Below are 72,089 nucleotides of genomic sequence, written 5' to 3' on the forward strand. Positions count from 1 at the left end.
CAGAATATAAGAGGCATCTTCTGAACCACTGAATCCCAGTACTCATGATGTGTTCTTATTATCTGTTCCTCCATCACCTGTGAATAAACTTAACAATCAAATTGCTTTATTAAATCTCTTTTGCTTCATATGTTTTGTATGGTATAATTCCTTGAATTCAGCTGTGAAAGATACAAAGACTATATCAAATGTCTTGGTACATTCTTCTCTGAATGACCCAGAAATGTTCCAGAAAATAGCAAACAAGATGTAAAAAAGCAAAGAAATCCAATCCACTCAACATTAATTTTACAGGGTTTGAAGAGGCATGAAAAAACATGCACTTAAATAGACCCCAGGTATCAAAATTTGTTGCTCCATTATAGCTAGTACCATCTTACGCACAATGGATTTTCACTACATATATGTAAATGGAGCTATCATGTGGACAGGGTCAATATTTCCCTAACATCAAACTGTACAGGCAGCATCAATATCACCTAGGGACTTTTTAGAAGGACAGCTCTGATAGCAGTTCATAGGCACTTGGATTCATTACATCTAAAGTGGAGAAATTTAAAAGCTACACAAGAGGTTCTGATACTACAAGACTTGTGAAGCCACTGGCACTACCATATCAAACATGAAACTACTAAAAGATAAACTCTCTAAGGATCATTTGAATATTAGGTATTAGATGACTAATTAAATATGAGCATTTATGATTCCTACAATGAAGACAGAGGCACAATCTTGGTGACCCTCTTTGGGCTTTAGAAGCAGCAGATACTACATTTTAGAATGCTGATCCATCCCCTTTATTGAATGAGTTGAAAGGTGGAGAATCCAAAACTAAAGAGAGCTCTGAAGAATTTCCAAGCTTTAGTATGAGAGCAGCTCCCACCTTGGGATAAACGTTTTACAGATCCCATCATATGAGAGGTATCTGTGATAGAAATTCTCAAATTTGAGTATTTGCCAAGCCCAAAAAGCAGAATTTTCCTGCAGATCTCTAGAGTTCTAGGACAGGAGTGGGAAAACCTTTTTTAAAAAGAGCCAAATAGATTATAAATCGGGATCTTTGAAATGAATTTGTAACTGTGCATTCACACACCCAAGTAAGGAAGTTTGAATCTAAGAAAAAAAAGAATAAGCTCAAGCAAGTGATATCAAGAATTTCTATTTATTAAAATATACCTGCAATACATAACTAATATAGGATTTGTATCCACATTATATCAAAAACACACATAATTGACAAAATAAAGAGAAACAAACTAGATATTCCAAGGATGGGTAAATTATATGGATAAAATATTTGAAGGGTGATCAACACTACTGCCATCAGGGAGAGTAACTAAAATGTTAGTAAGATTCTAATTCATAACTTTTGATTAACAAAATGTAAGAATTCTGACAGTAAAAAAAGGTTTTGTATTAATGAGACTTATTGTACATTGCCATTCTAAGTTTATACCCATACAACCATGTTAGCAAATAAACTGCATTATCACGTTTTTAGGATTATTTTCATTCAGTCCATTTCCACTGCATTCCTGGGTGTATAACAGTATTAAGTAAAATAATATCCACTCCTTGTTCCTTGATCCAGGACAATTTCACGGACATGTAAAGAGTAACTTTGTAGGTGTGATAAAATTTTAAAAAGTCCTTGAGGTGGGTAGATCATCTTGGATTTCCATGTAGGTCCTGCCTAAATCAGAGCATTTCTTAAAAGAATTTTTCTCTTGTGAGATCAGAGTTCAAGAGCAAAATAATTACTGAAGAATGGTCAGAAGAGTACAGCATTGCTGACTTGAAGGAGGTGGAAAGGGGCCACGAGCCAAGGAAGGTGGGCTGCCTATAGGCTCTGTAAAAGGCAAAGAAGCAAATCTCATTGTCTCAAAGCTATTGGTGATTAGAAACTGGGAGACATGACCACCATGAAAATTGCATTACTATTTATCTCACCTTTTCTTGCTCATGCAATTACTTAAACATTCCTGGAAATACTATTTGCTTAAAAATGCCCCCTGAAAAACGTACTGTAGGAATTAAGTCTAAAGTACAGTATTGGCTGACACAAAAAGGGTGATTAAAATGATTTGGAGTCAAGTTTACAGGTAAGACTCACATTCTTGTGACATAGAAATGGTCATGAACAAGTAGATACTTCAGGTGAAAAAGTACAGTGTTAGGTGGCTTCAACAACAGACTGTCAGAAAGGAAGTGCTTGAGAATAGATTTACCTGCTCCCTCAGAGTTGCAGGACTGGATATGGGGCATGTGTTAACATCTTCAAGAGGCTTACTTTATTCAGCCAACATCATCATCCATTCAGGTACAACATCAAAAGTACCAGCTTCTCTTCCACCCAATTCCATTGGTTGTTGAAGCAGCTGAGAGGCCAACTGGAGAGGGAACTTTCACTGTTTGTCTTTTCAGCAGGTTTCTTGGGTAAGCACGTGTCCCATGCTGCTGAGGGGTATTCCACAGATCCACTTATGACACAGCCACTAAGAGAAATTGTTTTAAAAATTAAAGTCTGTTTGGGACTCTATGGAACACTACTTTCAGCTTTATTACATCCTACCTCTTTTTCATCCATCAGAGTTAAATGGCACCATCATTCATACAACAAGTTGGAACATGAATCAAGAAGTCAGACTTTCCTTCTTTCATATCTCAAATTCAAAAGTGAAGTAATTGCTGTAAAGTCTACCTTCTCAAAATTGTACAATTTTCCCTTTTCCTTAAGCTGAGGATTCTTTGTGGCACAAGGAATGGTAATGAACAAATAGGTACTTCAGGTGCAAAAGGAAAAATGTAGAGTCATGGAGCTACAACAAAACAGTATAGGCTAGTACTTCCAAGATGTCGGCCATAAAGTGTAGGTTGAAATTAGCCCAGTTCAATGGAAAAGTTAGAGAAGGGACAGTAGGGTGCTGGTACCCCACCAACACTCACTGCAGGTACCTGCCCCTCACCCCTACCCCAAGTGCAGCCCAACCTATCTCCCAAGCATTAACCCCCCCACTACCTGTTAAATGTAGGCTGTTGTCAGTGCATAAAAGCAGCAGGTACCAGCTATCATATCTAGGTTACCCCTGCCTCCTGCCCATAGTGTTGCACAGCTTCACTCCAAGAACTCCTGAGTTCAACACATCAGTTTAAAGCACTCCTAGGTCCATGCATGCACAGAGGCCCTCAATCATGCTATTCAGTTCTGGGAACTTCACTGTGCAGCAGTCCTAGAACTGTGTACGTGCATGTGCATGGCCCACACTCCCAATACCCAGTTCTGAGAAAGTGCTGACATGCACACCCAGATCACATCTGCCCTAGTCCATGAAGGCATACTGCCAACCTGCTGTCACAACTCTATGCATGTGTACAAAGGGCACCAACCTGCACTTATACCTGTCCTGAAACAAATCACCACACTGAGTGCCCCACCTTGTATCCTGCTCCCTGCTGTACAAGCACCCACAAACACAAGGCCTTAGACTACTGAAAGAAATTGACTCCCAAAGTAAAGCAATCAAGATATTTACATGCAATGAAGACAGCAGAAGACCACTAAGCATATCACAAAGAAGACAAAATAGCCCTTTCTAATGACCAAATTAAACTCCTAGAGAAAACTAGATGTTGGAACAAGTAATCAAAGATGTTCATAAAACTGTACTCAATATAATATGGGTGATAGAAAATGACATAAAGGGGATCAAGAAGACAATAGAAGAGCACAAAGACAAATATGGAAGGATAAATACATAAAGCAGATATCACAAAAATTAAAGACCCTGTTCACTAAATAAAATGCATGATAGGGGTACAACACCAAATTTGAAGAGGTAGAAAAAAGTATACGTGATATAAAGGGCAGAAAACAGATTTCAAAGCATCAAAACAGCAAATGAGAAAAAGATGGAAAAAATTGAATTGGATCTCAGGGAAATGATACAAAAGGGGATTTATAAATATAAGAATCTCAGAAGGAGAAGAGAGGAGGAAAGGGCTAGGAAGAGTAGTTGAGGATATAATGGGGAAAAACTTCCCAACCCTCATAAAGGACATAAATATGCAAATCAAAGAAGCCCAATGATCTCCAAACAGAATAAATCAAGTAGACCTTCTCCAAGGTAGTATTGATTGATATTAATCAATCTGTCAAATGTTGAAGACAAGCATAAAATCTTGGGTAGAGAATTGAAGAGTACCACTAAGGATAATTTAAAGAAAAGCAAAGGAGGGAAAAGGATATATGCATCAGACAAATAAAATAAAAGTGATAAGATGGGGGAATCAGAAAACACATTTTCAGTAATAAATTTGAATGTTAATAGACTGAACATACCAATTAAAAGATACACATTGGTAGAATAGATTAAAAACCCAATCCAAGAACAGTCTCTTCAATAAATGGTGCCTAGAGAACTGGATATCCATATGCAAAGAAAGAAAGATGACCCGTATCTCACACCCTATACAAAAGTTAACTCAAAATGGGTCAAAAATCTAAACATTAGGTCTAAGACCATAAAACACTTGGAGGAAAATGTAGGGCGATATCTTATAATCTTACAATTGGAGGTGGTTTTATGGACCTTAAACCTAAAGCAAGAGTACTGAAAAAAGAAATAAATAAATGGGAGCTCCTCAAACTTAAACACTTTTGTGCATCAAAGAACTTCATCAAGAAAGTAGAAAGACAGCCTACAAAATGGGAGACAATATTTGGAAATGACAAATCAGATAAAGGTCTAGTATCCAGAATTTATAAAGAGATTGTTCAACTCAACAACAAAAAGACAGCCAACCCAATTACAAAATGGAAAAAAGACTTGAACAGACACCTATCAGAAGAGGAAATACAAATGGCCAAAAGGCACATGAAGAGATGCTCAATGTCCCTGGCCATTAGAGAAATGCAAATCAAAACCACAATGAGATATCATCTCACACCCACCAGAATGGCCATTATCAACAAAACAAAAACTGACAAGTGCTGGAGAAGATGCGGAGAAAGAGGCACACTTACCCACTGTTGGTGGGAATGTCAAATGGTGCAACCACTGTGGAAGGCAGTTTGCCGGTTCCTCAAAAAGCTGAATATAGAATTGCCATATGACCCAGCAATACCATTGCTAGGTATCTACTCAGAGGACTTAAGGGCAAAGACACAAATGGACATTTGCATACCAATGTTTATAGCAGCATTATTTACAATTGCAAAGAGATGGAAACAGCCAAAATGTCCATCAACAGAGGAGTGGCTAAACAAACTGTGGTATATACATACAATGGAATATTATGCAGCTTTAAGACAGAATAAACTTATGAAGCATGTAATAACATGGACGGACCTAGCAAACATTATGCTGAGTGAGACTAGCCATAAACTAAAGGGCAAATACTGTATGGTCACACTGATGTGAACCGACATTAGAGAATAAACTTGGAATATGCCATTGGTAACAGAGACCATCAGGAGTTAGAAATAGGGTAAGATATTGGGTAATTGGAACTGAAGGGATACAGACTGTGCAACAGGACTAGATACAAAAACTCAGAAATGGACAGCACAATACTACCGAATTGCAATGTAATTATGTTAAAACACTGAATGAAGCTGCATCTGAGCTATAGTTTTTTTTTCTCTTGTTTGTTTGTTCTGTTTTTTTACAAATATTTTTGTATTTTTTATTTTTATTTTTCTCTATATTATCATTTTATATCTTTTTCTGTTGTCTTGCTATTTCTTTTTCTAAATCAATGCAAATGTACTAAGAAATGATGATCATACATCTATGTGATGATATTGAGAATTACTGATTGCATATGTAGAATGGAATGATTTCTAAATGTTGTTAGTTAATTTTTTTTAATTAATAATAAAAAAAAACAACCAGAATACTAGTCCAAAGAGAGTTGTAGAGGGAGAAACTCATATAACTGCAAGGGTCCCTCCAAGTATTGATCAAAAGATCAGCCTTCATGCTCCGCCGACCCACCACGCAGCACCCACACCCCAGAGCAGCCGACCCGCCCGCCCTCCTTCTCCCCTCTCTTTCTCCACCAGCCCGTCACACGGCACCCACACCCTGCAGCAGCCGACTCACCTGCCCTCCTTCTCCCCTCTCTTTCTCCACCGGCCCGCTGCCTGGTGCCCACGCCCCACAGTAGCCAAACCGCCTGCCCACCTTATCCCCTCTCTTTCTCCGCCAGCCCGACGCACAGTGCCCACGCCCCACAGCAGCCAACCGGCCCGCCCTCCTTCTCCCCTCTCTTTCTCCACCGGCACCTCACGCGGCGCCCATGCCCCGCAGCAGCCAACCCACCCGCCCTTCTTCTCCCTTCTCTTTCTCTGCCAGCCTGCCATGTGGCGCCCATGCCCCACAGCAGCTGACCCGCCCACCCTCCTTCTCCCCTCTCTTTCTCCACCGGCCCGTCTCCCCTCTTCCCCCTCCTACTCCAGTGGCTCTCCAACCACCACAGTGCCCTCTTCCACCTTCACCAGCTCCTCTGCTACCAGCCTCGACAGCCTTGTCATCCTCATCTTTCCTCCTCCAGAACAGCTACTGGGGGAGTGGAGACAATACAGAGCAGCTCCCGGAGCCACAACAGAGATCAAAGGGACAGCGTAACCCATCCTGGAATGGCTGACTGTCTGGGAGTACCAGCTCTGGTGAGAACACCGAGGGACGTGGGCTTTCCTGGGCGGGACGGCAAGTGGCCAGAGTCCCTCCCTTCCTCCTTCCCAGGCCAGCTGGTAGAATTGGGCAGGTGGTCCCCTAAGGCCGCAGTGGCTGGCATCCCCACCATGCGAGGTCCCCCTGGACCAACTGAAATAGTTGGGTCAGAAATCCCCAGATTGCGGAGAACGGTGACCAGGGGGTCCCTTCCAAACACGTGATTCCCCGGTCCGCCTGGGAACAGTGCACTCTCCCAGGCTGCGACTGCTGGTGCCTTTCCGCCACGCTTGGCACCCCGGGCCGACTAGGAAATTTGGTCGGGAGCTCTCACGTGTTGCGGCGGCCAGCGACCCTCCCCGCGTTCGGACCCCCGGGCTGGTTGGCACTCTTCCAAGATGCTTCGGCTGCCAAACCTCCCCTACAATGAGAGTTTTCCAGAGTTAAAGGACCCACAGCAACTTTTACTGGTGGATCCCGTAGACAAACGTGTGCCACGAGCGCCACCTACTGGGCAGGATAAGAAAAACAGAACCCAGAGATTTCACAGAAAAATCTTTCAACCTGCTGGTTCCAACACCCAGGGAAATCTGACTAAATGCCCAGACGCCAGCAGCAGAAGATAACGGTCCATGCTCAGAAGATTGAGAATATGGCCCAGTCAAAGGAACAAACCAATAGTTCAAATGAGATACAAGAGCTAAGACAACTAATGCTGAATATACAAACAGAAATGGAAAACCTCTTCAAAAATGAAATCGATAAATTGAGGGAGGAAATGAAGAGCACATGGGCTGAACATAAAGAAGAAATAGAAAAACTGAAAAAACACATCACAGAACTTATGGAAATGAAGGATAAAGTAGAAAAGATGGAAAAAACAAGGGATACCTACAATGATAGATTTAAAGAGAAGATAGAATTAGTGATTTGGAGGATGGAACATCAGAATTCCATACAGAAACAGAAACTATTGGGAAAAGAATGGAAAAATTTGAACAGGGTATCAGGGAACTCAAGGACAATATGAACTGCACAATTATATGTGTTGTGGGTGTCCCAGAAGGAGAAGAGAAGGGAAAAGGAGGAGAAAAACTAATGGAAGAAATTATCACTGAAAATTTCCCAACTCTTATGAAAGACCTAAAATTACAGATCCAAGAAGTGCAGTGCACCCCAAAGAGATTAAACCCAAATAGGCATTCTCCAAGACACTTACTAGTTAGAATGTCAGACGTCAAAGAGAAAGCAAGGATCTTGAAAGTAGCGAGAGAAAAAAATTCATTACATACAAGGGAAACCCAATAAGACTATGTGCAGATTTCTCAGTAGAAAACGTGGAAACTAGAACACAGTGGGATGATATATTTAAATTAATAAAAGAGAAAAACTGCCAACCAAGACTCCTGTATCCAGCAAAATTATCCTTCAAAAATGAGGGAGAAATTAAAACATTCTCAGACAAAAAGTCACTGAGAGAATTTGTGACCAAGAGACCAGCTCTGCAAGAAATACTAAAGGGAGCACTAGAGTCAGATACAAAAAGACAGAAGAGAGAGGTATGGAGAAGAGTGTAGAAAGAAGGAAAGTCAGATATGATATATATAATACAAAAGGCAAAATGGTAGAGGAAAATATTATCCAAACAGTAATAACACTAATTGTTAGTGGACTGAATTCCCCAATCAAAAGACATAGATTGGCAGAATGGATTAAAATACAGGAACCTTCTAGATGCTGTCTACAGGAAACACATTTTAGACCCAAAGATAAACATAGGTTGAAAGTGAAAGGTTGGGAAAAGATATTTCATGCAAATAACAACCAGGCAAAAGCAGGACCAGCTATACTAATATCCAACAAATTAGACTTCAAATGTAAAACACTTAAAAGAGACAAAGAAGGGTACTATCTACTAATAAAAGGAACAATTAAACAAGAAGACATAACAATCATAGATATTTATGTACTGAACCAGAATACCCCAAAATATGTGAGGAATACACTGCAAACACTGAAAAGGGAAATAGGCTGATATACCATAATAGTTGGAGTCTTCAATTCACCACTCTCATCAATGGACAGAGCTTCTAGACAGAGGGTAAATAAAGAAATAGAGAATCTGAATATTAGTATAAATGAGCTAAACTTAACAGACATTTATAGGACATTACATCCCACAACATCAGGATACACCTTTTTCTCAAGTGCTCATGGATCATTCTCAAAGATAGACCATATGCTGGGTCACAAAGCATGTCTTAACAAATTTAAAAAGATTTAAATCATACACAACACTTTCTCAGATCATAAAGGAATGAAGTTTGAAATCAATAATAGGCAGAGTGCCATAAAATTCACAAAAACGTGGAGGCTCAATAACACACTCCTAAACAACGAGTGGGTCAAAGACGAAATTGCTAGAGAAATTAGCAAATACCTGGAGGCGAATGAAAATGAAAGCACAACATATCAAAACTTATGGGACGCAGCAAAGGCAGTGATAAGAGGGAAATTTATTGCCTTAAATGCCTATATCAGAAAAGAAGAAAAGGCAAGAATGCAGGAATTAACTGTACACTTGGAAGAACTGGAGAAAGAACAGCAAACTAATCCCAAAGCAAGCAAAGCAAAAGAAATAACAAAGATTAGAGCAGAAATAAATGAAATTGAAAACATGAAAACAATAGAGAAAATCAATAAGGCCAGAAGTTGGTTCTATGAGAAAATCAATAGGATTGAAGGGCCCTTAGCAAGAATGACAAAAAGAAGAAGAGAGAGGATGCAAATAAATAAGATCAGAAATGGAAGAGGAGACCTACCTACTGACTTCACAGAAATAAAGGAGGTAATAACAAGATACTATGAACAACTTTACGCTAATAAATACAACAATTTAGATGAAATGGACGGGTTCCTGGAAAGACATGAACAACCAACTTTGACTCAAGATGACATAGATGACTTCAACAAACATATCACAAGTAAAGAAATTGAATTAGTCATTCAAAAGCTTCCTAAAAAGAAAAGTCCAGAACCAGATGGCTTCACATCTGAATTCTATCAAATATTCCAGAAAGAATTAGTACCAACTCTCCTCAAACTCTTCCAAAAAATTGAAGCAGAACGAAAACTACCTATTTCATTCTATGAAGCCAACATCACCCTCATACCAAAACCAGGCAAAGATATTACAAAAAGAGAAAACTACAGGCCAATCTCTCTAATAAATATAGATGCAAAAATCCTCAATAAAATTCTAGCAAATCATATCCAACAACACATTAAAAGAATTATATATCATGACCAAGTAGGATTAATTCCAGGTATGCAAGGATGGTTCAACATAAGACAATCAATTAATGTAATACACCATATCAACAAATCAAAGCAGAAAAATCACATGATCATCTCAATTGATGCAGAGAAGGCATTTGACAAGATTCAACATCCTTTCCTGTTGAAAACACTTCAAAGGATAGGAATACAAGGGAACCTCCTTAAAATGATAGAGGGAATATATGAAAAACCCACAGGTAATATCATCCTCAATGGGGAAAAATTGAAAACTTTCCCCCTAAGATCAGGAACAAGACAAGGATGTCCACTATCACCACTATTATTCAACATTGTGTTGGAGGTTCTAGCCAGAGCAATTAGACAAGAAAAAGAAGTACAAGACATCAAAATAGGAAAGGAAGAAGTAAAACTATCACTGTTTGCAGATGATAAGATACTATACGTCGAAAACCCAGAAAAATCCACAACAAAACTACTAGAGCTAATAAATGAGTACAGCAAAGTAGCAGGTTACAAGATCAACATTCAAAAATTTGTAGCATTTCTATACACTAGCAATGAATAAGCGGAGGGGGAAATCAAGAAACGAATTCCATTTACAATTACAACTAAAAGAATAAAATACCTAGGAATAAATTTAACTAAAGAGACAAAAACCTATATAAAGAAAACTAAAAAAAAAATTGCCAAAAGAAATCACAGAAGACCTTAATAGATGGAAGGGCATACCATGTTCATGGATTGGATGACTAAATATAGTTAAAATGTCAATCCTACCTAAATTGATTTACATATTCAATGCAATACCAATCAAAATCCCAACAACTTATTTTTCATAAATAGAAAAACCAATAAGCAAATTTATCTGGAAGGGCAGGGTGCCCCGAATTGCTAAAAACATCTTGAGGAAAAAAAACGAAGCTGGATGTCTTGCACTGCTTGACTTTAAGGCATATTATGAAGCCACAGTGGTCAAAACAGCTTGGTATTGGCATAAAGATAGATATATCGACCAATGGAATCGAATAGAGTGCTCAGATATAGACCCTCTCATCTATGGACATTTGATCTTTGATAAGGCAGTCAAGCCAACTCACCTGGGACAGAACAGTCTCTTCAACAAATGGTGCCTATAGAATCGGATATCCATATGCAAAAGAATGAAAGAAGACCCATATCTCACACCCTACACAAAAGTTAACTCAAAATGGATCAAAGATCTAAACATTAGGTCTAAGACCATAAAACAGTTAGAGGAAAATATAGGGCGATATCTTATGAAACTTACAATTGGAGGCAGTTTTATGAACCTTAAACCTAAAACTAGAGCACGAAGAAGGAAATAAATAAATGGGAACTCCTCAAAATTAAACACTTTTGTGCATCAAAGAATTTCATCAAGAAAGTAGAAAGACAGCCTACACAATGGGAGATAATATTTGAAAATGACATATCAGATAAAGGTCTAGTATCCAGAATTTATAATGAGATTGTTCAACTCAACAACAAAAAGACAGCCAACCCAATTGCAAAATGGGAAAAAGACTTGAATAGACACCTCTCAGAAGAGGAAATACAAATGGCCAAAAGGCACATGAAGAGATGCTCAATGTCCCTGGCCATTAGAGAAATGCAAATCAAAACCACAATGAGATATCATCTCACACCCACCAGAATGGCCATTATCAACAAAACAGAAAATGACAAAACAGAAAATGACATTTGCACACCAATGTTTATAGCAGTGTTATTTCCAATTGCAAAGAGATGGAAACATCCAAAATGACCATCAACAGATGAGTGGCTAAACAAACTGTGGTATATACATACGATGGAATATTATGCAGCTTTAAGACAGGATAAAATTATGAAGCATGTAATAACATGGATGGACCTAGAGAACTTTATGCTGAGTGAGTCTAGCCAAAAACTAAAAGACAAATATTGTATAGTCCCAATGATGTGAACCGACATTCGAGAATAAACTTGGAATATGTCATTGGTAACAGAGTTCAGCAGGAGTTAGAAACAAGGTAAGATAATGGGTAATTGGAGCTGATGGGATGCAGACTGTGCAACAGGACTAGATACAAAAACTCAAAAATGGACAGCACAATAATACCTAATTGTAAAGTAATCATGTTAAAACACTGAATGAAGCTGCATCCGAGCTATAGGTTTTTGTTTTGTTTTGTTTTGTTTTGTTCTTACTATTATTACTTTTATTTTTTTTCTCTATATTAACATTCTATATCTTTTTTGGTTGTGTTGTTAGTTCTTCTAAACCGATGCAAATGTACTAATAAACAATGATTATGCATCTATATGATGATGTTAAGAATTACTCATTGCATATGTAGAATGGTATGATTTTAAATGTTGGGTTAATTTCTTTTTTCTGTTAATTAATAAAAAAATTTCCTATTGGGCAAGGTATGTCTATTGGTTTTCTTTCTCTTGGGAACAATGAAATTATCTAAAATTGAGAATGTGGATGGACTGTGGACTTTTGCCTCTACATGATGTCCAGTAAAGGTAGGTGGCTGATGGTGCACTGATGCAGCTGGATCTGGAACTGAAATTTTCTGCAGCACATAATCTAATTCACCCTGTCTGTATAGCTCATTTGAACAACTGAAACACAGGGAGCACAGAATAAGAAAGAGGTCCTTTAATCCCGTGTAAATTATTGTAATGCCTGGATATATACTAGAGTTTATTAAGCAGATAATCAAAAAGTACTGGCAAAGTCCCCTGAGGGATGGCAGAAAAAAAATGGAACTATTAAAACTTACCATCAGGGAATCCCCTGATGCTGTGAAAAACTTTTATACAATTATGGTGGTAATGTTCTCTTTAGCAGTAGTTTCTACATTAAACCACAGACAACTTTTTCTGTACCCCCTTGTACAGAAAATCAGTAGGCCATGCCCTTGTTCAGGAGGCTTACTCTTGTGAAGCTTATGTAGGTAGCAGAGAAGCTTAGACTATCTATGCCTAAGAGTTACTTCTGGAACACCTCTTTGTTGCTCAGATGAGGCCTCAGTCTTTCTAAGCACAACTCTGGAACTGAAATCATTGCCCATTCCCTACGTTGGACATGACATTCAGGGATGAAAGTCTCCCTGGTGATGTGTGGGGGCTCTCCCAGGGATGAATCCAGACCTGGCACTGTGGAAGGAGCAATTTCACCGTGAACAAAAGGCGCAAGAGAAGTGTAATTAATAAAGTATCCATGGGCAGAGAGAGTTCAAACAGAGTCAAGATGCTATTCTGGAGGTTGCTCTTATACAAGCTTCAGTTAGACCTTGTTACCTATCATATCCAGCCAACCCCTAGCCAGGACAATTTTATCCACCCCTAAAGAACACCTAGGGCAAATTACAAAAACACTTAGTGCCTGCAGTTGTTCCAGGCACTAGAGTAGCTTTCCAGAAACCTACAACCTCCAGATTGATCCCTGGTCCAGATAAGTCCTAACACTAAGCCCAGCCTGTCAAGACCATCAGATAATTCCATCTCCCTGACCCATAATACTGATAGACTCTTCTAATATGAAAAATTTAGAACTGCCATGGCTCAAATACCCCTAAATAGAGGAATATAAAGATCAAAAGTGATGGTGGAGTTACACAGAGGCAGCCCTGTCTAGTGGCTTCAGTTAACAGATGAGGAAACAAGTTTAGAGGAAGCAAAAGATCCACGAATCCAAGCCATAACTTCAGAATCCACAACCAGAGATGGTCACTAAGCTCACAGATGCAAACAAGGCAAAATCCCAATGGGGATAAACTTGAAATAAAAAAAAAAAGTCTCAGCTGGAAATCTCAACTCAGCACACAATTCAGCCCCAATTGACAGAAAATCTCTTGTGAATAAATCCGAATATCATAATACTCAAAATAAACTCCTCATTTGTAGCAGATTCAAAAATGTCATCTTGGTGCAGCCATCCTGCAACAGGTATAGAAAGGAAAACTATAAAATGAATATAAAAACTTTGAAGAAGTAACTACTACTGAACGTTTTCCTAAGTAGATATACATTTCTGTAATGCTTGGAAAGAAAATATGAGAACAGAAGTTGAAGAAATTCACCAGTAAGATTATCTTTGGTTTTGTGCAGCATTACACCTACAAAAAATCTAAACTAGGGACAGTGTAGCAAACTGCTAATGGGGTGAGTTAGGAACACTTCAGACCTTCAGCACCTAAAGCAATGGCTGAAATATTGCCAATTCCCAATAAAAGTCTTCCCAGAAATAATTTGTATTAATAACCAGCTATCATTTGAGGGGGAAAAGAGACCTGGTCTAGACTCAACATTTGCTTTAGTTAAGAATATCTCTGAAGGAGGTGCAGAAAAATTTGTCTGTGGTTTAATGTAGAAACTACTGCTAAAGAGAGCATTGCCACCATAATTGTATAAAACTATGGGTCTATCTTGCCTCTTCCCTTAGCTTGTGGGGCAACTTCACCATGCTTTTCCTCAATTCCTTCTGCAACCTGGAGTTACCATTGCTGACAGTTAGTGTCTCCAAATAGTCCAATCAGACATATAGAGAAAGTGGAATTAAAAGCCAATAACTTAAGAAAGAGGTCTAAATCCTCAAACCAGTTGAGATATTTCCTTAAATTAAATCAAACAGTATTTGGTCTGCATCTCCATTTGGACACTATTATCTATGACCTTGATTACATAAAATTAACCTAATAAATGACTACAATATTTTGAAGACTCTGAATGCAACCTACACACGATGATAAAAGACTATACAGTCTGCACATTGTTTACAACATATTAGATGCTTAATTTTCTTTTGAACCAAGTTGACCCTTTAAACACTGAAAATGCTTAAAATTCTTGCTACTCTAACATCTTGTAAAAGAGATGTGGTTTCATATATATAAAAAAACTTTATTTTGTTGAGCTTGCATTTTAGAACCATGTTCCTTCTCAAACATTCATATATCTAAATGATTGTAGCCCTTTAAAGTGAAGCCTTGGGGTGTGCACAATCCTGCATTGTTGCTGCCATCATATTTCAACCCACTAGAGATTTTTTGAAGATATTCTTGGATGAGATAGTTAACCCTTCATGGGTCGATACTACATTTGGGATTATCTACACTCTGTGAATCCAATACATCACTCCGTTCCCATCCTCCAGTAAGCTCTTTAGACCAAGGTCTAAATTTCTGTGATGGAAAAATTCCTTCTGGCAGCAAAACCCACATCCCAGGTCCTCCCCAGTTTTTTGAAGACTCCTTTCCAATATTTAGCTGTAGTGGTTTGAAGCTTTTATGTACCAGAAAAGAAGTGTTCTTTATCCTAAACCTCCTGTGGGGGCAGACCTATTGCTTTTGGTGGAAACTTATTTGGATTGTTTCCATGGAGATGTGACATACCTTATTGTGGTTTGGACTTCTTGATTAGATGGACATGTGACCCTGCTCAATTAAGGTGGGTCTTGATTAGTTTCCTGGAGTCCTTTAAAAAGTTAGACATTTTGGAAAATCTCAGTAGCTTCAGGTCAGGACTGACATAGGCAGAGATGTTTGAAGGTGGAGAAAGTAAATGCCCCCAGGGAAGCTGTTTGAAACCAGAAGCCAAAGGAGCAGTAGATGCCAGACATGTGCCCTGTCATCTCACAGATATGTTCCAGATACCATCAGCCTTCCTAAAGTCAAGGTATCTTTCTCTGGATCCCTTAGTTTGGAGATTTTTATGGCCTCAGAACTGTAAACTTGTAACTTGATAAGTCCCTTTTATAAAAGGTGTATTTCTGATCTATTGCATTCCAGCAGCATTAGCAAACAAAAACATCAGCTAACAGGCATTTTATTCATTGCTTGTAATCTCAGAATTACTTTACAATGATATTTGCTGTATTTTATCTTACATTTCCAGGTACTTCATCCAGCCACTTTCTTGGATTATCTTTTAAATTATATATCCTGGTGTAGAAGGCTGAAGGAATTTAAAAAAATATTTCCACTCATTTTGCCTTCATACTTCATTTGAGTACCTCTCTGCTATTGGAAAATTGGAATATCAAGAATTCAAATTCTGAAAGTTAACAAGAATTCAAAAATACAAATTTGTTCAAAGCATTATCTCTGGTATGAGATATTTACTTCCAAAGCAGTTTGAATTGGGCAATATTCATTAAGACAGACCTAATGGTAAAACGTTAATCTCAAAATGTTCCTGGATACTACATGTAAAATGATGCCTATTATTTTACAACCACATAATGCAAACAAGTGCTATATCATGTCTGTGATAGCTATGTTTGTTTTAAGGACTTTCTTAAATGTTTAATTTCTTCAATACCCAGAACAGTAAGGAGAGAACAAAAAAAGGCATTGAAATATTTCAGGTATGCTTCCTTTTTGCTAAATATTGCATTTTTAAATCACATAACAGTCTCACAACTTAAATGACTCAGTTCTTATGTTAGTTATATTACAAATTACTAACCTCAGAAAATGCAAAGTTATGATGAATAATCATAAGCATGACTGCAATGTGATGTTACTGTGAGCCACTGATTGTATACTTTGAATAGATCATATGGTGTGTAAATGTATCCTAGTAAAATGAAAAAAGGCAATTACAATAATAAAGAAAAATATACACACAAATAAAGTATGCATGACTGGAATGAAATATGGTTAAAATAAAAATAGCAGTTTTATAAACTAATCCCCAAGTCTTGGTGACACAGTACAAGTTCTCAATCACATAAAATCCAGTGGAGAAGGGGTTTGCTGGCAGTGAGTCCCCTTTCCACAGTTAATCAGGAACCCAGGTCACAGAAGATGGCCATAAGCAACACATGTGAGGATGCCAGAATTAGTAAATATATATATATGCAAGATGCCAGTTAAATAGGAATTTCAAATAAGCAGCAAGTATTTTATTAACATAAGATATCTTGTTCAATATTTAGGACATGCTTTTGTTTAAAAAAAGTATTTGCTTTTTTATACATGAATTCAAATTTAGTTGATATCCCATATTTTATCTGGCAACCTTCTCACCTGGCCTCAAAAATTTTTCTGAATGTCAAAATGCAGCCAACAGATGAGGATGAAAGAGATTAAAAGTCATAGGATACTTGGTTCTTGTTAGGTACAAAGGTATCCAGGCCTAGAAGAAGCATAGTAAAATTTTGCCCATGTTCCACTGAGCAAAATTGGAGATAATGACTAAATGATATTGCATGAGTGATGAGTAATGTGGTCTAACTCCAGAAGAAAACACTAAGGCATTGATGAGCTGCAATTTAATCTGTACTATTCCAAGAGTCCGTGATACACTGTTCCACAAGCAGTGTTTAACAGTACAGAATGGTGTGTAAGAACAAAGACATTGGAATAAAAAAACATGAGGGATAACCATATATAAAACTCATGAATGCAACATATAAAAACTGTCAGTGGTATCCCTAACCATATAACAGAGGAGGGAACAACAGGAAGTAGAAAACAATAGGTAAAAGATGATTTCTTTTGCACTTAGGTTTTAATTAAAAAGAAAAGCAATGCAATGAGAAATGCATGTCTATCACTCAGATGTATTTACATGGGTATTTATATGTGTATGTATAATATGATGTGTGAACATGGATATATGGATATAGACATAATCTATCTGGGTGGACAGTGTCATCTGGATAGAAGGTACAGATAGGAGTACAAGGGAGAATACTCTGAAGCCTTGAAATGTAATTGGACTATAAGTAAATATCAGGAAATTGCCTTCCTAAAGCTACTAATTTTGAGAGACTGGACCAGAATTAAAATAATAAATAGCTGAGAAAAACAATAAGTTGCTGAAGAAGGTACATAGTCAAATGTGGCTGTTGTTTTAAACAAGTACAAACCAAGCATACATCTCTTGACTACATTGGGAAAAGTGTCTAAATCTGTGTTTCCTAAAATCAAATATATTTGAAGTCAAACTTCTATGGTAATTGTTTTCATTTTGAAAATGAATCCACATCCCAAGTATATTAATTTACCTGGTTGTTTCTTAACAAGAAAATATTTCAAATATTTGGAAATCGACGAATCTAGTGTGAGTGTTTGCCTGAGAAACAAAGTAAAAAAGTATCATTAAACATAAGAGCAATTTCATTTCATGAAGACACAAAAGCTTCTCTTTGTTTCGTGGCCTGTTTGTCCTCCCTAGAATTTTTGTAGACACAACAAATAAAAATAGAACTGAAGTGACAGGATTCTTTCTTCTTGGATTTGGTGCCCAACACAGGTTTCTCCATGTCCTCTTCATCATATTTCTACCGCTCTACGTGACCTCCCTGTTGGGAAATACTGGAACAATCCTACTCATCAAGACAGATTCCAGACTTCAGACACCCATGTACCTTTTCTTATGACATTTGGCTTTTATTGACATCTGTTGTACCTCTGCTATCACCCCCAAGATGTTTCAAAACCTTATATCAGAAAATAAATCAATATAATTCATGGGATGTGTAGTGCAATTGTGGGTTTATGGACCACTTGCCACCAGTGACTATTACCCCCTGGCTGCTATGGCAGTGGACCGGTATGTAGCCATCTGTAAGACACTCTGCTATCCCAAAGTCATGTCCCAAAGAGTTTGCATCCAACTGGAAGCTGGTTCCTATATGATGGGCTCAATAAACTCTTCTGTACATACAGGATTGACATTTTCACTGTCCTTTTGCAAGTCCTATGCCATCAATCACTTTTATTGTGATGTCCCCACAATCCTTGTCCTATCCTTCTCCAACACTGACATCAGCCTGATGTTACTTGTTGTCTTTGTGGGATTTAACTTGATGTTCACTCTGTCAGTCATCATCTTCTCCTATATATACATCCTGGCTGCTATCCTAAAGATGTCTTCTACTACAGGGAGGAAAATAGCTTTCTCCACTTGTGCCTCCCATCTGACAGCAGTCAACATCTTCTTGGAACCCTCTTTTACATGTACCTACAGCATCATTCTAATAATTTCCAAAAAAAACATGAAGGTTGCCTCCATATTTTATGGTATTTTGATTCCCATGTTGAACCCCTTTATCTATGGTTTGAGAAATAAGGAGGTAAAAGAAGATCTAAAAGTGAAAGGTAAGAAGTTCTTATAAGTTCAACACACATTATTAAAATTTAGCAATCAAGGCATCCAATAGACATGAGTTAGTACAGTTTAATGTTTCTGAAATTCAGAAACTGTTCACTTCTTATAGCAGTGCCATCTACTTCAATAGATAAGGTCTAAGAATTAGAGTAAACTTCTACTAGGAATATTTTCCTTAAAATATATCTGAGAGACATATTCTACACCACCATAAAGAAAGATATACTACTACCTGTCAAGATTGTTTTAAAATATTAAAAATATGCATAAATTTTACCAAATATTGAATTTTTTAATGAATTCATAAAAACTGTAAGGTGTACAGTGTAGTTCAGTGGTAGAAATCTTGCCTGTCATGAGAGAGATCTGAGTTTCATTCTCACTCCATGCACTGCCCCCAAAATAAGCAAACAAACAAAACAAACAAAAATGTCAAACAAAAATACAACAAATGATGCTGCAATAACAGGATATTCACATGGAAAAATAATGAAATGTGACCCCACCAAAGAGCATACAAAAAATAAATAAGTATATATATATATAAAGAATAGAAAAGCTCTTATTTGTATAAAATGAATGCTAAAACTGAAGTTTATTTTCCATTTATTCCAACAAGCTCTATAAATTGTCCATAATGAAGCTACTTGCAAGCTCTGTTCTAAATATTGTACAAATCTCATTTTAAAATAAAGTTGTTACTTTAAAAGCATCTTGTGATTTAGACAAGCCTCTCATATAATAGCCCCATGATAGTGACTTTTCCAAACTCTTGAAAACCCTTATTTCTGTCATTAGTTACTGCTATTTTCTGAGTCCATCTGTTTCTTGCTTAAGAAACATAAACTCTGTAAACATTTTCTATTATTCCCTCAAAGAGATCTGGACAATCTAGAATGTAGATGAATCTAAAATCCTATCAGTGGACATGCATTTATAAAAGGCACAACATTCATTTTAGGGCACACAAATAATTTAAACCACAGAATCTTAATGAAAAGTCCAATGGAGGCCAAGAGGTTTTGAATCAGGAAGGAAAAAAACATTGACAGAAAAGCTTTAGCAGATAGATTGACAGTAGATGGAATGTCTCACCTGAATACTAACAGTGCCATGCTGGCTGGGTGAAAGAGCAAGTGTCATAAGGTAATACATGCTGGTCTAGTAAAGTGACTGTAAATAATGTTGACAAGGAAGACCTTGAGGAGAAATGGACAAGATAAGAAACACACACACAAATGAAATATCTCTATAAATTCTTAGAGAAGAGAAATAGTATATTGAAGTCAATGTAGAATTACCCAATTCTGCCTTTGATAAAGAAAGGATTTTCAACCCCAGGACAAAACCAAGTATATTCAGTGGTCAGAACAACAGAACACTGCTGCAGGGCCATTAGCCAACTATACAGAGAATGGCCTGAGGCCCAAGAATGGGAAATTTAATGTATGATTTTCCCATGCATGGAATTTTTATATATTTTTACATATTATGAAATCTAACAGTCCATCATCAGAATGGGTTGCAAAGCAGAAAGCCACATAGTATTCAGCATTCAATAATGAGGTCAAATACATCCTAAGAGGACATGGGCTCTGGGAAAAATAAAGAATAGCACATGAATCTCACAGACTTATATGAAGAGAAAGGTGTGGTGCTAAGTTCTTGCTTGGGATTGATTGGTGATTGTTAGTACTTGCCCAAAGGGAGTCCCTTCCTTTCTGACATTATGAAACGTACCAGTGGCCAAATGTTGAGCAATTGCATATTGCTTTACAAATTATCAACTACATAAATTTGACTGAATCTGTGCTTCATTCATTCATTTACTCATTTACATGTAATTCTGAAAATTTACTTGGAGCTGACTGGAGAGGAACTGAAGACCTGTAATTAAACTGTAATTGAACAGGCACTCAGACCATCCCAAGAAAGATACTTTGCCAAGGAAAGAGAGGCATGAAGATGTAGGACTCCTGAGGAGCTGGAGACTAACATAATGGATGCCACAGTACATGGTGGAAGATGGGACAGTATGAATGGGGAGGAACAGTTTATAAACATTGGTTTGAATGATGACATTGGCAGTGTTGGTACACTGAGGGGAGACAAAGAAATGTTATCCTTCTGCCACATTTCTTGAGCTAAATATTGAAGGAGTACCAAAAACTAATCTCTTGCACAACAGATCACTAACAGGCCATAAGGACTGCTTTGAAATGTACCATTTGATTTCAAACTAGAATTGTTCTGGATGTAAGCTTTCAAAAAGCACATGTGAAGAAGTTAAAAAAAACATTTTGAGTAAAAAGTTAAACTGGATTGTACCATATGCACAAAATAAGGATCTGGAGTTCTTCTGAATGTTCTAAACATCCCCAGTATCAGTTTTTTTATTTCAGGCATAGACAGATAAAAAGTTCCACTGTTTGACTCCCAAGTATCAAAGTATTCTGCAAAATGAATAGATGAAGTACAGGGGGTAACTCAGAATGTACACAAAGAATTTTGGAGAAGTGGGAAAATGAAGACTTTAGGCTTTCTGTATTATAAGAAGCTGGTGCCATTTTATACCATAATAGCGTTTTGTGGCCTCAGAATCACAACCCAGCATAACACAAAAGAAGAGATAATCTCTGATTGAGAGGCTGATGTTCAGACCTACCATCCATATCATAGCAGAGAGAAAATGAATTTGGTGACTTTTAGTGAACTACAGCAATTGAATGTAAAGTTCTGGCAGCAAATCCAGGAAGTTTTGAAGAATTAACACACCAAGTACAGTAAAAGTATTATTTGTCCTCAGAGCTCCATGTCCTCTGTGTTGCCTCAAACAGCTCTTCTAGAACTATTCTTGAGGAATATAACTATTCTAAGTTATATTATATCATCAAGTGGAGCAAACAAGAATGAAGTGAACCCTACCCATAAACGACTGAACTCAATTTAATTTACTCTGAATGCCTTACCTTTTATTGATCTGCCAGGCAAACAAACTTTGTGGAAGTGTGAAGGAAGTTTAGTCCATTCTTTTATAGTCAACAAATTTTCAATGCTTAAGGCATTACTTACTTTGCCAAAAAAGTAGATATTATACACTACTCTTCTATAGTTAATCATCTTAGTCCATTATGGGAATCTTTTTACCATAATTACTACATGCATCTCCCTAACTCTTAATACATGTGACTACTTAAATATGCTGCTACAATGTGATTTTATCAAACATGTTTTAATAAAATTCACAGGTCAGAACAGAAGGTTATACTCAAATTACTTAAATTAATCTAAATTAACTGAACAAGTAAAGACAATTTTTAAAAAGAAAGTGGCATTCATGCTATTCACCTTTTACTTATTATAAGCAATAATTTAATATGAAAATTGAATTTTTGACATGAGCTGGCCCTGAGAATTGAACCTGGGCCACCAGCATGGCAGGAGAGAATTCTACCACTGAGCCACTGTTGCACCACCTGAAACTTTTATACTTTAAATTGCTATTTTAAGGTGGGTCACAGTGACTCAGCAGGCAGACTTCTAGCCTGCCATGCTGGAAACCTGGGTTCAATTCCTGATGCCTGCCCATGCAAAAAAAATTTTTAAGACAGTACATACAATTTTCAAAATTGGTATTTTAGATACATTTTCACTCTCTTTATAAATTGTATTTGAATAGGCCTGTACATATTTGCACCTTTGTGTGTGAATATGTTTACCCATATTTCAGATCACTTCATTTCATTCTCTTAATGGAGTGTGTTTACAACTACTGCCTTATTTTCAAAATATAACTGTATTTTGGAGTTGAAATTTATGTTGAATTGTTGAATGTGTTTTAACCTGTAATAATACTGATGAAAGAGGAATGAACCGGTTTTTAAAGAAAGAATCCAAGGAAATGAAATGCATGTCTTTTTTCCAAGGCAATAAAATATCTTACTTTTGTTTGAAAAAAAGGACATAGAGCTTATTCACAGCATAGAACAGCAGACAGAAGCCTGATACAATGAACAGAAAAGCAGTCTAAGGTAAGATGAAGATAGTAAATACCCACGAAGCAGAGGAGACCAAATCTCTACTATCATTAGGAAACCCCCTAAAGTGGAGAAAGCACTTAAATTAGTCTTTGGGCTTTTGGGGTAGATACTATGGGCTCAATTTCCATTCTACCCTTTTAATTAAAGATGTTATAAAGCTCAGAATTGAATTTCCCAAGTACGCTACTGCTTTGAGATGTGGATGCAAATCAGCTTCATTCATAAGAAATGTGGGAAGTGGAAATGAGCCAAAGACCTTCCTTCTAGCAAGCCAGGCAATATGTTCATGAATGGCTGGATGAGGCTACCATGACCAGACTTGTGGTTCCAATGACCAGTCATCAACTTCAGATATATGAGGGGCAGTTGGGGTGGTGGCAGCAGCAACCATGGAAGTAGCTGACTTCAGTATCCCAACACCATTGCTGTGTTTATGAAGTTCATTTCTCCGTACATTCAAAGGTTTTAGTAAGCATAAAAATTGTTTTTATTAAATGTCCTTTTGTTATAAATGCTTTGTGTGTTTTCTTGTCTTTGTATTGAACTTCGACAGATACATACACCTTGCCAAATATCCAGTCAGTCTCTGCTCTTGAATGACCTTAAGTTCCCAGAAAATAATAAGGAAGAGGTAAAAAGGCAGAATAAGGCCAGTGGTCTCAGCATTAATGGTATCAGGGCTTACAGAGGCCTGGAGCAGACAGACAAAGCCCTCCTACTCTCCCCAGGTATCAAAATTTTGAAACGCCATCAAGCCTAGTATTCAACTTTGCTCACTGTAAGCAATTAGAGTTTACAGCTTGAATAGTGTTGATATGACACAAATACCAAACTGGATTGGCTGAATTATAATCACCTGAGGACATTTTAAAAATTTCCTGACACTAATTCTTAGAGATTTGCATCCAGTATACATGAACTTGGAAATTTGTAAAACATCCCAAGGAATACTGATACTGCCCCAGCTTGTGGCAACACTGACTACAACTTTTGCAGCATTAAGAGCCTAAAGACAATACTCCCAAACTGTAGTTGGAAATGCTTCATGAAACTGGAAATTCTGTGACATCCTTGCTTCTACCTGTTGGTTAATTCCCTCTTAAGTTTCAATTTTACCCAAATGGTAGTGCCCTAATTGTGGTGTGGTTTATATCGCCTCCAGGACAGCTGAACGTCCCTGCCAATACAAGAAACATGGAGGGGTAGAAAACACCTTGCTCATCATTGGATTCCAAAGTCCAGGAGATTTTTTCATATTACAGTTGCACAATAAAAATTTGTTGAATAAATAAATGGATAAATGAAATCAGAAAGAAGACACCTGAAATCCAGATTGAGCAAATATGTTGGACATAATGAACTGTTCCCAGGGCAAGTTTCCTTGGGTTCAAAAGTAAAGTAAAAGCCAGAGATCTGTGAGCTTTTTAGGTGCCTGAAACAACACTATAACACCATTGGAATAAACACACAGTATTATTATGTAAACTAAGCCTGTTCATTTTATTTACAGAATGGTAGAATGAAAAAGCACTGAATCCAGGTGAATATACCCATTCCTTCAAAACCTTAGAATCTTGAAGTTTCAGTTCTTTAACATACATTTTATGGGATGAATTTGGAAAACTATCCCAGTGGCTTGACTTATCAGGCAGTACTTTCCAAAAGCTATTTCAGTTTTTCTTGTTTCTTTTTTATTTCCTGATACTTTTTGTTTTTTATTGTCTTTTAAGTATATGTACATATGTATTTTTGTGTGTCTGTGTGTGTGTTGTGTCTGGAAACAGAAGACACATGGGCAGAAGTATCTAATGGCATAGCAGAAGTATGGACCTTGAAGAGGGTTTGAGCAGGGTGACATTTAACCCAGAGGAGCAAATATCACTTCTAGCATGGATGTATAAATGGTATCTCCATCATCCCCCTCCAACTGAGTCTCATGTTATCCTGATTAATCTGTAATACTTGATATAATTCCTGATGTAGGTAATTGATTAGCAGGCTTAGAAAGAAAGTATTCAGATTACTGCCAAGAATATAGGTGTGAGGAGGCAACATATAATGGTTGCCCACCATCAGTGTGAAAACGGAGATGGTTTAGTGGATATAAAGCCTGACAGTATCTGGCTGGAATAGAAGAGAGTACACTGGCATCACACCCTAACTTTTATGATACTTGGTTAGTGTTCTTACACATATTACCATTAAATTACCACTCTAGGCCCTGAAGAAAAATCATTGTTTATAGCAGGTGATGATGACCGCCAACCATTTGCCAAATGGTAGCACCCATCTGTGCTGTTGTACAGATGTGATAATTTCACTAGAACAAACGTAGCACTATGCACCAGCAACGCTTTGGGAAAGCATTCATTGCCACACTTTGATCAGGGAGGAAGATCAGAAATGAGTCACATTACCTTAGCATAGACATCAGTCTACATTCTAAATCCATCCCCAGGATTCTGTGAATTCTCCTCAGACATAGCAGAGTCTATGAGATCTTAGACCATGGGAAAACCTGAAGAATATAACTCTGATCCATTAAAAGGACCATGTCATTCAGACTAGGGAACATAGAGTGACAAACACTCTGGACACTCAGGAAAGACAATTGTGCATCTGATGGTGAGATATGACTGGGTCCAAGCAGGAATATTCCCATGGACAGCAAGAGTTGCTATACATATTAGACCTTACAATTCCTACCACCCAAAAGAGGCATAATGTTTGGTCATCCTCTTCGAGAGGCAGCATTTGCCACATTGGAGAATGCTGCTACAATCCATTTATTATATTACTGGAAAGCTGGGGACCTGAACAAAAGAGGGCTAGGAAGAATGTCCAAGTTATAGTATGAAAGGAACTCCCATTTCAGCCATAAGTTCACCAGGAACCCTCATGTTACACACTTTTGTGGTAGAAATGTACCATGTTCAGTCTTTGGCAAGCCACATAAGAGTTTTCATGCAGTTCATGTGGTTCAAGAGCATCAATCAGCAAACTTTTTTCTGTTAACAGAGCTAATGTATTAGGAATTTAAATGTCAGAAACAACTTTTCAAAATCTAGTTCACTTCCATGGAGAGGAAGACTTAAGTCCCCTCAAATCTAAGTCAAAGGAAAGGATAAATTCTGATACATTAAAATAAGAATTTCTATTTATCAAAATATTGCTTGCAGCACTTAGCACCAAAATAGGAGTCATATCAAATGCCATAGGAAAGCAAGTACACTCAACAATAAAATTAGAAACAGTTGCCATTTTGGAGAAGGAGGGAAATGTATTGCTAATAGACATTTGAAAGAGGATCTAACATTACTATTATCAGGAAAATGAATTAAAATGAAAATAAGATAGCAACTCATATTCTTTTGATTAGCAAAAAAGTAAGAACTCTGACAGTACTAAAATACTTTTTTTAGAAGTTTTTTTGTGTGCTGCATGGTGGGGCCACCTTTCATTATTTTTCCATGTAAGCATTCCACTATTGCAGCACCATTTGTTGAATTATTGTTTGTTTTGTTGGTTTTCTTTGTTTGCTTGCTTGTTTTGGGATATGCACGGACCAGGAATTGAACCCAGGTCCCCAACATGGCAATTCTACCATTGAACTACCTTTGTATCCCCCAACACACTTTTTTTAAAGACCTATTATATATTTACTCACAAAAGTATAAATTGATACAAGGATTTTGGTAAATAATTTTGCATTATCTTTTAATGAAGAATACTTTCATACAACCCCCATCCACTATACTCCTTGTTTTACAACCATAATAAGTAACATAATGGCTCTTCAAACTTGTCCACATCCTAATCCCCTAGCCTTGTGAATATCTTAACTTACATGGAGAAAGTAAATTCACATGTATGATTAAATTAAGGAAACAAAGATAACGAGATTATTCTGGATTATCTAGGTGGGCTCAGTCTGATCACACTATTCCTTACAATAGCCTTTCCCAGTTAAGATCAGAGTTGGAGTGAGCTATGATCATGGATAAATGATCAGAAAAATGCAACAGGTCTTACCTTGAAGGTGGAGAAAAAAACATGAACGAAGATGTGTGGGAAATTTTTAAGATAAAGGAAATAACTAGAAAACAAATACTTTAGCCACAAAATCTTGGCAATACAGAAAGCAGAAGGACTGAATAACTTGGAAATGCATTGTGTGGAGCTCACTTTCCCTTTTCAGATTAAATATTCATGATAACATTATTAACTCAATAAGTGCCATATATATGTCTGTAAGTTGCCAGAATCTGATATATGAGGAACAAAACAGCCTTTTAAAAGAAGAATTTATAAAATTGCAAGTTTTCAGTTCTAAGGCTATGAAAATGGTCAAATCTATGAAAATGTCCAAGTTAAGGCAAGAGGGAATGATTCCTTGGTTCAAGAAGGCCAATGATGTTCAGGGTTTTTTTCTCAGCTGGAAAAGCAGTGGTGACACCTTGCTAGCTTTTCCTCCTTGTTTCATGAGGTTTCTTCAATGGTTCCTCCAGGGATCTGTCCATTCTGTTGGCTCTGTCAGTTCTGGTGGCTCTAAAGCTTTTTCCAAAATGGTTCCATCTTAAAGGACTCCAGTAAGCAACCCCACTTTGAATGGGCAATGACACATCTCTATGAGAACAACATAATCAAAAGTTACCACCCACAATTGGGTGGGACACATCTCCATGGAAATTATCGAAAAGCTCCCACCCAGAAAAATTGAATAAGGAATAAAGAATTGGCTTCTCATAGAAGCACAATGGATTCAAACCAACATATAGTACTTGAAGGCCAAATAATGACATCAACTGACATGAAGTGAGTGATCAAAATGATTCAGAACCAGGTGTTCAGGTAAATTATGTTCTTTCTGTTGTTGTTCTTTAGTTTGTTTGTTTAGTTCAATGGAGTAGGTATACATAACTGTCTTCAGCTGAAAAGAAAGGGTTGGGATATGATCTTTTCCTGCTCTCTAAAAGCTGTGGTCTGATTGTGGGGCCCTTGCTTGCATCTACCAAAGGCTGGCATGGACTGCACCACCATCAATCTGGCAGATTCTACCACTCCACAGTATTTTATCTTCCTCATGACATGATTCCTGTAAGAAGTTATCTTGGCCATTCTTTGATTCATGTAAACTCTACTACACATGCTAGAAAGCAAATTCCATGACAGCTAAAACCATATTTTCTGTTTCATATTTCTCTAGTACTCACTCAATGAGATTATTATCCAGATTAAATAAGGCACTACTTGTGAAACCTTCTATCCAGATGCCTTGAAATGGTGTGGAGGTTTGAAGATAAACAATTTCTTCTATTTAATCTATTTCTGTGGGTGTGAATCTGTTGTATAATTTCTGATGAGACTACTTCAGTGAAGGTGTGACTCATCTCATTCAGGATGGTCTTAATCCTTTTCCTGAAGTCCTTTATAAATGGGATGAATACAGATAGAGGGAAGATAAAGCCACAGAATGAAGAAACTGAACATAACCCCAGAAGAGAAGGCAGAGATCATAGATGCCACAATTTGCCTTGCCATGTGACAGAGAATACAAATATTGCTGGCATCTGGTTTATAGGAGGAAAGCATCCCCTTGAAAATGCCTTCATTTGGACATTTTCAAGACCTCAAAACTGTAAGCTGGTAAGCCAATAAATTCTTATTGTTTAAGTGAAACCATATCATGGTATCTTCTTTGAGCAGCCTAGAAAATCAAAACAAACAACAAACCCCATAAACAATATTACTATTGGCAATTGGCTTTGTGCTTCCAGGATTGATGACCAAATAAACTGTATTTGCCTATAGAAGCCAGGACTTTTATATTCATGTTTGTTCATTCCTTAATCCCATGAACACTGGTCTGAATACTAGGTCCAGCTTCTCACTAGGAGGAACCCACAGAGAAACAAAAAGTATGTTTTCCTTCAAGGAGCTCACCAACCAAAGTAAACATGTGATTAACATTAGAAATTAACACATAAGGAAAACCTATAGATCTGCATCCAACTCAACTGGAGATAGAAAGGGAAAAGGCTCTAAGTCATAAGGGGGTGGAGGGAGAAGATCCAAGTGCACATTTCCATGAATGAATTAAAAAGATGAGTATGAATTAACCAGGAGAAAGGTAAAAGGTGGGTAGGCAGAGAGAAGCAGGAGGAAGAGAGTTACACGAAGCATTCTAAGAAACAGCCTGCCTTTAAAGTAGACTTTGGTAAGGCCACAGCAGGCACCATTGGGCAACAACCACTGAGAATAACCAAGTATAAAACAGGAGGCAAAAAAATATGTACTTATGGTAAGCTTTTAGTGTCCAGCCAAAGTCCTTGCTGGGGCATCTAACTCATGGTAGAGAAGACATTCCATCCTTTGTAGTGGCATGACAGTTGATTTCAAGCAGGATACTTAAAGACTCTCGGAACAGATGGCCTAGAACTAAAGGGGGGAATTTCTGCTACTGACTACCTGGGAGCTAATGAAATGAGGTGTGGATAGAACCAAGTAGGAAAAGCACATGAATGTCTTTCTTAACTAATGCTGCAGTCATAACTGCTATTATAGTCTTGGATGTGTCACACTTTGGAAAATCTTTGAAGAACTTGACAATGACAACAGAAGCAAAAGTTGGCACCAGATCTGGAGATCCCTAACAATATTCTTTTTCACATCCCAAGCACTTTAAAGATCAAAATATATGTGCATGCACATTCCCTCATTTGTTTATTTTTATACCAGCATGGCAGCCATGTCTTGTGTCATACAAGGAAAATGAAGTTTAAGTGGAAAATCAGGATTCAAAGCCATGTTTTCAGAATATAAGACCGGACCCATGTTGAGATACATGATACCTGATTTCATGGGGGTAACTAAGATGCAATGTCCCAAAAGGACAGGAATGACTTTATTTAAAAATTTCAATTAGAATTCTCAACTCTGCACATTCACCTTAGTCCCCAAAACCTGACATTCTCAAGGGAATAGGTCCTAATCCCACAGCCATTAAAATAAACTGCCTGCTTGTATAAAATGCAAAACCACCAACTTGGGACACATCAGCTTTCAGCAAGTGTAGAAAAAGGTATCCCAATATAAATACAACTTTGAAATGTAACTCAATGCATTTTTCCTAGGCAGACACACATTTTTTGTGTGTCTAGAAGAAAAATCCAACCCTAGAAGTTGGAGATAAATACCAGAATGTTTAACCTCAGAAAATCAAAGGTGTAAAATGGATATCAGGATCTAGAGATGGGATGAGTTGGTGTCCATTGGAAAACAGCATCTAAAACAATGCCTCAAACACTGTCAATACATAATAAAAGATTTTGTGTGAAATAATTTATCTTAGTTACCAGATAACACTGTGTGTAGGGGAGAGGTCACATCTACACTGGAATTGACTCTAGTTTGGAATATCTCTAAAAGGGTTACAAAAATATTTGTTTGTGTTTTAATGTACAGATCGCTGATAATTAGAGCAAAACCACCCCACCAGTATACAAATATGAGTCCATTTGCCTCACCCTTAATAAGTGAGGCAACATCACCAGACTTTTTCTCAGTTACTACTTTTACTTAGAGTTGTCTACCCTGGCAGTTTTGATCTCCAACTGGTACAATTCCTAACATGTTTCTAGAGCCAAATTTAACTTATTTATTTCAGGAAAAGCTTCTATGTCTTCAAATCAGTTAACCTCTTTCTGTAAATTAAAATAAAACAACGTTTGGTTTATATGGACATTGGGCACTATTGATTCTGACTTTGATCAGAAAATCCACCTGGAAAATGATTGTAATATCTTGAGGACCATGAATATAATTTATTGACTATTATAAACTCTAAAGTTTCTGCACATTATTTTCAATATACAAGATGCTCGATTTTTCTTTTGGACAAATTTGTCACTTTTTAACCCTAAGAACAGTGATATCCCTGTTGTAAAGGAAGCATAATTTTTTTTAAACATGGCCAGGTACTGGGAATCGAACCTGGGTCCTCTGGCATCTCAGGCAAGCATTCCTGCCTGCTGAGCCACCGTGGCCTGCCTGGAAGTATTACTTTGATGTAATAAATTGTTTTAATTTTATTAACCTTTGTGGAATTGGGGAATCATTTTAATTGTCAAAGACACTTACAACACATAAACCCAAATGCATGCTGTCCTTCAGCATGGACTCTGTTTTAGTTTTCCAAAGCTGCCAGAATGCAATAAACCAGATATGGAATGGTTTTTTAAAAAGGGAATTTATTAAGTTGCAAGTTTACAGTTCTAAGGCCATACAGATATCCAAAATAAGGCATCCAGAGAAAGATACCTTAACTCCAAAGAAAGTATCAGTGAAGTTCAGGGTTTTTCTCTCAGCTGGGAAAGCACATGCCAGCTTTCTTTCTTCATTTCATAAAGCCTCCCCTGGGGCATTTTCCTTCTTCCTCTCCAAAGGTCTCTGGCTGTGTGGGCTCTGTCAGTTCTGTTGGCTTTTTACAAAATGGTTCCTTTTTAAAGGGCTCCAGTAAGCAACTTTACCTTGAATTGGTGGAGTCACATCTCCATAGAAACCATCTAATCAATAGTTACCACTGACAATTGCATGGACCACATCTCCATGGAAACAATCAAAGAGCTCCCATCCAGTAATATTGAATAAGGATTAAAGAGCATGGTTTTTCTGGGGTACAGGACAGTTTCAAATAGGCATAGACTCCTTGGGATGTGCTCATTTGTTTCATTGTTGCCACCACTGATACCCATTTCATGAACTAAATCAGTTGCTCATTGTCTACTCTGATTTAGGAGCAAGTCCAACTCATTGGTTCTTCTTGTCTATTGAACTGCCTTAGCTCTAAAAACTGGGAAATGGATGCTAGTCTTGCCTTTTTAGATGAATTTTTTCATGGAACATGACTCTTACTAGTAAAAACTTCAACTGGAACTCAGAGAAATCAAAGCAGTTTGTTTCAATGTTAGAGTTAAATTGGCAGCCTTTTGACTTGGTGACATAGTATATCTCTAGACGGAATTTAAAGACAATTTGACAGATGTAAAATTCATAAAAGAAATGTATACTATTTTAGTATTTAGTAAAGAGTAATTATCTACTATTTAAGCAATTCATATTTAGTTTAATAATAAATTCTAACATTGAGAAAAAAGCAGTGACATGTGACAGATATATAAGCATCAAATTACTATGAATGTGAAGTATTTTTATCAATAATATTGAAGCCCCATTATTACATTGAACTATAAGATCAATATGCTCTTTTCCTTAACATTATACCTTTATGATTATGGCTAAGAAGTGTACCTCTTGTAAATTCATTTTCCCTGATGCACAATATTCTGCTTTTTCGCATACCATAATTTATTTCATTATTGTCAATTATATTTTTTCCAAAATTTCTTCTCTATTATATCATACAGATTGACAACCAATGAGTTTTAATGAGTTTAGTCAAGCTACATTTATTATTCTACTAATACATTTGGATTTATTTGTGTCATTTCTTGTGATATCTATTTGTCTTGGATTTTTCCCAAATATTGTCTCTATTGCCTTTATTGCCTTCATTTCAATGAACTAATTTTAACATTCCATTTATTCATCTAAATTTAAAAAATATTCTTAAGTTTAAACTTTTTTGTAGATATCTAAAAATGTAATCTGTTAAATGCTGAAGTACAAGAATTTTAGAGCACGTTAAATCTAATGAACCCCTGAATCTATATTTTAGTGTTCTTTGATATTTACATTTTATTTGCTGCTTCTCTATTATTAAACTTTTTTTTTACATTTTAATTACAGTCCACACGGTGCCAAATCTATTATTAAACTTTTATATTGTCTCTATTTATTCCTATTTACCAACCTGTTGGATTATAGTTAAGTTTACTATTTCTTCTTGCTTCTTGGACCTCCAGGCATCATATTCCACTTCTCTAAACACAAGCTGTAGAAGCATCTTTAATGCACAGCTATTGATGGTAAAACTCTGTATTTTTGCATATAAATGTTTCACATATTCTCATTTTTCATTAACTTATTGTTTAAAAAACTGTAAACCTTCATGAAAGTTAAAATAATTCAATGAACAGCTACACTCTTCAGCTAGATTTCCATTCTTTTTCTCATTATATATTTCTTATTTCTGCATACACAGACCAACAGGTCAAGATATTCCCCGTATACCTCCTGTGAACAAAGTAAATCTCCTTTGTGACCATATTATCATTCCATGAACATATTATCACACCAAAGGATTTAATTTTAATAAGATATCACTAAAATTTACACAGAATTCAGATTATCTCTTTTTATCCCAACAATGTCCTTTGTAACTGCTTTGTTTCCTTTTTTCTCCCCAGACTTAGGTTGTTATCAAGGATTATTATAAGAATTTACTTGTAATATCTTTCTAGTTTTTAAAATCTAAACTGTTAAAGTGTCCAACCCAGTTGATTTGTAGAGTTCCTCATCATCCAATTTTTTCTTTAGATTATGTCCTTATAACTAGATTCTGAATATACAGCTTTTTGGCATTATGATAACGTAAGTGATCCTATTACCCTCTGCATTAGTTAGGGTTCTCTAGAGAAACAGAATCAACAGGGAACACTTGCAAATATAAAATTTATGAAAGTTTCTCATGTGACCGTAGGAATGCAGAGTCCAAAATCCACAGGGCAGTCTGCGAAGCCGATGACTCCAATGGATGGCCTGGATGAACTCCACAGGAGAGGCTCACCAGCCAAAGCAGGAATGGAACCTGTCTCCTCTGACTCCTCCTTAAAAAGCTTCCCATGATTGCATTTAGCATCACTAATTGCAGAAGACACTTCCCTTTGGCTGATTACAAATGGAATCAGCTGTGGATATAGCTGACATGATCATGACCTAATCCTATGAAATGTCCTCATTGCAACAGACAGGTCAGTGCTTGCCCAATCAGATGAACAGGTACCACAACTTAGCCAAGTTGACACCTGCCTCTAACCATGACACCCTCTCTTGTATACTTTAATTATAAGGATGTAAAATTCAAAGTCATGATAATTTACTCAGTGCACACTGAAAATTTTATTCTGCTCTCTTCTTTTTATTGTAACTCATGAGAAATCTACTTTTCAGGCTTTTGTCATTCTCTTCTCTCAGTGCATTGTTAATCTTCTCTTTTTCTTTGTTGTGCAACTTTTATCCACAATTGTATTTCTAGGTGCAGGCGATTTCTGTTTATATTGCTTTATATTCTTCATGATTTCCCAACTTTTTAACTGTTGGAAATTCTCAAAATTCTCAACCACTAAAACATTTTCTCTTCTTTTGAAATATCAATTTACTGAATTCTATTCTAACATTCATATTTCTTAACCTCGTATAAAAGCTCTTGTGTCTTCATTGTATCTTTTATTCAGGGGAATGTCATCATATGTATTTTCTAGCTCTTGTCAAGAGTTTCTAATCATGGTGTAACCCATCTGTACAGTCTTTTGTTTCTATTTTTTGCTAGAAAATCTGTCAGATTCCTTTACAAAGCTGCTTGATAATCTTTCATTGTCTTTTATTCTCTGCTCTTATTTTTTATTTTTAAATTTAATTAAATAATATATATTAGTAAATCTATATTCTGGATCTGATAATAACAATAAACAAAATCCCATGTTGTTCAGTTCTGTTAATTGTTGTTTCTGCTAACTTTTGTTCAGGATGACTTATTTCTTGGTTTTTTTAAAATTTTTGAATAACCTGGTCAGTATTGCTGACTTGATCTGCAGGAATCCTGAGGAATCTGGATTATTGGTATATTCCTGCATAAGATCTTACTTTGCTCCAGCCAAAGAGCCAATGGTACTCATACTCAGAAAAATATTTCTCTTTAACATTCAGCTTGCTGAAATCTATTTAAATTCTAAAGCAATGTGAATTCAAGGTGGTAGTTACAAATTCTCAGGTGGGACTTTTCTGCTTGTGTGTGTCAAACAGAAGCTGTTTTACTTCAGGGGGGCTTTTTTGAAGCTCTACTTTAAGGAGATTGTAACTCCTCAAGGGCCCATGCTGGATTTGGGTTCATTTGCATAACCAAGACACAGATTCTCACTTTCCATTTAGTTGTTTAAATTAGAGGCTTGAGCTTTTTGTAATGAAAAAGCAGCTGGTGCAGCCCTAGAACTATCTCATAATCACTGCTATGGATTACTGGGTCCCTTATCAAACTCAGCTGAGAACCATTTTCCTTTCTTGTTTGTGAACTTGGTATATTCTTACAATTATCTTGTTATATTTTATGCAGAATTTTCAGGTGATTTGTGTACTCCAGTTTTTTCACACTATCTTTTACACTATGCAACTTGATGTGGAAAACTGAAGAGGTTTTCAAAAATAATTCCACCCACTTTGAATTCACTCTTGTTTTGGATTACACTGCAAGGAACAAAAAATTGCTACAATTGATTTATGGTCAAGAAGATGGACTTCAAATTCTGAAAACAATTACCAAGGGAAATTTCTAAACTCTTTGGCTAAAAGCATTATCACCTATAGTAAATATTCTGCATCCAAAGTCCTTTCGAATGAGGCAATATTCAGTTTGATGTTAAATTTATGGTAAAAATTTAACCTTAATAGTTTCCTGAGACAATGTAAATAAACTAGGTCTTATTATTTTACAGCCAACTGGACATGCAGTTGCCACTTAACATTTGGGATGGTTAGGTTGGGAAAACTTCTTTAAAGTCTTGATTTCTTAAATGGCAAATTCACAAATATTACAACCGCCCATCAAACTCAGGAGAGAACAAAAACGGCATTGAGAGTAATGATTATGTTTTCTTTTTATTTATTTATTTTTTCTAAAAGTTACGTTTAAATAATACAACAAACCCACAGGACTCAGTCCTTACTATAGCAATATTAAAAATTACTGTCTCTGAAGACTCAAAGTCATTCATGAATAATTAGAATAGCCGCAATGAGAGCTGATTAAAACAAAAGCACATACTGTAATAAGTGAACACTCAAATCTTAATTTCTTATTTATGTGATTGAGAAGTTCTCAATCACATAAAATTCAATTGAGGAAGGGCATTGCTGGTAAGAGACCTCCACTCCTCCTGGTTGTTCAAGAACACAACCTGAAGGAGATGGCTATAAGCTGTCTTGCAAAATTTGATGAAGCAAAATGATAGCTTCTTCAGTTGGGAATTCCAAACTCAACAAATAAAAACATGCAATACCCTGAAGAATTGAAATTTGAGATAAAGAGAAAAAAATTAGTATATTCCATGCAGTATTTAGGTCACATACTACAAAGTTATTTGTGGCTTATCTGAAATTCAAATTTAACTGTTGTCCCATATTTTATCTGACAACACTAACACATGACTTCTAAAGATGCCCCGAATGTCAATATGTCAATATTCAGCCAATAGATCAGGAAGAAAAGCTTGCATCTGATTCCAAGGGGGTGGGATTAATTGAGGGTGAAGGGGTTCAGGGCTTGAGGTAGTATGCATAACTGTCACCACACTCTATTGAGCAGAACTTGGACCCATGACCATGTATTACTGCATGTGTAGTCTAGCTCTACCCAGATGAAAAAGCAAATGCATTGCCAAACAACAAGTCAATCTCTGCCATTCCAAGAATCTATGATGGTGGTGTCAAGCAATCCTGAGTGTTGCTTAAGATCAAAGACCCTAGAGCCAGAGTTTGAGGGCTTGTAGCATATGAAAAAAAATTATGGGTAAATTAACATCAGTGGCATACCTAATCAGGTAGAGAAGTAGCACAAAGTAAAAGTAGAAAATAACACATCATCTATGATTTAAAAAAGCTATCACTTTGAATCAATCAAATTTTCACAAGATGATTCTTCCCTCAGCAAACCAGGTTACAAATAAAAGAAAACAATGCAATGTGAAACACAGGCTTATAATTCAGAAATCTTCTCATATTATAAAATTTGATATTCATATTTATATATATTTGGATTATCTGGCTTGCAAAAAGTGTCACCTACATTGGAGGTGCAAGCTATGGATAGTAGTAAAACAGACACCATGCAACCTTGAAATAGGTGAGGACCACAAAAATACCTTATTGAAAATTCCTCCCTGACAAGTGCTACTACTTTCAAGAGTTTTGACCTGGATTATGTAATAAATGGGGGTGAAAAGTTGCAGGTTGTTGAAAAAGGCATATGACTATTGCTGAACATTCCTTTATGCAATTATGGATTTCTGCTTAATATAGTAGAAAATATGTTATTTTATGATTCTTAGAACCATGCATACTAGAAATCAGACTTCTGTGAAAATCTTCAATTTGAAAAAAAATCCATGGCCCAAGGGTGACTAATTATCTGGTGAATCTTACCCAAAATATAGAAAAAATATTTTGAAAGTAATAAGTACTGATGTGAGTGTTTGCCATGAATATGTAGGTTTCAAGAGTGATGTGAACCAAAGAATCTTTCATTTCGAGAAGCCATAATGATTTTCTTTTCTTTCTCAGTCCTTCCTAGATTTTTGGTAGTCATGACACAAGGAAATGTCACTCAAGTGACAGGATTCTTTCTTCTGGGATTTGGTGCCCAGCATAGGTTTCTTCATGTGCTCTTCATGGTATTTCTACTGATCTATGTAATCTGCATGATAGGTAATATTGGAATGATACTCCTCATCAAAGCAGATTCCAGACTTCAAATACCCATGTACTTTTTCCTACAACATTTGGCTTTTATCAACATCTGTTATACCTCTGCTATCACTCCCAAGATGTTGCAAAACCTCATATCAGAAAATAAATCAATATCATTCGTGGGATGTGTAGTGCAATTGTGGGCTTATGCAAAATTTACAACCAGTGACTGTTACCTCCTGGATGCTATGGCAGTGCACCAGTATGTAGCTATCTGTTTGCAACTCCACTATCCCACAGTCATGTCCTGAAGAGTTTGCATCCAACTGGCAGCTTGTTCCTATGTGGTGGGCTCAATAAACTCCTCTGTACACACAGGATTCATATTTTCACTGTCCTTTTGCAGGTCCTATGCCATCAATTGCTTTTATTGTGATGGTCCCCCAATTCTTGCCCTTTCATGTTCCAACACTGACATCAACAATCTGCTACTTGTTGTCTCTGTGGGATTCAACTTGACATGCACTGTATCTGTTGTCATCTTCTCCTTTATGTACATCCTTGCTGCCATCTTGAAGATGTCTTCTACTGCAAGGAGGAAGAAAGCCTTCTCCACATGTGCCTCCCACCTGACAGCAGTCACCGTCTTCTATGGTACCCTATTTTACATGTATTTACAGCCTCATCTTAATAATTCCCAGGACAACATGAAGGTTGCCTCCATATTTTATGGTATTGTAATTCTGATGTTGAACCCCCTGATCTATAGCTTGAGAAATAAAGAAATAAAAGAAGCTCTAAAAGTGATAGAGAAGATGTTCCTCTAGATTGGACCTAAATTATTAAAATTCAGTGCATCAAAGCATCCAATATCAGTGAATTAATAAAATGTAATGTTTCTGAAATTGAGAACTTATCCTTATCTTAGGTCAGTGATGTGTGTCTCAAAAGATAAGAACTTGGAATGTGGGAAATATAGTAAACATCTCCCAGAACTAAATTTTCCTGAAATATAGTTCAGAAATTTATCTTTACAACCTATGGAAAAGGGCCTTATCAAGATTATCTAAAATATTAAGAAGCATGTATGGAATTTTTAAATATTTTACTTTTCAAATACATTTCTAATATGTATCTGAACTCTAGAAACATCCTTATTCATATATTATCAATGTTAAAATTGAAGTTAATTATTTTCCATTTACTTGAACTAGTTCCCAATATTTTCTACAATGAGGTTACTCATTAATCTATTCTAATTATTGGTCAGATATGAATGTAAAATAAATTTATTACTTTTAAAAGCATCCTGTGATCTAGATTATCCTTTCTACCCAATAATTCCATGTTAGTAACAGTCCCTAACACTTAAAAATATTTCTCAAGTGTTTTGCTCTCTATATTCTTACTCCATCCCTTTCTTACCTAGAGAAAAGTAATCCTTGCAAACATTTACTATGTCTTTCTTGAATAAAAGTAGAGAATCTAGAATATAGATGGATCTAGAATCTTAATGATTTACATTTTAAATGACACACCATTCATTTTCGTTTACACAAATAATTTCAACTACACAGTCTTAGTAGGAAGTCCATGGGAGGCCAAGGTTTTCTTGACTCAGAAAAACAAAGTGTTAATAGAGAAGCTCTAACAGATGGATTAAGAGTAGGTGATGGAAATCTCTCCCTGATTTTGGCTTATATCATATTAACTGGATAAAAGAACAGGTATCATATCAAAGTAAAACCAGCCAGATTAGTGAGCTGACCAAAAAAATATAAATAATACCACAATGAGAATTTGGAAAGAGAAAAAGACACATTTTCAAAAACAAGACCCTGCATAGATTCTAAGAAAAAAGAATAACCTGAAGCCAATGTAAGGTCCTTAAACTCACCCTGAAAAAAATTGTCTTTATAAAAGAAAAGACCTTCTATCTAAGGGCAGGTCCAGCAGAGACCAAGAGAGGAACAGGGAACACATTTACCCTACAGACTTCAGAGAGAACATGGCTTTTCTGACACCTTGAGTTTGGACTCTAAGCTAACAAAACTATAAGACAATAAATTATAGTTGATTTAAACCACCCATTTGTGATAACTTGTTACAACAGTGTTAGCAAACTAAGACAGATTCAAATAAGTTTGAGAAAGAAACATGAAAGTTATGTGATAATATGCACTCAATACTGAAGTAGAAAAGATCCCAAGAGATAGTGGGTGCAAGACAAAACAGAGAAAAGCATCTAAATTTCTGAAATTCATGTGGAAGAGGGAAGGCTGAGCTTGGTTCTAGCCTATAAATGATAAGCAATTGTTATTTATTCAAGATAGACCTTTTTATTTTTGAGGAAAAAGACCATTATGTAAGGTCTCATGTTGAATAAGTACAGATTTATTCCATAAGTCATCACCTATACTGTTAAATGGTTTGGGCAGTCCCTAAATAGAGAACAGAGGAATGTTGAAAATGTAGACCAAGCCTGACATAATTGGTACTTCATTAATCCATTTATTTATTACACACAGTTAAAAAAAATTACCAAGAAATACTGTAGAGCAGCTGGAATCCAATAAATGAGGCAAACACTATGTCATACACTTGAGCTCCTCTAAAAAAATATCCAGAAAAGAAGTTGATAAAGATGCAGGATGCATTAACAAACTTAAAAAACAGCTAGGAGCATGAAACTAACAACCATAAAGGCAGAGGGAGATGGAAGAAGGATGAATACTGAGAAAATATCAATGAAACAAAGTCTTGAAGGCCAACCACTGTGATAGTTAGGTTCTGGTGTCAACTTGAACAAGTGATGATGCCCGGTGGACTGGTCAGGCAAGCACTGTTCTAACCATTGCTACAAGGATATTTCATGGCTGTTGATAAACCAAAATCTGGGGTATTAACTCATCCATCAGTTGATGCATCTGTGGCTGATTACATCTGTGATCAGCTAAGACATGCCTCCCACATTGAAGTAATCCAATCAATTGATGCTTCTTAAGGAAGAAGATAAAATTTTCACTGCTTCTTCAGCCAGTGAGCCTCTCATGAGGAGTTCATTCCGATTCTTAATTGGAGTTGTCAAAATCATAGTCTGCCCCATGGATTTGCACACTTCCATTCCCACATTTTCATGAGACACCATTATAAATGTCATATTTGCACTTTTCTCCTGTTGGTTCTGTTTCTCTACAGGACCCTGACTAATACAACCATAATTAGGAAATCCATCTAACATGGAGAAAATAATTTAAGCATCCTTAGTCTTTTGGCAGAGATACTGTGGTTTACCTCTTTCAACTTCAGTTGTAGTTTTCTTCTAATTGGAGATGATAGAAAGCACAAAACTATATTTCCCAAATTCCCTTGTACCTGGAGTTCTGGATGCTGCCAGATTTGCTCATGAGAAGTTTGGAAAGTAGAAATGGGTGAAAAGCTTTCTACTTTCAGGCAAATCAGGCCATGCAAATATAAATGGATGGATTTGGTTGCCATAGCAAGACATGGGATTCCAATGTCAATCACTGACTTCAGCATATGAGAGCCCCCTGTGGTGGCATTAATAGCCAAAGCTGTGGAATCAACTTCCTAAACTTTAGATCCCACCATCCTTGGTCTGTTCATGATGTCCATTCTTCCAATTCCTCCAAAATCATATCAAGTTCTGCCTATTAAAGCTCTTTGTGCTTGTAATACTTACATGATTTCTTTTCCTTGAATTAAATTTTGATAGTTACATTCATCATGCCAAATTTCCTGTCACTCTCAGCATTTGGGTTACCAAGAAAGGTTCCAGAAAACAAAAAAACAAGAGGGAAAAAAGCATCAGAACTTCAGTGGTCTCTGAATCAATGGTGGTAGGATATACAGATGCTTGAATTAGAAATGCGAGGCATCAAAATTTTATAATTCCATTATACATAGTCCTCATTCTTACCATAATAAATATTTAATAAGTATAACACAAATGCAAACACATCATGGATAGTGTCCATATTACAGAAATACCAAACTGAAATGGCTACATCAAACTCACCCAAAAACTTTTTGAAATAATAGATCTCATATATTAATTTCTAGAGTCTTGCATTCAGAATGCATAAAATGTAGAATTTTTAAATGCTTCCCAGGGGATTGTGATGTTGCCCCAGTTTTTGAAGCCACTAATTCAATATATTGGGCATGAAGGGACAAAAGAAGACATACCTAAGCATAGTTGGGAGACTCCTAATTAATTTGGAAATGCTATAAACCTCTTTGTATCTGATTGTTGGTTAATTCCCTCTTTAGTTGGCTTCCAAATTGCTATATGAATCATCCTGCCACCAGAAAAAGTGAATGTCCCCACCAATGTGGAAACATGGAGGTGAGGAAAATAACTTGCTTATCATTAGATCCTTAACATCTAGCATATGCTTAGCACATTAGTGTTGCTCAACATATATTTGTTCAATACATAAATAGACAAGTTGAATAAATAAATAAATGTAAACAAAAAAGAAGACTTAAATCTGGATAAAGACTTACAAATCTCTTATAGTAAGCTGCAGCCAGGCCAGCTCTTCTTGAGTTGAAAAGTGCAGCAACAACCAGAGGGTCATGATAGCATCACAATAATGTCATTGGAAATAAGAACACAAAATAAGAAATTTAAATTAAATATCTGGAGATTTCAGGGACGGATTATGGAAGATGGTGGCTTAGTAAGATATGCGCATCTTATTTCCTCCTCCAGAGCAACTACTACGTGAACAGAAACAGTACAGAACAGCTCCCAGGGCCACATCAGGGAACAGACACACAGGATACCCCAGTCTGGACTGGCTAGACCAACTGTGAGACTCTGCTGTGGTGAGATTCTTGAACAGTGCATGCTTCCCCAGGCTGCAGAGACTGGTGGCTGGAGCTCCTCCCTCCCTCCTTCACTGGCCAGCTGAGAGTCTCAGAGAGGCAAGTTTCCCAAGCCACAGTGTCCAGTGCCCCTCTTTCATGGGTGGCTTCCCAGACTGGTTATGAGTCTCAGATCAGCAGCCTCCCCAAGCCATGGTGGCCGGCAACCAGCACCCCACTCCACAGGCGGTTTCCCAGTCCAGCAGCGGGTCTCGGATTGGTGAGCTCCTGAGGCCATGGCAGCTGGCGACTGGTGCCCCTCCCCCATAGGCAGCTGCCAGGAGGGAGAGGAGGGAGTTTTCAACAGTGGCAGGGACTGGATCCAACCAAACACAAATAGGGGCATTAATAAAGAAGCCAAAACATCTTTTGCTGGTGGGGCCCACAGACAGACAAGCACCCCCTACTGGGCAGGATTAAAAAAAAAGAATCCAGAGACTTCACAGGAAAATCTATCAACCTGCTGGGTCTCACATTCAGGGAAATCTGGTTAAATGTCCAGTGTCAGCAAAAAATAACAAATCACACCAGGAAAATTGAAGATATGACCCAGTCAAAGGAACAAACCTATAGTTCAAATGAGAAACAGGAGCTGAGACAACTAATTCTGAATTTACAAACATAAATGGAAAACCTCTTCAAAACCCAAATCGATAAATTGAAGGAGGACATGAAGAAGGCATGGGATGAACAAAAAGAAGAAATGGAAAGTCTGAAAAAACAAATCACAGAACTTTTGGGAATGAAGGATACAGTAGAAGAGATGAAAAAACAATGGAAACCTACAATGATAGATTTCAAGAGACAGAGGTTAGAATTAGTGAACTGAAGGATGGAACATCTGAAATCCAAAAAGAAACAGAAACTATAAGGAAAAGAATGGAAAAATTTCAACAGGGTATCAGGGAATTCAAGCACAATATGAAGTGCAAAAAATATATGTGTTGTGGGTGTCCTAGAAGGAGAAGAGAAGGGAAAAGGAGGAGAAAAACTAATGGAAGAAATTTTCACTGAAAATTTCCCAACTCTTATGAAAGATCTAAAATTACAGATCCATGAAGTGCAGCACACCCCGAAGAGAATAGCTCCAAATAGGCAATCTCCAAGACACTTACTAGTTAGAATGTCAGAGGTCAAAGAGAAAAAGAGGATCTTGAAAGCAGCAAGAGAAAAACAATCCATCACATAAAAGGGTAACCCAATAAGACTATGTGTAGATTTCTCAGCAGAAACCAGGGAGACAAGAAGACAGTGGGATGATATATTTAAATTACTAAAAGAGAAAAACTGTCAACCAAGAATTCTATACCCAGCAAAATTGTCCTTCAAAATGAGGGGGAAATTAAAACATTTTCAGACAAAAAGTCACTGAGAGAATTTGGAACAAGAGACCAGCTCTGCAAGAAATACTAAAGGGAGAACTAGAGACAGATGTGAAAAGACAGAAGAGAGAGGTGTGGAGAAGAGTGTAGAAAGAAGGGAAATCAGTTATGATATATATAATAAAAAAGGCAAAATGGTAGAGGAGAGTATTACCCGAACAGTAATAACCCTAAATGTTAATAGACTGAATTCACCAAACAAAATACATAGACTGGTAGAATGGATTAAAAAACACGATCCTTCTCTATGCTGTCTACAGGAAACACATCTTAGACCTAAAGATAAACATAGGTTGAAAGTGAAAGGTTGGGAAAAGATATTTCATGCAAATAACAATAATAATAGAGCAAGAGTAACTATACTAATATCCAACAAATTAGACTTCAAATGTAAAACAATTAGAGTCAAAGAAGGATACTATCTACTAATAAAAGGAGCAATTAAACAAGAAGACATAACAATCATAAATATTTATGCACCGAATCAGAAGACCCCAAAATATGTGAGGAATACACTGCAATTAATGAAAAGGGAAATAGACACATCTACCATAATAGTTGAAGACTTCAATTCACCACTCTCATCAATGGACAGAACATCTAGACAGAAGATCAATAAAGAAACTGAGAATTTGAATATTACAATAAATGAGGTAGACTTAACAGACATTTATAGGACATTACACCCCACAACAGCAGGATACACCTTTTTCTCAGGTGCTCATGGATCATTCTCAAAGATAGACTAAATGCTGGGTCACAAAGCAAGTCTCAACAAATTCAAAAAGATTTAAATCATACACAACACTTTCTCGGATCATAAAGGAATGAAGGTGGAAATCAACAATAGGCAGAGTGCCAGAAAATTCACAAATACGTGGAGGCTCAACAACACATTCTTAAACACCAGTTGGTCAAGGAAGAAATTACAAGAGAAATTAGTAAATATCTCAGGGCAAATGAAAATGAAAACACAACATATGAAAACTTATGGGATGCAGTGCTAAGAGGGAAATTTGTTGCCCTAAATGTCTATATCAGAAAAGAAGAAAGGACAAAAATTCGGGAATTAACTGTCCACTTGGAAGAACTGGAGAAAGAACAACAAACTAACCCCAAAGCAAGCAAAAGGAAAGAAATAGCAAAGATTAGAGCAGAAATAAATGAAATTGAGAACATGAAAACAATAGAGAAAATCAATAAGACAGGAAGTTGGTTCTATGAGAAAATCAACAAGATTGATGGGCATTTAGAAATACTGACAAAAAGAAGAAGAGAGCCCAGGGTGCCAAGCATGGGGGGAGGGTGCCAACCGTGGCAACCTGCCCAGGAGAGTGCACGTTCCCAGGGAGTCGCAGGTTTGGGGGGGCCCCCCATCACCATTCTCCACAGCCTGGGGATTTCCGATCCGGTTCTCTCGGTTGGTCCGGGGGGCCATGCGTGGTGTGGGTGCCGGCTGCTGCGGTTTGGGGGGACCACTTGTCTGGTTCTCCCGGCCGACCCAGGAGGGGGGAGGGGAGTGGCTCCGGTCACTTGCCGCCCCGCCCAGTGGAGCCCGCGTCCCTCGGCGATCTCACCAGAGTGGGTTCTCTCAGTCAGCCAGCCATTCCAGGATGGGGTCAGAGGGAATCTGAAGATGAAATTGACGTTGAAAAAATGGATACCAGTTTTAGGATATCAGGTTTCAAAGTACCTGTACAAACTTTAAGTCCACTGACATATGCTGCACTATTGAAAAAGCAAAAGAAAGGTCCATTTCCTACATATGCCCAGTTATTGTCTGTCATTCATCAAAAACCAATCATTAAAAGGCACACACTGTTGGAGAGGAATGTAAGAAAATATTTTTTGCAACACACAGAACTGGTATAAAACTCCAAACACTTCGTGATATTGATATATATTACACAGAACAAAAGAAGCAAGAAAGCCATAAAAAAAAGTAACATCTGTAGCTCAGGCACAAGTTGCCAAAGGAAAAGTTAAACAAACTGTTCAAGAATCTTTGAATAATAAAAAATATGCTGCACAGAAACTAATTGAAAAAGATAAAAAGACAATTCAGGGTGGTTTACAACAACTTTGTCAAGACGGATTAAACTACATAGAAAAAGTTAGACAGAGGAGAGCTCTCTTTTTAGAAGAAAAAAAGAAAGGTTGCAGGTCGTTTATTAATTCAAGACTTAAATAATGAGTGCAATCTTTTAATCCAAGGAATGATCAAAATTAACAGATGGAAGTGGAATACAGCTATTTTAAAAGAGAAAAAACAGATTGTTCAGCAAAAACGAGAAGCAGAAAAATATCAAAAGGAATTACTTAAACAAACAAAGGAAATATGGGTTCAAGAGATAAATAAAGATATTGTGAAGAAAGATTTGTTAATGATATGATTGCCCTTCAAAATGCCTATGAAAGATTTCAAGATGCTAAAACAAACATTGCAATCGTGAAAACAAATTTTGCCTCTAATATTCTCAGCAGAAAGAAAAAGTGAACCAAGGCCAGATCAAGACCTATGATCATCTTGCATATGGCTATTAATTTTCTCTGAAGGACTTTGAAATAATACTTTAAAAGAAGGAATACTCCATGCTACAAGAGGGACTTGTATGTAAATCTTCTAAAAATGTAAATAATAATTAAAATGTTTCAGTTATTAATCAGAATGTAACTTAAACCAGCAAGTAGACTTGGCATCCCCCCTGAATGATCCTGTATATCCAGATGGCCAAAGGACAACTAAAACTGATTTCATTTACTTCAGGCAATAAATGAATACGGCATTGCTAATATTCTCTTTCAAAAAAAAAGAAAAAGAGAGAGGATGTAAATAAATAAGATCAGAAATGGAAGAGGAGACATAACCACTGACCTCACAAAAATAAAGGAGATAATAACAGGATACTATGAACAACTCTATGCCAATAAATACAACAATGTGGATGAAATGGACAAGTTCCTAGAAAGGCATGAACAACCAACTTTGACTCAAGAAGAAATAGATGACCTCAACAAACCAATCACAAGTAAAGAAATTGAATCAGTCATTCAAAATCTTCCCCCCAAAAAAGTCCAGGACCAAACGGCTTCACATGTGAATTCTACCAAACATTCCAGAAAGAATTAGTACCAATCCTGCTCAAACTGTCCAAAAAATTGAAGTGGAGGGAAAGCTACCTAATTCATTCTATGAAGCCAACATCACCCTGATGCCAAAACCAGTAAAAGATATTACAAGAAAAGAAAATTACAGACCAATCTCTCTAATGAATATAGATGCAAAAATCCTCACCAAAATTCTAGCAAATCGAATCCAGCAACACATTAAAAGAATTATACATCATGACCAAGTAGGACTCATCCCAGGTATGCAAGGATGGTTCAATATAAGAAAATCAATTAATGTAATACACTACATCAACAAATCAAAGTAGATAAATCACATGTTCATCTCCATTGATACAGAGAAGGCATTTGACAAGATTCAACATCCTTTCCATTTAAAAACACTTCAAGGGATAGGAATACAAGGGAACCTCCTTAAAATGATAGAGCAAATATATGAAAAACCCACAACTAATATCATCCTCAATGGGGAAAATTTGAAAACTTCCCCCCTAAGATCAGGAACAAGACAAGGATTTCCATTATCACCACTATTATTCAACATCGTGTTGGAGGTTCTAGCCAGAGCAATTAGATAAGAAAAAGAAATACAAGTAATCAAAATTGGAAATGAAGAAGTAAAACTATCACTGTTTGCAGATAATATGATACTATATGTCAAAAACCCTGAAAAATCCACAGCAAAACTACTAGAGCTAATAAATGAGTACAGCAAAGTAGCAGGTTACAAGAACTACATTCAAAAATCTGTAGCATTTCTATACACTAGTAATGAACAAGCTGAGGGGGAAATCAAGAAACGAATCCCATTTACAATTGCAACTAAAATAATAAAATGCCTAGGAATAAATTTAACTAAAGGTACAAAAGACCTATATAAAGAAATCTACAAAAAACTGTTAAGAGAAATCACAGAAGAGCTAAATAGTTGGAAGGGCATACCGTGTTCATGGATTGGAAGACTAAATATAGTTAAGATGTCAATTCTGCCTAAATTGATTTACAGATTCAATGCAATACCAATCAAAATCCCAACAACTTATTTTTCAGAAATAGAAAAACCAATAAGCAAATTTATCTGGAAGGGCAGGGTGCCCCGAATTGCTAAAAACATCTTGAGGAAAAAAAATGAAGCTGGAGGTCTCATGCTGCCGGACTTTAAGGAATATTATGAAGCCACAGCAGTCAAAACAGCATGGTATTGGCATGAAGATAGATATATCGACCAATGGAATCGAATAGAGTGCTCAGATATAGACCCTGTCATCTATGGACATTTTGTCTTTGATAAGGCAGTCAAGCCAACTCACCTGGAACAGAACAGTCTCTTCAATAAATGGTGCCTAGAGAACTGGATATCCATATACAGAAGAATGAAAGAGGACCCATATCTCACACCCTATACAAAAGTTAATTCAAAGTGGATCAAAGATCTAAACTCTAGGTCTAAGACAATAAAACAGTTAGAGGAAAATGTAGGGAGATATCTTATGAAACTTAAAATTGGAGGCAGTTTTATGGACCTTAAACCTAAAGCAAGAGCACTGAAAAAAGAAATAAATAAATGGGAATTCCTCAAAATTAAACAGTTTTGTGCAAAGAATTTTCATCAAGAAAGTAGAAAGAGAGCCTAAACAATGGGAGACAATATTTGGAAATGACATATCAGATAAAGGTCTAGTATCCAGAATTTATAAAGAGATTGTCCAACTCAACAACAAAAAGACAGCCAACCCAATTACACAATGGGAAAAAGACTTGAACAGACACCTCTCAGAAGAGGAAATACAAATGGCCAAAAGGCACATGAAGAGATGTTCAATGTCCCTGGCCATTAGAGAAATGCAAATCAAAACCACAATGAGATATCACCTCACACCCACCAGAATGGCCATTATCAAGAAAACAGAAAATGACAAGTGCTGGAGAGGATGCGGAGAAAGAGGCACACTTATCCACTGTTGGTGGGAATGTCAAATGGTGCAACCACTGTGGAAGGCAGTTTGGTGGTTCCTCAAAAAGCTGTATATAGAGTTGCCATACGACCCAGCAATACCATTGCTAGGTATCTACTCAGAGGACTTGTGGGCAAAGACACAATGGACATTTGCACACCAATGTTTATAGCAGCATTATTTATAACTGCAAAGAAATGGGAATAGCCAAAATCTCCATCAACATAAGAGTGGCTAAAGAAACTGTCATATATACATATGATGGAATATTATGCAGCTTTAAGACAGAATAAACTTGTGAAGCATGTAATAACATGAATGTACCTAGAGAACATTATGCTGAGTGATACTAACCAATAACTAAAGGACAAATACTGTATGGTCCCACTGATGTGAACCAACATTCGAGAATAAACTTGGAATATGTCATTGGTAACAGAGACCATCAGAATATAGAAACAGTGTAAGATAATGGGTAATTGTAGCTGAAGGGATACAGACTGTGCAACAAGACTGGATACAAAAACTCAGAAATGGTCAGCACAATACTACCTAATTGTAATGTAATTAGGTTAAAGCACTGAATGAAACTACCTCTGAGGTATGTTTTTTTCCTCTTTTTTTTCTTTTTTCTCTCTATTATTGTTTTATTTCTTTTTCTGTTGGCTTTCTATTTCTTTTTCTAAATCGATGCAAATGTCCTAAGAAATCATCAGTATGCATTTATATGATGATATTAAGAATGATTGTATGTGTAGAACGGAATGATTTCTCAATGTTGTGTTAGTTAATTTTTTAATTAATAAAAAAATTAAATGTCTGTCATTTCTCGTGCAAAATAGTAGAATGAAAGAGCATGTGGAGCACAGTTGAGTAGATTCATTCCTCGGATACCTAGTATCTTGAATTTATCAGTGTTTCATGCTCATTTTATGTAAAAATGTATGAGACCCACTAGGTAGCTTGAATTAGCAGGGATTTCACCCCAAAACCTATCTCAATTTGTCTTTTTTCTTTTTGTTATCATTGATGTTTCTTGCCTTGTTTTTTTTCTTGAGATCCGGTGTGTGTGTGTCACAATGAATACACAGAAGTATCTAGTGAGATAGGGGAATTGTTGACATTAGAGAAGATAAGGAGAGGAGTGTCTTTTAACCCAGAGGAGTAGTGACCACTTGTGACACAGAATGTTTGAGTCATGTCTCCATTGTTCCTCACCAGGCTGGTCACACATTATACTAATTAATTTGCAATATATTAGATGAGTCCCTTTGTAGGTAACGGATTTCTGTTGTTTGAAAACGATGATCAGACAACTGACAAAGCTATCAGTATAAGAAGCAGAAGATAATGGTTACCAACCACCATAATTAAAGGGGAGGTTGTTTGAATGGGAGTGAAAATGATAGTTTCTAACAAATAATATCTATGGGGGAATGGAAGGAAGTGGAATGGCACTTCTCTCTAATTTACATTATGCTACAATGGTGTCCATAATCATATCATCACCATTATATTTGTTGGTCTAGACCCTCCCAAAACCAAATGGGGTATGATAATGGACAGGTGCAAATTTAGTCAAATTGTAGCACCACTCTCAGGTGCTATGCCAGAGGTGGTATTGATATAAGAATAACACAGCCTGTGTCAATAAGCACTTACAGTGATTTGGGAATGCATTCTCTTCAACAAATCTGGAAAGAACATTGGAAGCAAGCAAGGCACATTCTCTTGATATAGATATATGTATACACTACAAACCCTTCCCTGTAATTCTGCTTCATCATCGTATAGCCTGCAGTGCCCTGACCATAGGGAGACTTGTAGAACATTGCTCTGAGCTCCTATCATGGCCAGATCTTTTGATCTTGGTAGCAAGAAATGGTGAGTACTTTAGATCCTCAAGTTAGATTCATGAGTACCTGCTGGTGGGAGACAAAACTTCAAAGATTCAGAGCTTTTTACAATGGTGAAATTTTGAAGATTTAGAGGTTTGGGGCAACCCAGGACTGGTTTTCAGGACAGTACAAGTACATAAAATATCTTAAAATTCCTAATTCTAAGAAAGAAATAATGCTTGGTGAGCTTCTTTGAGTTTTAGAGGCAGTATATGCCCCATTTGAGAATGCTGCTCTGACCTATTTGTGTTAGTTTGCAAACTACTGGAATGGAATATACCAGAACTGGAATCCTTTTTAAAAGGGGTATTTATGTAAGTTACAATTTTACAGTCCTAAGGCTATGGAAATATTCAAACTAAGGAATCCAGGGAAAGATATTTTAATTCAAGAAAGCCTGATGCATTTGGATGCACTTCTTTGAGTTGGGAAATCATGTGGTTTGCATCTGCTGATTCCTTGCTCCTGAGCTCCATGTTTTCAGCCTGTTCCTGTTGCAGTTCCTCACTTCATTTATCCAGGACTGGATTTCAACTCTTTACATCTCTTTGATCTCTCCAATTTTTGGCTTACTTAACATCTCATGGTACAATCCCTGGGCTCCAAGCATCTTCAAACATCTGGATCAGTTCTCTACATCTCTGCATCTGTGTCAGATCTGCTGTGAATTCTCTGTAGGCTCAGTGGCTTCTGTCATTTATTTAGACTCTGTCAGCTCTGGAGTACCTGGTGGCTCTGTCATTTCTATTATTTCTGTCAGATCTACTCCCTCCAAAATGTTTCCTCTTTTCAAGGATTCCAGTAAACTAATCAAGACCCATCTTGAATGGGTGGAGTCACATCTCCATCTAATCCGAAGGTAATACCCACAGTTGGGTGTGTCATATCTCCATGGAGATAATCTAATCGAAATGCATTATTGAACCAGGATTAAAAGAAAATCCTGCCTCCCAAATATGGAATCAGGATTTAAACATGGCTTTTCTGGGGTACATAATATTTTCAAATAAGCACAGCATTTATAAGATAACTTCAAAGGTGGGGACCAGATGAAATGAGGGCTCTGAAGATAGTCTGCTACCTGGGCCTTAAAGTTCACCAAACCCCATAGTGTGAGAGGTATCTGTGGTAGAAAAACATCAGTCTGAGTCTTTGGCATGCCTGGATAGGAGGGTTTTCATGAAGACCTCTAGGTCTAGAGTACAAGTTGGCAAGCTTTCTTTTCCTGTAATAGGGCTGATAGATTAGGAATTTAAAGGTCAGGAGCAAATTTTCAAACTCTAATTTCATATCTCCATGTAGGAGATGATTTCTTAAAGACACCTTAAATCTAAGCATAAAAACCATGAATATGTTCAAGTGCATTAAAGTTAAGAATTTCTATTCTTCAAGGGACACCTGAAAATTACAGTGAGCGAAGCTGAATGTGAATATGATTGAGGGAGAAGAACTGGGAGCCTATAATGAAACCAAAAGGTAAAGACTGAGGTGGTATAATTTAGGAATACTTAGAATGGACAAGGATGGTGGTTAAATTACAAATAAAAAATGTTTTGCAAGGCATAAGATAAATGAATGTAAACATTACAAGTTGCTGAAAATAGATATTGTATGGGGGAAAAGTACAATTGACACAAATTAGGCTCTTCAGTCAATAGTGAAATCATAAGATGATTCCACTGAATGCAGCAATGGTATTAAAAAGCTAAATGTCAACAGGCTGGGGACATGAGGAAGGGGTATGGATTCTTTGTGGGAAGAAAATGAAGTGACTTCAGATGGTTATGGTGGTGAACGCATGAGTATACACTTAGTTTGAATTGTCTATTGTGTGAAAACATACATGAAATGGATTTAACTAATATAGATTCATAACAATAGATAAAAAGCACATGAAAAATATACAACAGAAACAGTGCAGACATTATGAAAAGGGAAAAACACGTATGGCAAATAAACATATGAAGAGTGCTCAATATTTCTATTATCAAAGAAAAGCGATTTAATATACAAACAAAATTCCAATATATACCTGTTTTATTGATCAAAATCTGGATTATGACAAAACTAAAAGGCTTTCCTTCTATTATACATGGAGTCCTGAGGTAGAAAAGTTATCACAGAATCTGGACCACTAGTTACACATACAGAGGTGTCTGCCACCAGTGAACTGAAACCAAATGGGTGAGGAGAAATGGTTCAAGTCTCGGAGATTTCTGGTACACCATATAACACAGTTCTAGCCAATGAGATGTAAGAAGAAATCTGCTAAAGAACCTGAAGGAAGATTTTATTTTCCTGAAGAAAGATTAGATATGTGATTGTTTCCTTGCCCTCTTTGTTGACTTCTTCCTGCCTTCAAAGGGGATGCAATGTCCTGAGCTATAATAAACATGTTAAACTATGAAGCAACCAGCGTAGGGGAAAGACAAAGGAAATCATGAGTGCTGGTATTGGCTTCGACATCTACTGTGATGAAATAAAAATAAGTTCCTCTTTTCATATGCCCATGTAAGTTGGATTTCCTATTACTATTAGTTGAACACATTTCTAAGACACCTGCCATGCAATAATTAATGGTGTATATTAAGTCATCAGTCTTCTAACAATATACTCTTTCAAGTATGCTTCTTAATCAAAAGGTCTAGCTTTCAACTCCCTGTATAAGCCAGTACCTGGCATAATATGACTGAGAAAGTTTTCTTGACCAAAAAGTGGAAGAGAGAAATGAGACAAAATAAAATTTCAGTGGCTAAAAAATTTCAAACAGATTCAACAGGTTATCTTGGAGGTTATTTGTATGGATTGTGTAGCATTTCTTTTTAGTTTATGGTATGCTGGAGTCGCTGGAGGAAAGTACCTGAAACTGTTGAGCTGTGTTGAAATAGTCTTGATTCTTGGAGATGTTTATATAATGTTATATAATTGTCTTCAAGACTTGTGATTGTGAAAAGCTTGTGTCTGATGCTCCTGCTATCCAGATGAGTAAAAAAAAAAAAGAATATGGATAAAAATAAATTAATAAAATGGGGATAAAGGGTAAAAAATGAGTAGATTTAAACACAAGTGGTCATGAAGGGGTGGAGTAAGAGTTATGGACTGTATGAGTTTTTTCTTTTTCATCTTTGTTTCATTTTCTGGAGTGAGCCATTGATGTATACCATGTATGGACTGTAGGTTTGTGAAGATTTCTCAATAAAAATATTTTAATAAATGTCCAGCTTTCTCCTTAAGCTAATTAAAGATTGAACACTAGCAGCTTAATATCCAAAGCCTCTCTTTCTATAGATTGTTACTTGAAATATATTGATGTTGTGAAGCACTCCTAGAAAAAAAGGGTATCTTTACCTAGGACTGATTTGAAGGAAAAACAAGTATTTGTACTATAAATTTTAGAAATAAATAAAGCATAAATAGAAATTATTGCCATAAAATGAACAATGGTTAAACTAATAATATAAAATATGTTCAAATAGAAAGCACTCTATATGTCATGCTAGAGTCTATTATACTCTCAAATTTCCCCATATTCTTCCCAGAGAAGACAACTTGCATTTCTTATAAAGAAAACCACACTTTTTTTGCTGGTTATGGTGATAGGGATTATTATGTAGACCTAAACACAAGTTCCTAGGCATATTAAAAAGCGTATTCCATCTCATTTATAAAAACGAAGATGGCACTTGTTTTATAACAGAGAAACTCGAAAAATTAAAAAAGTAATAAAAAGGCAAGTCCCTAAGGGTAATTACAGGAAAATGAATTGTGTCCCCTCTGGAATTCTTTACTTTTATTCAGCAGAAAATAAGAATGAGCCTTCTTTTTTCCAATTCCCTGTCAGCCCAGGAAACTCAGATTCTCAAGGGAGCAAACATTGATCTCCTAAGCTCCAACTGTAATCTCCCTCAAGGGAAAGAATTACAGAAGGGGCTTTAGGCGGTATCTCCAGTGTAAATAAAACAAAGCCAGTTCTCACTGTCACTGCATATATACAGTGTGTGTGGAAGGGGCAAAAGGAAAGTGTCAGAGCCAAAATTCCAGCACGTTTCTCCCCAAATCAGGAAGAATCATTTCATTGATGGTGACATATTGGAAATGGAGTAAGGAAACTGAGTTGGGCTCAGCATTGCTCAGAAAGGATATGGATGAATAAGTAATTGAATTATTGAATGAATGAATGAGTGAATGAATAGTATATGCCCAGAATGTGTTCTTTGCCTCTACCTTTATGACTATTTGTTGAGAACCCATTCTTTCCCTAACCCTGTGCTGGGAAGTTTACATAAATCAGATCATTTGAACTTCACACCACTGCAAAACAGTCTTCACGTTTTTCTCTTCCTCTTCTCTTTTAAAATAATTAAAACATTGTTAAGAAAAAGTGCAGAAGTTTATGTCTAAAAATTTCTCTCTCCCCAATCCCATGTCAAAGGGTAACCATTAAGATGTTTAATATGTATTCTTCCTGACCTTTTCTTATGGATAAATAAAGAGAATAAGAGTATGAGTAAGAGTATGAGAACGTTTATTTATGTTTTTATTTGGGGGGGAGTGCACAGTCCAGGAATCAAACCCGGGTGTCCTGCATGGAAGGTGGGCATCTAACCACTGAGCCACCCGTGCACCTCAGAAAGTTTAATTTTTAAGAAGGTTCAGCCCTAGATATTATTCTGTATTTTGCTCTTCTCATTTTACATATGATATTTTAGCTTGCAAAAATGCCAAAATACCAGTAATGGGATGCATTTTTTTTAACATGGGCAGGTACTGGGAATCAAACCCAGGTCTCTGGCATGGCAGGTGAGAACTCTCCCACTGACCCACTTTTACTCTGCCCTGTGAGCCTTTTAGCAATGAAAATTCATTAGTTTACAAATTTAGAGTTCTATGGCCATAAAAATGTCCAAATAAAGACATGCTCAAGGCAATACCTGGACATGGTGGTGTCTGCTGTCCTCTCACTTCTCTTCCACATGTCATTACTTATAACATCTGGCTTCAAAGGTTTCACCTCTATTTTTGTGGCTTTCTCAGCTTTTGTGTCTCATTCTTTTAGTTTCTGTATGTTTTTCTCTGAATTTCATCTTCTTATAGAGGACTCCAGTAAAAGGATTAAAAACAACCCTGAATGAGGTGGGTCACACCTTAATTTAAGATCCTACTCACTGAAGATCCTACTTATAATGGGTCCACAGCTACAGGAATCATTAATTTTAAGAATATAATTTTCTGGGGTCTGTAAAGCATAAAAAACATCACATATCATCTGAACAGCTTTCCATAAGAGTATAGATCAATCTCACTATATTTAAACTGCATATTGATCTATAATACTAATTTACTGACTTATTTAACACTATTTCCCAACTTGTACTATTACAAAGTGTTGCAATGAACAGAATTTATTTTCTTAATATTTGAAACTTTTTAAAATAAAAATTGGCTCACACAACTGTGGGATTATGCAAGCCCAATTTCCACAGGACAGGTTGCAAGGCTGATGGATGTTTTATTTTCATAAATTTCCCAGGAGAAACTGGTGTGCTGAAGTTGAGATGGAAATTCTCCCATCTGATTGTTGAAATCATCATTTCTTCTTTTGAGTTGTCTACTGATTGGATGAATCTTCTCCCATTGATGAAGACAATTTCCTAGTAGATAGTAGATATAATCAGCTATAGATACAATAACTTACTGATGATTTAAATTCATGCAATATCACCATAGTATCAGACCACTACTTGCTTGAACAAACAATTGGATACCATAAACTAGTTAAGTTCATAAATGGAACTTAACCCTCACGTTCACTTAACCATTATGGGTCTGACTTTTCTCGCTAATAAAGTAACATTTTATGCATGATGTTTAGATATATTTTAGTTTTAAAACATGTGTAATTCATATTATATTTTGAAACGGCATAAAGGATTCTTTAGATCTCAAGCCAAATTTAGAATGTAAGGGGTACACTAGATGTGATTCTAGGAGATATGGGGTCCCAAATCCATTTCCCCCCACCTATTTGTGTGTGTGTATGTGAAAAATAGCACACACACAAAAAGGCAATAAATTTCAAAGCACAGAACATGATTACCTTTTACGTAATGTCTGTGATTTCCATTTTACAGAGGAGCAAACTGATGCTGAAGGTATTTACAACTTTTTCTAAGGAGAAAGTTTCTAAGGAGTGGTGGGAACAGGTTTCAAACCCAGTCTTCCTGTTTCTTTTCCACTGCACAGCACTGAATGTAAATGAAGCTCCAGAAACCCTGGAACTCAATGCTGGATAATCAGGTTTAAAACTCTTGGTTTGGGTGGGCTATGGTGGCTCAGCAAGCATAATTCTCACCTGCCATGTTGGAGATCTGGGTTCAGTTCCCAGTGCCTGCCCAGGCTGAAAAAAATAACTCAGGTACTTGGCCATTGTCTTCATAGTAGTCATTGTGTTTGCAAACATGATTATATGAGATGAAATAGAGAATTTCATACTGAGTCAAACCACCCTGAATATAAAGTTTCTGTGTATTTGTGCAGTACAAACTTCCTTAGCTCTTGAGAAGTGTCCCCATGATGTCATATCATTTTATTTGAATTCAGAATGATTAAAGACAAATTGATATGGCAAATACCATCTCCCTATTAAGATTTTGGAGTAAGTAGACCCCTGATTATTCTAACCTCCTCTGAAAAGTGCTTTAAATTCTGGATGTATTGTAAAGTTCCTAGAAAAGACTCTAGTTCACCTGTTTTCCAGCAAAATTTACCTAAGGAAGAAAATTGCTCCTCAGCCCTACAGTATTCCAGTATGCTTACTTCTCAAGACATTTGAAAGAAGCAGAGCAGCCCATATCAACAACAGGTTTGGAATCTTACACTTCACACCAGTCAAGGCATATTATCCAAAACTATCTCATCTAGGCAGGTACAACTCTGCCTAGTGTCATTGGCATCAGAGTAAAAGTGCCCTCTACTGATGTTTTGGAACAGTGTTCTCTCTAAGAGAAACTTCTTTTATTATACAATATTGAAGATGTATTAAAAACCACTCATGTAGTCATCACATTATTTCTGCAACTTGCCTTTTTCCATTCAACATTGTTTGAGAGATCTATCCATTTGGATTTTGTAGCATGTGTTCACTGATTGTCTGACTTATTTAACGCTTTGTATTTTTTTCTGCGACTAATAATGTTGCTAGTTATTCCTGTGTGTATATAGATACAGATAAATGTGTATATATATATGCACTTATATATACACATACATGCATACATATACAGACACATGAGTATGTGTGTGCATGCTAGTGTATGTGTGTTAGTTTGTGTGGTCAAGAATGTCTCTAGAATACATACTGTAATCTAATTAGCAGACCATATGGAGGTATGTCTTTAATTTTACTAAATATTTCCAAAATTATCCCGAATATGATTGTATTCATTTACATTCCCATCAAGAAAATATGAGTTCCTGTGGTTCCACATTCTCCACAGAATTTTTCCTTTCAGACTGATGAGTGCAAAATTGTATTTCAATGAAGTATTAATATACAATTAACTGACTACTGGTGAGTGGCATATATTTGCATACTCCATTTGCATTTTGATTCTCTCTATGAATCTTCTATTTATGTCTCTTGTGCATTTTTTATTAGACTGATTTGCAGAAATCCCTTTTATATACTAGAGACTCATTCTCTGGCATTCTTACATATTGCATATATGTTGGTCCAGTCAATATTCACTCATTTCTCTTTATAATACTAATATTTTAAAACATAATATATTTGAATTTCCAGTGTTTTATGATTTGTGTGCTTTGGTCTTTTAAAAAATATTTTTTGGTTAGCTGTCATAGAGACATCTTGCCGTGTTTCACAGCTTTACAATTTTGATTCTCTTATTTACAGCTTTATTATTATTATTATTACTTTGCATGGGAAGGCTCTGGGAAATGAACCACATCAGTTTTTAAGTGTTGTATAGCAATTGGTATATGTTATCTAGGGATGACTTCAAACACATGTGAACCATAAAAAATATCTCAGGGAAAAATTCTTTTCTAACTAAAGCTACTAATATCAACTGCTTGGACCAGAATTAATGTAGTAAATAGCTGATAAAAATTACAGGTTGTTTAAGTGATAGGTAATCATATTTTCCTATTAATTAATGCAATTATGGATATCTGCTTTAAATGTGGGAAAATACTTGTTCCTCTGTCTTTCTTAAAACCACACATATTAAAATTCAGTCTTCTTCTATGAAAATATTCTTAATTTTGCAAAGAAACCATGGCTAAACAGTAAATGATTATTCAGTGATATCAAATCAAGAACATAGAAAATAATCTGGAAAGCTTTAAACCTTAATGTGAATGTTTGCCATGAAAATCCAAGTCAAAAACTGACATGAAATTTTTAGGAATATTTTAGTTTTGAGAAGTTACAATGATTGACCTTCTTTCCTTGGATATTCCCAGACATTGGCAGCCATGAAAGAAAAAATTGACACTGAAGTGATTGGATTCTTTCTTCCTGGATTTGTTGATCAACACAGGTTTTGCATGTCCTCTTCATTATATTTCTACTCATCTATGTGTCCTGCATGATGGTTAACATTATAATGAACTTAGTAAACAAAGCAGACTCCAGATTTCAAATTCTCATGTCCTTTTTCCTACATTTTGCATTTGTTAATATCTGTTATACCTTGGCTTTTACTTCCAAGCTGTTACAAAATTTACATCGGAACATAAATCAATATCATTCATGGGATGTATAAGGCAATCATGGGTTTATGTAATAGTTGCAATGAATGACTGTTATTGCCTGACTTCTATGGCAGTGCACTATTATGTAGCCATCTGTAAACCTCTCTGCTATCCTACAGTCATGACCAGATAACATGCATCTGATTAGAAGCTGTTTCATATGTGGTAGCTCAGTAAATTCCTTTGTACCCATAGGTTTTATATTTACACTGTCCTTTTGATAGTCCCACACCATCAATCACTTTTTGGTGTGATGGTTCCACAATTTTTGCCCTTTTGTATTTCAATACTGACATCAGTATCATGCTAGCTGTTCTGTTTGTGGGATTAACTTGGCATTCACTTTCTGTTGTTATCTTATCCTATATATACAGCCTGGCTACCATCTTTAGATGCCTTTTATTGCAAGGAAGACAAACGTTTTCTATTTGTGTGCCTCTGATAGCAGTCAACATTTTCTATGGAACCCTCTCTCACAGGTATTAACAGATCTGTTCTAATAATTCCCAGAGCAATATGAAAGTTGCCTCCATATTTTATGGTATTGTGATTCTCATGTTGAACCCTCTGATCTATAACGAGATATAAGGAGGTAAGAGATGCCTTAAAAGTGATAGGGAAACACTACTTCTAAATTGTATCTAAGTTATTAAAATTCAGTAAGTCAAAGTAACCAATAGACATGAATTAATACAATTAAACATCTCTAGAATTGGAATATATTATCTTTGTAGATCAATATTATTTGTTGTGATAATTAGGTTTTGGTGTCAACATGGCCTGGTAATGATGCCCTGTTTCCTGGTCAGGCAAGAACTGGCCTGATCATAAATGCAAGGATGTTTCATGGTTGGTTGGTAAACCAGAAGGCTGATGTATTAAATCACCAATTAGTTGATTGCATTTGTGGCTGATTAAGTCTTCAATCAACTAAGGCACACGTCCCACCAAAGAGATAATCCAATGTATTGAGGGCTTTCTAAAGTGACAGAGAGAGACTCTTTCAGTGTTTCTTCAATGGGCAAACCTCTCCTGTGGAGTTCATGAAGACCCTTCATCACATCTGTCAGCTTCACAGCCTGCCATAAGGATTTTGGAATTTTCCATTCCCACAGTTACATGAGACATCTTTGTAAGTCTCATATCAACAAATATATGCTGTTGGTCCTTCTTCTCTAGAGAGCCCTGACTAAAACACTTATTTGAAAAGAAAAGGTCTTAGAACAGGAGAAATAAAGTAAGCATCTCCCAAAACTAATTTTCTCTAGGATATAGTTGAGAAAGATATGACATTACTTGTGGAGAAAAGATTTAACAAGATTACCTAATTTTATAAAGCATAGATATAAATTTTACAAAGTATTTAATTTTTCAGATAATTTTCAAGTATATTCCATTTGCATATAAGAAGTATTAAAAGTTCTGATCTGGTGAATAAAAAATTTCATTAGTTTCCATAAATTACAAATTACTTTAGTCATCTACAATGAAGCATTTTTAAGTTCTCTTCCAATTTGTACAAACCTAAATGCAAAATAAATTTATTACTTTAGAAACATTTTATAACTCAGACTATTTTCTACATGATATAATCATTTTAACATTTCCTTATTCTTGAAAATTATTTCTCTCATTACTTACCTTCTTTAATCTCAATCTATCTCTTTCATACTTAGGGAAAGTTAAGTAGTACAACAGCTTTCTATTTCTTTCTCCAATAGAAATAGAGAGTCTTGACTGTAAGTGAATCTAAAATCCTAAAAGTTGGTCCTGGTAGTTAGATTCAATTGTCAACTTGGCCAGATGAAGGCACCTAGTTTTGTTGCTGTGGACATGAGCTGGTGGTACATAAACCTCATCTGTTGCTCATTACATCTGTAGTTGGCTAGGAGGTATGTCTGCTGCAATGAATAACGTTGGCTTAATTGGCTGGTGCTTAAATGAGAGTGCGATGTAGCACAGCCCAAACAGCTCAGCATATTTCTTCTCAGTGTTTCTCAACTCAGCTGAGGCCTTTGGAGATGCAGAAATAAATCACCCTGGAGAAAGTTGTTGAAACCCAGAGGCCTGGAGAGAAGACCAGCAGAGACCATCTTGTGCCTTCCCACATAAGAAAGAACCTCAGTGGAAAGTTAGCTGCCTTTCCTCTGAAGAACTAACAAAATAAATCCCCTTTTGTTAAAAACCAATCCATCTCTGCTGTGCTGTATTCCAGCAGCTAGCAAACTAGAACAGTGATCATCCACTTATGAGCTATGTAACAATCTTTCTAGTTCAGAAGTTTAAACTGCAGAAGCTCAGTGGGAATGCCAATGGAGGCTGAGTAGACTAAGTCACGAAGGAAAAGTGCTGACAGAAAAACCTCGACAAAGAGACTCATGGTAGACAATAGAAAGATCCATTTAAAATTGTAGATGCTATACCAACTAGCGGATGGAATGTTTCCCATCAGAGTAATGCCAGCTGTTCTAATGAACTGGAAAAAAATGTAATAATAAGTAACACACAAGGAGAATTTGGAAATTAAAAGCCTTTTTTTCAATATGACATTACACATAAATTCTAAGAGAAGACAAAAAATAAACTGAGGTCAATACAGACACACCACCTAAAAGACCCTTTATTTTTAAAGGAAAGGACCTTCAATCTGAGAATAGTTTGAAGCACCTACCAGTCCCACAGCCTCCAGGACCTGCTGGAGAGTCATTAGAAAAGTTGAATGAAGACAGACAAAGGGCTTGTAAGAAATTGCATTCTGCTTAAGAGAAACTTTTCTACATGTAAGAGTGTAAATATCCAATGCCAAAATGGAAATGGAGTGCAAAACAGAGTCACATACTACTTTGCATTCACTTAATAACATAAATAAAGCCCTAAGAAGAAATGGATTCTCCAACAAATAAACAAAAGTAGCAACATCTCTGTGGTTTATGTGAAGGTGGAATCAGTTCTTATAGGTTCTGACTTATGATTAATTAGCCACCTTAGCAAATATCAAGAGAGTATTACTTTTTACCACTGTATAGTAGGAATGGTCTGAAGTTAAAAGTTGCACATTATTTGATGAATCACCAGTTACACTTTTAGCTGTTTGTGTCCAGAGGGAGGAAGGAAAACATAAAGCATGATTGAATCATTTCTTCATTCCTTCATTTATTTAATTGCATTTGCAAACATTTACTCAGGGCATCCTATAAGGCCACTGAAGACCTATAATTGAAATAGACACTATGTCCAACAAGAGATGAAAGGAACATTTGAGTTCCTGTCCCCCAAAATACTATTTCCCAATGAAAGAGGGATTAAGATGCAACACTTATTCATAGTCTAGAATCACAGCCACGAGATTGAAATGTAGCTGGATTACAAGGCAGACAGAAGACTGAGAAAATATTCATGCAGAAGAAGCCCAAATTTCAAGCATCAATGGGAAACTATCCTAAAAATTAATAATCACTGAAATCATTCTATGGTCTTTAGGGGTGATACTCTCAAAAGTTCCTTTGAACTTTTAATCCACCTGTTCTAGTTTGCTAGCTGCTGGAATGCAATATACCAGAAACACAGTGACTTTTATAAAGGGAAGTTTAATGAGCTGCTAGTTTAAAATTCTAAGGCTGAGAAAATATCCCAATTAAAATGTCTATAGAAATGTGCAATCTAAAGCATTCAGGGAAAGATACCTTGATTCAAGAAGGTCAATGAAGTTCAGGGTTTTTCTCTCAAGTGAGAAGTCACATTGCAAACAGAGTCAGGATTTCTCTCTCCTCTGGAAAGCCATGTGGTGAAAACAGCAGCATCGGTTAGCTCTCTGTCCTGGCTTCCTGTTTCATGAAGCTCCCTGGGAAGCATTTTCCTTCTTCATCACCAAAGGTCACCAACTGGTAGACTCTCCACTTCTCATGGCCATGTCATTCTCTGCTCTCTCAGAAATATCTCACATGTTTCAAAATGTTTCCTCCTTTATAAGATTCTGGTACACTAATCAAGACCCACCCAAATGGGTGGTGACACAGCTCCACTTAATACAGTTAAACAAACACTATATTTATTAATTAAAAAATTAGCTAACACAACATTTAGAAATCATTCCATTCTACATATGCAATCAGTAATTCTTAATATCATCACATAGATGTATGATCATCATTTCTTAGTACATTTGCATCGTTTTAGAAAAAGAAATAGCAAGACAACAGAAAAAGAAATAAAACGATAATATAGAGAAAAAAATAAAAAATACAAAAAACATGTATAAAAACAAACTATAACTCAGATGCAGCTTCATTCAGTGTTTTAAAATAATTACATTACAATTAGGTAGTATTGTGCTGTCCATTTTGAGATTTTGTATCCAGTCCTGTTGCACATTCGTATCACTTGAGCTCCAATTACCCATTATCTTACCCTGTTTCTAACTCCTGATGTTCTCTGTTACCAATGACATATTTCAAGTTTATTCTGTAATATCAGTTCACATCAGTGGGACCATACAGCATTTGTTCTTTAGTTTTAGGCTAGACTCACTCAGCATAACGTTCTCTAGGTCCATCCATGCTATTACAAGCTTCACAAGTTTATTCTGTCTTAAAGCTGCATAATATTCCATTGTAGGATATACCACAGTTTTTTTAGCCACTCCTCTGTTGATGGACATTTTGGCTATTTCCATCTCTTTGAAATTGTAAATAATGCTGCTATAAACTTTGGTGTGCAAATGTCCGTTTGGGTCTTTGCCCTTAAGTCCTCTGAGTAGATGCCTAGCAATGGTACTGCTAGGTCGTATGGCAATTCTATATACAGCTTTTTGAGGAAATGCCAAATTGCCTTCAACAGTGATTGTACCATTTGTCATTCCCACCAACAGTGGATAAGTGTGCCTCTTTCTCCACATCCTCTCCAGTGCTTGTCATTTTTTGTTTTGTTGATAATGGCCATTCTGGTGGGTGTGAGGTGATATTTCATTGTGGTTTTGATTTGCATTTCTCTAATGGCCAGGGACATTGAACATCTCTTCATGTGTCTTTTGGTCATTTGTATTTCCTCTTCTGAAAGATGTCTGTTCAAGTCTTTTTCCCAGTGTGTAATTGGGTTGGCTGTCTTTTTGTTGTTGAGTTGGACAATCTCTTTATATATTCTGGATATTTGAACTTTATCTGTCATTTCCAAATATTGACTCCCATTGTGTATGCTGTCTTTCTACTTTCGTGATGATGTTCTTTGATGCACAAAAGTGTTTAATTTTGAGAGCTCCCATTTATTTATTTCTTTTTTCAGTGCTCTTGCTTTAGGTTTAAGGTCCATCAAACCGCCTCCAATTGTAAGTTTCATAAGATATCGCCCTACATTTTCCTCTAACTGTTTTATGGTCTTAAACCTAATGCATAGATCTTTGATTCAATTTGAGTTAACTTTTGTATAGGGTGTGAGATACGGGTTTTCTTTCATTTCTTTGTGTATGGATATCCAGTTCTCTTGGCACCATTTATTGAAGAGACTGTTCTGTCCCAGATGAGTTGGCTTGACAGCCTTATCAAAGATCAAATGTCCATAAATGAGAGGGGCTATATCTGAGCATTCTATTAGATTCCATTGGCCGATATTTCTATCTTTATGCCAATACCATGCTGTTTTGACCACTGTGGCTTCATAATATGCCTTAATGTCGGGCAGCATCAGACCTCCAGCTTCGTTTTCTTTCCTCAAGATACTTTTAGCAATTCAGGGCACACTGCCCTTCCAGATAAATTTGCTTATTGGTTTTTCTATTTCTGAAAAATAAGTTGTTGGGATTTTGATTGGTATTGCATTGAATCTGTAAATCAATTTAGGTAGGATAGACATCTTAACTATATTTAGTTTTCCAGTCCATGAACACAGTATGCCCTTCCATCTATTTAGGTCTTCTGTGATTTCTTTTAACAGCTTTTTTGTAGTTTTTTTGAATAGGTCTTTTGTCTCTTTAGTTAAATTTATTTTTAAGAATTTTATTATTTTAGTTGCAATTGTAAATGGAATCCATTTCTTAATTTCCCCCTCAGCTTGGTCATTGCTAGTGCATAGAAACACTACAGATTTTTGAATGTTGATCTTGTAACCTGCTACTTTGCTGTACTCATTTATTAGCTCTAGTAGTTTTGTTGTTGATTTTTCTGGGTTTTTGATGTATAGTATCATATTGTCTGCAAATAGTGATAGTTTTCCTTCTTCCTTTCCAATTTTGATGCCTTGTATTTCTTTTTCTTGTCTAATTGCTCTGACTAGAACCTCCAACACGATGTTGAATAATAGTGGTGATAATGGAAATCCTTGTCTTGTTCCTGAACTTACGGGGAAATTTTTCAATTTTTCGCCATTGAAGATGATAGTAGCTGTGGTTTTTTCATATATTCGCTCTATCATTTTAAGGAAGTTCCCTTGTATTCCTATACTTTGAAGTGTTTTCAACAGGAAAGGATATTGATTCTTGTCAAATGCCTTCTCTGCATCAAGTGAGATGAACATATGATTTATCTGCTTTGATTTGTTGATGTGGTGTATTACATTAATTGATTTTCTTATGTTGAACCATCATTGCATACCTGGGATGCATCCTACTTGGTCATGATGTATAATTCTTTTAATGTGTTGCTGGATTCGATTTGCTAGAATTTTGGTGAGGATTTTTGCATCTATATTCATTAGAGAGATTGGTCTGTAGTTTTTTTTTTTTGTAATGTCTTTGCCTGGTTTTGGTATGAGGGTGATGTTGGCTTCATAGAATGAATTAGGTAGCTTTCCCTCCACTTCAATATTTTGGAAGAGTTTGAGCAGGACTGGTACTAAATCTTTCTGGAATGTTTGGTAGAATTCACATGAGAAGCCATCTGGTCCTGGACTTTTTTGGGGGGAAGTTTTTGAATGACTGATTCAATTTCTTTACTTGTGATTGGTTTGTTGAAGTCATCTATTTCTTCTTGAGTCCAAGTTGTTGTTCATGCCTTTCTAGGAACATGTCCATTTCACCTACATTGTTGTATTTATAGCATAAAGTTGTTCATAGTATCCTGTTATTATCTCCTTTATTTCTGTGATGTCAATGGTTATGTCTCCTCTTCCATTTTTGATCTCATTTATTTTCGTCCTCTCTCATCTTCTTTTTGTCAATCTTGCTAAGGGCCCATCAACCTTGTTGATTTTCTCATAGAACCAACTTCCTGTCTTATTGATTTTCTGTATTGTTTTCAATTTCATTTATTTCTGCTCTAATCTTTGTTATTTCTTTCCTTTTGCTTGCTTTGGGGTTAGTTTGCTGTTCTTTCTCCAGTTCTTCCAAGTGGACAGTTCATTCCCGAATTTTTGCCCTTTCTTCTTTTCTGATATAGGCATTTAGGGCAATAAATTTCCTTCTTAGCACTGCCTTTGCCACATCCCATAGCTTTTGATATGTTGTGCTTTCATTTTCATTCACCTAGAGATATTTACTAATTTCTCTTGTAATTTCTTCCTTGACACACTGGTTGTTTAAGAATGTGTTGTTGAGCCTCCACGTATTTGTGAATTTTCTGGCACTCTGCCTATTATTGATTTCCAACTTCATTCCTTTATGATCCGAGAAAGTGTTCTGTATGAGTTCCACCTTTTTAAATTTGTTGAGACTTGCTTTGTGAACCAGCATATAGTCTATCTTTGAGAATGATCCATGAGCACCTGAGAAAAAGTTATATCCTGCTGTTGTTGGGTGTAATGTCCTATAAATATCTGTTAAGTCTACCTCATTTATTTTAATATTCAAATTCTCAGTTTCTTTATTCTTCCTCTGTCTAGATGTTCTGTCCACTAATGAGAGTGGTGAATTGAAATCTCCAAATATTGTGGGAGATGTGTCTATTCCCCTTTTCAGTAATTGTAGTATATTCCTCCCATATTTTGGGGTCTTCTGATTCGGTGCACAAATATTTATGACTTTTATGTCTTCTTGCTTAATTGTTCCTTTCATTAGTAGATAGTATCCTTCTTTGTCTCTTTAACAGTTTTACATTTGAAGTCTAATATGTTGGATATTAGTATAGCTACTCCTGCTCTTTTCTGGTTGTTATTTGCATGAAATATCTTTTCCCAACCTTTCACTTTCAACTTAAGTTTATTTGGGTCTAAGATGTGTTTCCTGTACACAGCATATAGAAGGATCCTGTTTTTTAATCCATTCTGCCAGTCTATGTATTTTTATTGGGGAATTCAGTCCATTAATATTTAGTGTTATTACTGTTTGGGTAATACTTTTCTCTACCATTTTGCCTTTTGTATTATATATATCATATCTAATTTTCGTTCTTTCTACACTCTTCTCCATACCTCTCTCTTCTGTCTTTGTGTATCTGTCTCTAGTGCTCCCTTTAGTATTTCTTGCAGAGCTGGTCTTTGGTCACAAATTCTTTCAGTGATTATTGTCTGAAAATGCTTTAATTTCTTCCTCATTTTTGAAGGACAATTTTGCTGGATATAGGAGTCTTGGTTGGCAGTTTTCCTCTTTTAGTAATTTAAATATATCATCCCACTGTCTTCTTGCTTCCATGGTTTCTGCTGAGAAATCAATACATAGTCTTATTGGGTTTTCCTTGTATGTGATAGATTGTTTTTCTCTTGCTGCTTTCAAGATCCTCTCTTTCTCCTTGACCTCTGACATTCTATCTAGTAAGTGTCTTGGAGAACGCCTATTTGGATCTATTTTCTTTGGGGTGTGCTGCACTTCTTGGATATGTAATTTTAGATCTTTCATAAGAGCTGGGAAATTTTCAGTGATAATATCTTCCATTAGTTTTTTCCTTCTCTTCTTCTTCTGGGACACCCACAACACATATATTTGTGCATTTCACATTATCATTCAATTCCCTGAGCCCCTGCTCAAATTTTTCCATTCTTTTCCTTATAGTTTCTGTTTCTTTTTGGATTTCAGATGTTCCATCCTCCAGTTCACTAATTCTAATCTCTGTCTCTTGATATCTATCATTGTAGGTTTCCATTGTTTTTTTTCCATCTCTTCTACTGTATCTTTCATTCCCATACGTTCTGTGATTTGTGTTTTCAGACTTCCCATTTCTTTTTTATGCATCCCATGCCTTCTTCATGTTCTCCCTCAATTTATTGATTTGGTTTTTGAAGAGGTTTTCCTTTTCTGTTCGTATATTCAGAATTAGTTGTCTCAGCTCCTGTATCTCATTTGAGCTATTGGTTTGTTCCTTTGACTGGGCCATATCTTCAATTTTCCTGGTGTGATTAGTTATTTTTTGCTGGTGTCTGGGCATTTAATCAGATTTCCCTGAGTGTGGGACCCAGCAGGTTGAAAGACTTTCCTTTGAAGTCTCTGGGCTCCGTTGTTCTTATCCTGCCCAGTATGTGGTGTTTGTCTCTCTGTGGGTCCCACCAGTAAAAGATGTTGTGGCTCCTTTAACTTTGGAAGACTCTCACTGCTGGGTGTGTGGTGAGACAGAGGAAAGGTTGTAGGTTGGTTTTAATGGATTCAAATTGTGAATTCCTAGGATCTGAATTCTTTGAGAGAGGGATTCCACCTGAGTTGCATTTCATCCCTCCCACTGTGAAGGTTCAGGTGGTAGAGAGCCCCGAAAGCATCTTGTTTCTGCATTTGGGACAGTTGCAACCTGTGTAATCCCAGCACTGAGCCCAGAGGCAACCAAGCCTCCATAGAAACAGCTGCAGAAGGCTGTGTTTCACCCTTTCCTCTTTTTCAGTTTGCACAATAGGCAACTTCCACCTTGATCAGTTTCACCTGAGCTTAGAACCTATTTTTAGTAGTCAGAAGTTGTTCATTAATGCCACTATTGGTGTTAGGTTGGGCTCAGTCTTTACTACTGTTGGAAATTCTTTCCTTTCCCTCTGGGAAGTTGCCTGTAGGGGAGGCGTGCTGGCCACTGTGGCTTGAGGAATCGCTGATCTGAGGCTCCCAGCCAGCCCAGGAAGCCGCGTATGGAAGGGGCGCCAGTCGCTGGCTGCCGTGGCTTAGGGAACCACTGATCCTAGGCTCCCAGCTGGCCCAGGAAGTCGCGTGTGTTGGAGGGGTGCTGCAGCTTGGGGAACTGCTGATCCGAAGCTCCCAACCAGCCCACAAAGCTATGTGCAGGAGGGGCACCAGTCGCCGGCTGCTGCGGCTTGGGGAACCGCTGATCCAAGGCTCCCAACCAGCCTGGGAAGCCACGTGTGTGGGACAGGTGCCACAGCTTGGGGAACTGCTGATTTGAGGCTCCCAACCAACCTGGATAGCCACATATGTGGGAGGGGCTCCAGTCCCCAGCTGCTGTGGCTTGGGGAACCACTGATCCGAGGCTCCCAGCTGGCCTGGGAAGCTGCACATGGGGGAGGGGCACTGACTACCATGGCTTGGGAAACCGCTGATCCAAAGTTCCCAACCAGCCCAGGAACGAGGGAGGGAGGGGCTCCAGCCACCAGCTGCCACAGCCTGGGGAAGCACACGCCACTTGGGGACCTCACCACAGTGGAGTCTCTTAGCCAGTCCAGCCGTTTTAGACTGGGATACACTGTGTGTCTGGTCTGTGTCATGGCTCCGGGAGCTGTTCTGTACTGTTTCTAGTTATTTAGTAGTTTTTCTGGATGAGGATCTAAGATGCATGCACCTTACTAAGCTGCCATCTTCTCTGAAAGTCCTTAAACACCGCTCTTGATTGAATTCCATTTCCAGGGAGATGACCAGATTATAGTCTCAAACATACAGAACTGAATAAGGATTAAAAGAAACACTTCTTTACAAAGTTGAATTAACATTAAAACATGGATTCTCCAGGGTACATATATACTTTCAAACCAGCACACAATCTTTATTCTAACTGGAGAAGTTGGAAAGCTCAGAACTGCATTTACCCGATGTGTTTGCACCTAACACATTAATCAGTCTTACTCATGGTAGATTTGGAAAGTAGAAGTTAGCCAAAGACTGTTGTCTTAATGGCCAGCAAATTAGTAGAGATATGAGTGTTTAGATGTGGTTGCCATCGCCAAACTGTGGATTACATGATCTACTCATGGATTTAAGTAAATGAGAGGCAACTATCTGACCTGTGAATCTCAGTATTCTAGATGTGTTTCTGTCATCTATTCCTTCATAACACAAATATTTCTTTATTAATTAATGGAAAAAGGAAATTAACCCAACATTTAGAAATCATACCATTCTACATACGCAATCAGCAATTCGCAACATCATCACATAGATGCATGATCATCGTTTCTTAGTACATTTGCATTGGCCCAGAAGAACCAGCAACACAACAGAAAAAGATACAGAATATTAATATAGAGAAAAGAAATAAAAGTAATAATAATAGTAAAAAAACAAAAACAAAATAAAAAAACCCTATAGCTCAGATGCAGCTTCACTCAGTGTTTTAACATGATTGCTTTACACTTGGGAATTATTGTGCTGTCCATTTTTGAGTTTTTGTATCTAGTCCTGTTGCACAGTCTGTATCCCTTCAGCTCCAATTACCCATTATCTTACCCTGATTCTAACTTCTTCTGGACTCTGTTACCAATGACATATTCCAAGTTTATTCTCAAATGTCCGTTCACATCAGTGGGAACATACAGTATTTGTTCTTTAGTTTTTGGCTGGGCTCACTCAACATAATGTTCTCTAGGTCAATCCATGTTATTACATGCTTCATAAGTTTATTCTGTCTTAAAGCTGCATAATATTCCATCGTATGTATATACCACAGTTTGTTTAGCCATTCTTCGGCTGATGGACATTTTGGCTGTTTCCATCTCTTTGCAATTGTAAATAATGCTGCTATAAACATTGGTGTGCAAATGTCCGTTTGGGTCTTTGCCCTTAAGTCCTTTGAGTAGATACCTAACAATGGTATTGCTGGGTCGTATGGCAATTCTATATTCAGCTTTTTGAGGAACTGCCAAACTGCCTTCCACAGTGGTTGCACCATTTGACATTCCCACCAACAGTGGATAAGTGTGCCTCTTTCTCCGCATCTTCTCCAGCACTTGTCATTTTCTGTTTTGTTGATAATGGCCATTCTGGTGGGTGTGAGATGATATCTCATTGTGGTTTTGATTTGCAATTCTCTAATGGCCAGGGATATTGAACATCTCTTCATGTCCTCTTGGCCATCTGTATTTCCTCTTCTGGTGGATGTCTGCTCAAGTCTTTTTCCCAGTGTGTAATTGGGTTGGCTGTCTTTTTGTTGTTGAGTTGGACAATCTCTTTATAAATTCTGGATATTAGAACTTTATCTGATATGTCATT

General features: G+C 36.7%; 3 pseudogenes; all 3 read left to right on the forward strand.

Annotated features, from left to right (window-relative positions):
• Positions 1–15,072: 15,072 nt before the first annotated feature.
• LOC143672507 (olfactory receptor 5AK3-like) lies at positions 15,073–19,116 on the forward strand (annotated as a pseudogene).
• Positions 19,117–21,144: 2,028 nt separating this feature from the next.
• Positions 21,145–22,048, forward strand: LOC143672608 (protein EURL homolog pseudogene; annotated as a pseudogene).
• Positions 22,049–37,683: 15,635 nt separating this feature from the next.
• Positions 37,684–38,613, forward strand: LOC143672553 (olfactory receptor 5AK3-like; annotated as a pseudogene).
• Positions 38,614–72,089: the final 33,476 nt, after the last annotated feature.

Source organism: Tamandua tetradactyla, chromosome Y, assembly GCF_023851605.1.
Source record: "Tamandua tetradactyla isolate mTamTet1 chromosome Y, mTamTet1.pri, whole genome shotgun sequence".
Classification (NCBI taxonomy): domain Eukaryota; kingdom Metazoa; phylum Chordata; class Mammalia; order Pilosa; family Myrmecophagidae; genus Tamandua; species Tamandua tetradactyla.